The sequence below is a fragment of the Equus asinus genome, chromosome X (assembly GCF_041296235.1).
Source record: "Equus asinus isolate D_3611 breed Donkey chromosome X, EquAss-T2T_v2, whole genome shotgun sequence".
Taxonomy (NCBI): domain Eukaryota; kingdom Metazoa; phylum Chordata; class Mammalia; order Perissodactyla; family Equidae; genus Equus; species Equus asinus.
The window spans coordinates 94,422,662-94,494,750 of record NC_091820.1 but is presented as its reverse complement, the minus strand read 5'-3'; the positions used below and the strand labels follow the sequence as shown (position 1 = coordinate 94,494,750).

Below are 72,089 nucleotides of genomic sequence, written 5' to 3'. Positions count from 1 at the left end.
GTTTTGCCACATGCATTCTCTGCATCTATTGTGTTGATCATGTGGTTTTTGTCTTTAATTCTATTCATGTTGTATATTACATTAATTGATTATCAGACGTTAAACTAATTCCATCCCTGTGATAAATGCCACTAGGTCATGGTGTATATAATCCTTTTTATATCTAGCTGGATTCAGTTTGCCAGCATTTTGTTGAGGAGTTTTGCATCTATATTCATTAGGAATACTGGTCTATGGTTTTCTTTTTATGTGATGTCTTTGTCTGGCTTTGGTATGAGGGTAATACCTCAAAAATTGTTTTCTCTTCTCTCATTTTTGGGAACAGTCTGTGAATAAGTCATATTAATTCTTCTTTAAATGTTTGGTGGAACTCACCAATGAATCTATCTTGGTTTGAGCTTTACTTTGTAGTTTTTTTCTTACTGACTCAATGTTTTTTCTTGTTACAGGTCTATTCAGATTTTCTAGTTCTTCCTCAGTCAGTTTTGGTAGTTTGTGTTTTTCTAGAAATTTGTTCATTTCATCTAGGTTATATAATTTTTTGACATACGGGTGTTCGTAATATTCTCTTATGATCCTTCCCAATTCTGTAAGATCAGTGTTGATTTCCTTTCTGTAATTCCTGATTTTAATAATTTGAGTCTTTTTGCTTTTTGCCTTGGGACTCTAGTTAAATATGTCAATTTCATGGATCTTTTCAAAGAACTAACTTGGTTTCATTGATTTTCTGTTTTGTTTTTTTTCTACTCTACTCCTAATTATTTTTTATTTGATTTTCCTTAGGTTTAGGGTTATCTCTTTTTTCCAGTGTCTTAAGGTAGATGGTTGCATTTTTTATTTGAGATTTTTCTTCTTTTTTTCTTGTAGACATTTACACTACAAATTTCTAAGTACAGTTTTAGTGGTAGCTCATAAGTTTTGGTATGATGTGCCTTCAATTCTTTCAACTCAAAGTATTTTCTAATTTCCCATATAATTCCTTCTTTCATCCATTGGTTATTTAGGAGTCTGTTGTTTAGTTTTCACATATTTGTGGATTTTCCACATTTGTTCTGTTATTGATTCATAATTTCACTCCATTTTTATAGGAGAACATACTTTGTGTAATTTCAGTCTTTTTAAATGTATTGAGATGGTGTTGGGAAAACTGGACAGCCACATGCAAAAGAATGAAAGTAGATCATTATCTTACACCATACACAAAAATCAACTCAAAATGAATTAAAGACTTGAATGTGAGATCTGAAACCCCTGAACTTCTAGAAGAAAACATAAATGGTATGCTCTTCGACATCAATCTTAGCAGCATTTTTTCAAATACCATGTCTGACTGGGCAAGGGGAACAATAGAAAAAATAAACAAGTGGGACTACATCAGACTAAAACGCTTCTGCACAGCGAAGGAAATCATTAACAAAATGAAAAGACAACCTAACAACTGGGAGAAGATATTTGCAAACCATATATCTGATAAGGGGTTAATATCCACAACATACAAAGAACACATACATCTCAACAACAAAAAAACTAACAGCCCAATTGAAAGATGGGCAAAAGATCTGAACAAAGATTTCGCCAAAGAAAATATACAGATGGCCAACAGGCACATGAAAAGGTGTTCAACATCATTAACTATCGAGGAAATGCAAATCAAAACTACGATGAGGTATCACCTCACTCTGGTCAGAATGGCTATAATTAACAAGACAGGAAACAACGAATGTTGGAGAGGATGTGGTGGGAGTGCAAACTGGTGCAGCCACTATGGAAAACAGTATGGAGATTCCTCAAAAAATTAATAAAGCTACTGTATGATCCACTGCCTGACATTTATCCAAAGAACTTGAAAACACAAATGCATAAAGATACATGCACCCCTGTGCTCATCACAGTATTATTCACGATAGCCAAGACTTGGAAGCAACCTAGGTGCCCATCAAGGGACGAACGGATAAAGAAGATGTGTGCCTTTTGATTAGATTGTTTAATCCATTAACATTTCACGTTATTGTTAATACAGTTGGATTTACATCTGCCATTTGAAATTTTGTGTTCTCCAAGTCTCAGGTGTTGTTACTCTATTTCTCTTTTACTGCTTTCTTTAGCAGTATGTGAATATTTCTGGTGTAACATTTTAATTCCTTTAATGATTTTCCTCTATATTCTTTGAGTTATTTTTCTCAGTGTTTGCTGTAGAACTTATCATATACCTCTTAACCTATCAGAATCTATTTCAAATTTATACTAACAGTTCAAGTGAGTATAGAAACATTACCCCTATTCCTCCTTTCTCCTTTTTTATGCCATTATTGTTATAATATTACATTTATATATGTTACAAATCCAACAATCCATTATTATAATTATTACTTCATACAATTTTGTGTCTATTAAAGAAACTGAGAAAAGAAAGGAGAACAAGTATGTATTTATAGAATTTGTGATATTAGCCTTCTTATTTATCATTTCTGGTTGTCTTCACTTGTTCCTGTGAATTTGAGTTAGAGTCTAGTGTCATTTCCTAACTCCAGTACAGTTTTTCTCCCACCCACTCCTTGGTGCTGTTGTTATTATATACATTACATTACTGTATGTAATAGACTTAACAATGCAGTTGTATACAAATTGTTTTACATAATTGTTTTTTTTTAAGTCAAGAAAGAAAGGAGAAGAAATAAGTGATTATACTGTCTTTTATAATTGCATAATTGCCTTTACCAGTAATTTTTGGGTTTTTTGAGTGGTTTCAGATTACCATCTGAGGTCACTGGCTTTCAACTTGATGAACTTCCTTTAATAATTCTTATAAGGTACATCACCTAGTAATGAATTCTCTCAGTTTTTCATTATCTTGGAATGTCCTTGTTTCACCATCATTTGAAAGGTAGTTTTGCTAAGATATATGATTCTTAGTTGATAGCTTCTTTTTCATTCAGCACTTTGAATATGTCAACCACAGTCTTCTGGCCTTCAATGTTTCATGTGGGAAGTCAGCTCTTAAGCTTATTGGGGCTTCCTTGTATGCGATGAATTGGTTTTCTCTTGCTGCTTTCAAGATTTTCTTTTTATCTTTTGCTTTCAGAATTTTTACCATGATGCATTTTGGTGTAAATTTTTTTGCATTTATCCTATTGGAGTTCACAGATTCTTGGATATGTAGATTAATAATTTCACCAAATTTAGGACGTTTTCAGCCATTATTTCTTTGCATTTTTCTGTTCCTTTCTTTCTCTCTGTTATCTTCTCCCAGTACTCCCATAATGTGTATGTTGGTGTGCTTAATGGTGTCCCATATTTCTCTGAGGCTTACTTTATTTTGCTCTATTCTTTTTCTATTTTCAAATTATATGATCTCTATCAACCAATCATCAAGTTTGCTGATTCTTTTTAATTCCAGCACAAACTTACTGTTGAATCATTCTAGTGAATCTTTTATTTAGGTTATTGTACTTTCAACTGTAGAATTTCTATTTGGTTCTTTTTTATAATTTCGTCTCTTTAGTGGTATTCTTTATTTGATGTGATATTGTCATCATACCTTCCTTTATTTCTTTAAGCATGATTTTCTTTTAATTTATTTGAATATATTTATAATGGCTACTCTGAAGTTTTTTTTCTGTTAAATCCAATATCTGGTCACTCTCTCAGACACTTTCTGTTGCCTGCTTTTTTCTTTTATGCATCACTCTTTCTGTTGTTTTGCATGTTTTATAGTTTTTTTGAAAACTGGACATTTAAGGTAATATATTGTAGCAAGTCTCTATATTGATTTCCTTATCCCATATATGTAGATTGTTTTTGTTGTTTGCTTGTTTATTTGTTTAGTGGCTTGACTAGACTATTTTAACAAAGTGTATTTTCCATGCAGTGTTAAGCCTTTGATGCTGCTCCTCAGAAGGCACAGACTTGAGCATGTGTTTCAGCAGGGTTGTCTTTGAATGTCTCTCTCCCTGTTAAGCTGTCTACCTCTGTTGGTATTACACTCAGATGTTAGGCTCCACTAATTTCTGGCTGATTGCTCTATTGTTTTAGACAATGCCCTGGGGCTTAAATTGCTCCAAAGGTTGAGCCAATTAAATTTGGGCCCCTTTGTAGGAATAGTTTTTAAGGCACATGTCTGAGGTTTGTTCTGATACCTGGAAGATTAGCATTAGCTTTTTATTTCCCTGTTTTTTTCTGGTAAATTGGTTGGCCTGTAGTTTACCTTGTTGCTCTCATAGAGTTATCGGTCTCTTCTTAATTGCTTACTATCAAAATGTCCGTTGTTTCCAAGAGCATTCTTAGTCTTGAACTTCCCCACATGCTGTTTCAAATTCTCAGTTCCTATGAGGAGAACTTTGCAGCTCTGTCTTATTATGCACTGCTTCTCCCCTTGGGAAAAATCTCTGAACCATTCTTTGGGCACTGTGTGGGTGTGGTAGCCTCTGGTCTTCTCAGTTTATCTCTCCTGATATGGAACCTTTACTTTTAGAGTGAGCTAGAGCAAGGGTGATTGGAGCCTCAGTATTCTGGACTGTCATGCCTAGCATAGAGCCTCTGGCCTGTGAGTGAAAGCTGGGTGAAGAAAAGATGTCCCAACTTCTTGGCCATATTCACCAGGAATTTAGCTTCTTCAGCTTGTAGTGGGAGGGCATGAGAAGTGCTGGTGGCTTACCTCTCCCAATGAGATACAGTAACTCTTGATTTGGAGCTGAGGGATGAGAGAGCTTCTTGGCCACATCTTCTGGGAGGGGAGCTTCCATTAAACCCAGCTAGGGAATGGGGAGGGAGGGAATGGATCTTGGCTGAACTGCCACAGATTCTTTCTGTTCTTGCTGAGTTTTAGTAGATTTTCTTAAAGAAATGTTTCTTCATTTGCTGTTTGCCCTAGGACAATTTCCAGGGACTTTATTTTTTAATTTTTTTTAAAGACTTTATTTTTTTCTTTTTCTCCCAAAGCCCCCGGTACATAGTTGTATATTCTTTTTAGTTGTGGGTTCTTCTAGTTGTGGCATGTGGGATGCCACCTCAGCATGGCCTGATGAGTGGTGCCATGTCCGCGCCCAGGCTTCGAACTGGCGAAACCCTGGGCCACCGAAGCAGAGCACACAAACTTAACCACTCGGCCATGGGGCCGGCCCTCCAGGGACTTTAAATGGCTGACTTTTTAAATGATTTTTATCAGTTATGTTTGCTTCCCTCTGGAGTAGATCTACAGTGCTCCTCATATGTCATTCTAGATATGGAATTCCTTCACTTCCACCTTTGACAAAATGCTACTTTGTGTGAGAAATGTTATGGTTTGTGGATCAGATAGCACTCAGTTCATGAAGACAAGTTTGGTTTGTGTAGTCGCTTTGTGTCCCATGGTCAGGTGTTCAGTGTCTATAAGGGCCCAGTAGTAAACCAGTAGCTATTTTCAAATGGAAAATAGTTGTCAACAGAAGAGGACATGGCCTTATTCATAACCCATGGGGATCCTCACAGGGGCTTCCTGAGGGACTTGCCAGAGGTTTCACACTGCTTCTCTGCCTGCCACAGATATGACTTTTTGAATAGCAGTGGGTCTGCTAGGTCATAAGACCCAAGTGGCAGATCAGCTTCCACTGCAACCAGGACCTGCTGAAAAACTGTTTCTTGTTCTGGGATTCACTCAAAAGTGGAGTCTTACAAGGTTCCTGGTAAATAAGTCAGAGCAGCATAGTCAAATATGGTAAATATTACCTTCAAAATTCAAAGACGTTCACCAAGCATTGTGCCTCTTTTTTCATGGTAGATGGTACAAGTGCAGGGGCTTATATCCTATTTTATAAGGAATATCTGGACATGCTCCATACCACTGGACCATTAGAATCTTCGCCAATGTAACAGGCCCTTGAACTTCTCCAAGGTTCATCCCCTATCCTTTGGCATACATATATCTTGGTAAGGTATTTATTTATTTTCTGTTTCCTATTCACTGGGTTCACTTCACATAATACCATCAAGGTAATGGACCATTGTGATGTTCTTTAGGATATCAAAACAATCAAGTATTCTCTGGACTACGACAATGAGCAGAAGAGTTGACATGGCGCTGGGGCAACAGCAAAGGTATACTATTATCCTGTTGTCCCTGTCCTGTAAATGTAAACTATTTCTGATTTTGCTTACTGATTGAAATGAAAAATAATGCATTTTCTAGCTCAATAACTGCATACCAATAGAGATGTTACATATGGAACCCCAGCTGCAATTGGTATCACTTAATTAAATTTGTGACAATTTACTCTAACTTTTCACAAACCATCTGACTTACAGTGGCCAAGAAGGTGAGTTAAATGAGGATTTGGTAGAAATTGCCTTCATGGCATCTCTCAATTTTTGCAATGGCATTGATCTCTCTAGTTCCTCCAGGGATACAATATTGCTTTTGGTTTAACTATCATGGTAGGAGTCGGGGCTGTTCCAGGGACTTCCACTTGGATTTTCCTTCTATAATAGTTCTCAACCCAAGTGTCAGAGAATCAATTTGGGAATTCTGCCTGCTAATAAGTATATCTATTCATGCTATATATTCTGAGTCTTCAGAAATAACCATAAGATGCATCCTTAGTCTCACCATAACACGTATGCAAGCCAAGACTCCATCTATCACCTAAATTCCATAGGTTCCCTACTATCAGTGGCTAATAGTGATTATTTCAGTTGTTTAGGGATCAGCACACCTTCACAGCCAGTGTCTAATAACCCCAAGAAAGTGTGGGTCTTTCTCTTTCCCCAGCACAGTTACCCTGATGAATTGCCGCAAGATGCTTGGGGGGAGATTCATGATACATACTTGTGGCTGCATTGCACCATCCTTCCTTGATCAGGGGACTCTGTGTCTGTGAACCGGCTTATGACTGGGAACTGGGTAAGAAGCCATGAATTTCCTCTATGATGACCAAAGGAAGTTTGATTTCTGCCCAGCAGACCTATAATTTTTCCTTTTATAGATATCAAACAAGACTTTTGTAGGTTAACCATATTTTTCATTTCTAGGGACCCTATGATCAAATAGCCATTGCTACAGATCCTTGTGGGTCCAAACACTCAGAGTACCATTCCGTCCCTGTGTGTTATTGTGGTAATAGTTCCTATTTTGTGGTTAGGCTTCCACCTCATCTTTATTACTTTGGGATCCCATTAGGCCCCATTTGAGATCAGGGAACCCAATTCCATTGCAGTATGCCCCATCATCATCTCTGGCCTTCAGAGTATGGCCACCACTGAACATGTCAAGGATGCAGGTGCTCCTGTGAACAGCGTATGTTTTTATGAAAATATTTTTATTTTGAAACAATCGCAGTTGTACAGAAAACTTATAGAAAAGTGGCAAATACAAATAACTTTTTTTCCTGGAACCCTTAGGAGTAAGTTGCCAATCTGCTGGCCTTCTACCTCAGAATACTAAAGTGTGTATTTCCCCAGAAACTTGTGTGTGCTTCTGACAAACAAGGACATTCTCCTCTCTAATTACAAAACAACCACCAGTATCAGGAGATTAACACTGATACATTATTACCATCCAGTTCTCAGACTCCATTCAAGTTGTGCCAGTTGTCTTTCAGAGCAAAAAGATTCAGGACAGAATCATGCATTGCATTAAATGGTAATGTCCATTCAGTCTCTTTCAGTCTGGAATAGTTCTTCAGTCTTTCCTTAACTTTCATGATCTTGAAACTTTTGAATATTATGGTTATTTTGTAGATTGTCCCTCAATTTTGATTATTCTGCGATTTCCTCATTATTAGATTCATGTTATATATCCCTGGTGGCTTTGTAGTGTATCAACTGGTTAGGGTGAACTGCATTTTCCAGAATTACCTTTGCTGTATGTTTCTTGTTGAGGTGGGTCACAAAAGAGATTCTCATGGGAGATTTGGAGGTGGAAGTGAAGTAGTAGCCATTTTGTAGTTTACACACATCTGATAGCTTACCTTGTTGGGTGGGGCACCAGCTAGGACTGCAACCACTCCACCTTCCCCCTAGATCTTGCTTCAGCTTCTCTGGGCCAGGTGCATGTTTAGCTCCATGACGAAGTGCCCAGCTTCTGTGAGATACCCACACCACTAAGGGCAGAGGCAACAAGCACTGCCAGCTTGTGCTTGTGGGTTCTAGCTTATCCTTGTTCTCCCCTGCTTTACATCTATCTTACCTTTCCAACTGCCTGACCTGTGGACTGTAAGTTGCAGCATCATACTTGAAAATAACAGCCATGTGTACACTGCTCAGCTAGCTCCCACAGTTGTAAAAGGTCAAATTTCCGTAACAAATTTCTCTTTCTCTCATTGAACCCTGACTGATAGAGCATCTTTTGCAGGAATATCACAGAAGTGGTGTTGCATTCTTCTTAGCGTGTCCTATCCAGTGGTGGATGACTTCTATTTGTCCCCTTACTAACAATGTTCACTTTAATCACTTGATTAAGGTGGTATCTGCCAGGCTTCTCCATTATAAAATTACTCTTTTTATCTTTTGTAATTGATAAGTATTCTGTGAAAAGATAACTTAGAAACTATGTAAATAATGCATTCTTCACAAAAATTTGTTTATTTATTTACTTCTATCAGTATGGACTCATCATTTCCTATTTTATTCAATAATTTGTTACTATCATTAATTTGATGCTCAAATTGTTACTGATTTGGCCAGATTGAGTCCTTTCAAGCTGGCTTATTTGTTCTTTTGACCTCCTCACCCTTCTCTGAGCACTTCCTTACTTCCTGGCTTTCTGGCACAAAAATGTGTTCTAGGCTCATCTTATCATTTTGCTGATCCAGCCCTGTAATAAGCCACTTCTCCAAGGAGCTCTGATTTCTTTTAGCAGAAAATGGTATTTAGAAAACAAGATTTGGGTGTTTTGTGTGATCATTGCTACTGAAGTGTCATTGCTTCTGAGTCTTCCAAGCAGACAGAGCTAAGAAATATATGTAGAGGGGTGTGTGTGTGTGTGTGTGTGTGTGTGTGTGTGTGTTTTATTTATCTATCTATGAATCTAAATGTGTACAGATATACACATACACACACTTACATCTGTATTTATTTTTATATTGAAAACCTTGAGTTCTCATTGGTATCTCCAATTCTAATCCAATGCCACAAGGTTCATTCTAGGTTTTTCCCTCACCATATTGTTAACTCTCTTCTCTGACAGTGAAAAACCTGTCTTCAGTTATCCTTAATAATTTGGTTAGGACCCCTGTATGTAATTAATCTGCATTTCCTCCACTACCCCTTCTCCTATGGAGATTCCCTCCTAACCCCACTTTATCTTCAACACCTGATGTCAGGCCACCCCTCTGCATGGATGCCCTCCTCATGCTTCTTGGCCACTGACACCTCAGATCAAGCTATCTTTTTGTGGGGATACCCACTCCATCCCGCTAATTCTCTGATGTTGCACACTGCCTGTCCCATTCCTCCTCCACTGTGTAGATGTCCTCTTAACTCAACATGGGTTTTGACACCCCCATGCCAGGCCACCCTCTGCAAGGATGCCTTCCATATGCTGCCCTGCTCAGTGTCTGACCCCTTAGTGCCAGGCTGCTCTCTTCCCACATGGATGCTTTTCTTACACTGCTTGGCCTCTGACACCCCACACGAGGCAGCCTCTCCCTGGAGACACCGTATTCACTCTGTTTGGGCTCAAACATCCCTCTCTAGGTTGCTTCCTCACCTGTACAGAAGCTGTACTCATCCCCCTTGCACTCTCATATCCTGCACCAGGAAGTCTCTTCCCTTCATGGATACCTTTCTCACTCATCTTGGATCTGACACCTCATGCCGGGCCTTACCCCTGCATGTATGCCTTCCTTGCCCTGCTCAGGCTCTGACACTTTGCTTTAGGCTGCCACGTCACTTTATGGATGCACTCTTCACCTTTCTCAGGATCTGACATCCTGTACGAGGCTGCCTGTCATCATGGACGCCCTTCTTATGCCACTTGGGCTCTGATACTGCACGCCAAGTTGCATCTCTGTCTGAATGCCTTCCTCACTTTGCTCAGCTCTGACTTTGCCTGCTGAGTTGTGGTCCAATGTGGACACTCTCTTGACTCCACTTAGACTGGGACATCTCGGGCCAGGCCACCTCTCCTCATTGATACCTTTTTCATTCTGCTTGGGCTCTGACACCCCATCATCAGGCCACCTCTCTGCAAGCGGCTCTGATTCCCGACACCAGGCAGCCCTGTTCACACCATGTGGATGCTTTCCTCATCATCCTTGGACTCTGATAGCCCATTCCGGGCCACCTCTTCCTGGGGAAGCCCTTCTCACTCTGCCCTCGCTGTGACTCTCCATGCTGGACTGTCCTCTAGTATGGACACTATCCTAACCCTACTTGGCTGCCAGCACCCTATGCCAGGCCACCCCTCTGCAACAACTCCCTCCTTTCCCCGTTTCTGCTTGGACTTTCCATACCAGACTGCCTCCATGTGTGATGCCCTCTATACCTGCATGTACCTCCATACCTTTCTTAGGCTCCATAACCCCATGCCATGCCTTCCTTACCCCACTCAGGTTCTAATGCCCTGCCCTCCAGATGCTTCCCTTGCTTTCAGACTGAATTGCTCAGGAATGGGAAGGAGGAAGATGGGCATCAATATGGTTTTTTTAATGCTTTAGTGAAGGGAGTGTCATATGTGTCTTCCCAAGAGGTATGCTTAGGATAGCTAAGCAGTATGCAAGTAGATCCATTCCATTACATCCATTTCCTTGAACCTTCCTCTATAGGATGTCAGAGAAGTTCCGGCATTTTACTTCAATGGCTGCAGGCCATCACTGAGTCCAGGCTTTGATTAGCCAATTTAATAGACCATTACAACACACCTTAGTGCTTGAGACAACACTTTAAATTTTCAATTCTGGGTGAGTACACTTTTATCAATGAATTCGACCTTACCAAGTCTTATATTTCTTCCCCCTTGGTCAACACCCTTAGAATTCACTTTCATACATGCTTCCTGTGCTCCTGTCAATACAGACTGGTGAGGTCTTATGAGTCTTTTGCGGTATAGGCTCTCTCTCTTGGATCGGGCCTTGTACCTCTCTAATTTGTGCTATGTTGGGATCTAACTCTCCTTTTGGACTTGCAGCAGATGAGAATGTGGGTCCAGAGGAGGCTCAACATTAGCTTGTCTGGCAACTGCCCCAGGGGCATTTATTGAAAGGATTGCGTACAGAGGAGGCCTCTCCCTGGGTGTGTGTGTGGGAGGGGGAAGATGAGGGAGCACTTCCAAGTTTCTCAGCAAGTAGGGACTGTAAAAGCTATGCATATTTTGTTAATCAATTATCTCTCTTTCTCACTTCCCTTTCCTTGCTTCCTTGATGAAAAGAACTAGTGGTGCCTAATGTTATAATCTAGGTTCCAGATAGGAATATAATTGAATCAATACCACCTCATGATAATGATATGGTGGTTCATAGAATTTTGTGTTTCCTTCGTGTTGGAGATGAGCGTTCTTCCTCTGCAAAAAGGACAGGAATGGATTCTGAGTGACTAAAGGGGTAGCTGGTGCTCATGATTCTTTGGCTTCTACCCCCATCCAATTTCTAGTCTCCTTAGCTCTGCTCTGTTTTCTAGGAGATTTATCCCTGCAGACTGTATATCCTTGGTTCCCTGGCCTGTTGGCTTGTAGTTGGCTTTGGTAAAGGGATAGAAAGGTAAGATTTCAGATAGAGGGAAGGGAGGAGGTCAGGGTGTTTCTCCTCCACTCTCTCCTTGCTCTGGCACTGCATCTCTGGCAGTAGCTGCATCCCTGCACAAGCAGAGCACCTACTGGGCTCCTCCTCCTCCGTGGTTCTGGCATTCACTGGGCTCTGGTAACTCTATTACTTCCCTCGACCCCTTGTCTCTAGTGATGGTAACAGTTTCCCACTCCTACTTCACTATCCCTTGTTTCTTCCTGTAATCCTGACCACTCGCTGTAAATAGTCTTTCCACAAACTCTATTCATCTGAACCATCTGGAGTGAATTATTTTCCTGCCGAGGCCCTGCTGATAAAGTCTGTTCATATCTTCATCCTTTGTCTTATCTTCACGATTTTAAAGAACAATAATGCTGGAAGTGGAAAACTCCCCACTTGGGTGTATTTCTGTACACTTTCTGGGCTGTTCTACAGTGCTTGGAGATAGAGTGTCAGGGAAATAAATATGACTCATCTAGGAAGGTTACCTTTTTTTTTTTTTTAAGATTTTATTTTTTCCTTTTTCTCCCCAAAGCCCCCCGGTACATAGTTGTGTATTCTTCGTTGTGGGTTCTTCTAGTTGTGGCATGTGGGACGCTGCCTCAGCGTGGTCTGATGAGCAGTGCCATGTCCGCGCCCAGGATTCGAACTAACAAAACACTGGGCCGCCTGCAGCGGAGCGCGCGAACTTAACCACTCGGCCACGGGGCCAGCCCTTAGGAAGGTTACCTTTTAAAAAAAAAGAAGTTTAAAAAATTCAAACAAGTAATACATGGTCATGACGGAAAGTTTAGGAAACCACGAAGAGAAAATGAAGATCTCCAGTAATCCCAATCTACAGAAATAATCACTGTTAATGTTTTGATGAATATCCTTTTTAACTGAGTTGTACACTTCTTTAGAATATCCACAATTCCTGAAGCAGTGCCAGCTTGAATTCTCGGGCTTTTGGAATTTTCACAACTGTTCCCATCTGTGGTAGCGTGTACAAAGCAGAAGCAACTGAAGAAAAGAGAAGCACGGGGAAGAAGAAAGAGACCTGCGGTAGTTTCAGAGTTTAGCCTCTTTCTAGACTGTCATATTTGATGCACTGGATGGACCCCACCCACACTAAGTCCTGTTGTGCTGGGCTGGGCTTGTGTGCTCTCTGGGAGGGGCTGCCTTCTCCAGTTCTCATACTCGGAGGAATGGGTAAATAAGCCACAGTTGCACAGCTGGCTACCCTGCACAAAGCTCCTTTGGAATATATGGAAACCTCGAGAGCGTAGGGCAGCCCAGAGAGAGAAGTTAAGTACCAATTAATTCTCCAGCAACCCTGAAAAGGTTAATCCCAAATTGACTGCAGAACACAAATGTATTCCCACAGGGCAGAATCTAATCTTATTGTGGGTAATAACTTCAATCTTCGGAAGTGGAGCTTATTTTCTAGATGCCAAGGTCATTTTGTTTTCCTTCAGAATCTGAAGAGGTAAACATCCCTGCTATTTGATTCCTGCGTCTCCTCAAAAGAAATGACAGTATTATGCATGTGTAGAGCATCTTGTCCCTATTCTCTGTATTTGATTTTCCTCTGCCCAGTGTTATGCTGACCCCAAATAGTAAACCCTTTTCTCATCAAGTTTATAAATTATGTTGGGAAAATAGGCCCTGGAAAGGGGGACTCTGCACAGGCAGAGATGTACACAGACTGGAGGCTACGCTGAGCTAGCTGGTTGATACCAATGCACAGTTTTTCTTCCTGGGGGATGTCCCCTCTGATTAGTTGTCTCACTACTTTGAGCAACTGAAGCATCAACTTTCTACCAGTTTCCTCCTGTGGACAGTCAGCAGTTGCAACAGAAGGATGGAATTTGGACATTATCCCTCATGCTTGTCCTTTCTTTCTTGCTCTGTTATTCTTCAAGTCCCTAGTGTCACTCTAATAAAATCCAATTTGAGTCTCCTTTTTTGAAGACCTAAAGAAAGAGATATCATATGAAAAATTTGTCACAGGCCAATCCTAGGACTTAGAGGGCAGAGGAAACCAATCTTATTATTTAAAACAGAAGACTACTTTTAACTTTAATTCTGCTGGTCAAATACCTTTCTTTTGGAAACCTTGTTGAACTGAACCTTTTCAGTTCGTGCTGAGGTGAGATAGTTGTAAGTTTACTGAGCTTCAAATAGAAAGGTACCTGGGAAGGGTGGACTCTCAGTAAATTTGTTTGTTTGCTCAAAATGAGTGCCAGGGCTCAATAAATTTGCCGAAACTTCCTAGTAATTGCCTGCACATCTGATTGCAGTTTATTTTTGTCAGACTCCATTCTCACACACCTTTGGCTATACATTAAGAACAGCCTAAAGATTGTCAAGCAGAAGTTCAAGAAGAACCACAAAGAAAATTTTAAGAGAAGAAAGCAGGAATTAAACCCATGTGGTGAGATGTGCAGATAGTCCCTCCTTGTAAGTCTGACGACAGAAAGTTTGAACTGCGTTATTAAAAAGGAATGGCAACAGCAAGGTAGGTGGAGTTGTGACCTCAAGATCCTTGAAGACAAAGCTTGTGATACTAGAGTAGGTATAAGCAGAGTGGGGGAAAGGCTGGTAATGCAGGTGTTGTGTAGAACGTTCAGACTATATGCTACAGCATCAGCACAAACCGTCCTTTGCATTGAGACAACTGTTGATTGAGTAATTGAGGCATTCTAAGGCAGGCGCAATCTTATTACTATAACTGCTGTTCCTGCAAAGCTTTATATATGGTGCTATAACAGTCTTGTTCTTAATAACAACAGAAAAGTTGCACGATCCATGCTTTCCTCTATCTCTGGCCCATGCAATAGTCACTCCCTGTAAGGGAAGGACTAGTGGGGGTTCAGTAATGACATAACAGGTTACATAAAAAGAACTCTTGTCATTGTATTCTGGAGTATTGAGATTGTTTCCCACTCTACAGCATGGGGTAAGGGGAATATTGATAGGAACCCCAAGGGGAGAGAAGGGGTCGCAGCACCTTTGGAAAGAGGGAAAGACAGACTGAATCCTAGGTGCCTTTGGCTAGGGAGTGGGTCTGGCCCTGAGACGGGACCCTGAAGTTACATATTAGAAAGGCCAAATGTGGGATATATCACATCTATCATAGCCTATTGTTGTCATAATCAAACTTTATCATTTTGCAGATGGAAATGAGGTAAATGGAGGTAATAGTGAGGTAAATGCCACAGTCATTTTTTTCAAGTACACATAATTAATTTAGTTTGATCCTGGCCCAGGCATGATTCTTTTGGACTACAGTGCCCCCAAATGGAAATGTACCCAAGGAAGATAGGTCCTACTCGAGTGTGAAGAATCAAACAAAGGGTTAACTGGACTTAGAGTGGACGCCAAACTACTTTTTTCTTTTTTAAGTTTCACAGATGCAAACAAAATATTGAAAGTATTAAAAGATACGTTCTGGCTTGAGAACTTGGTTTTTACGTGCCGTGAGCACTGAATCATCCTAGCATGGTGTAATAGAAAGGCACTGGATTTAAGTACTTGTTTCTTCACTTAGCATTAATGTGTTACCTAACTTCTCAGAGCCACAGTTTCCTCATCTGTAAAATGGAGATAATAACAGTGCCCAGTTTATAGCGCTATTGTGAGGATTAAAAGAGATAATGCATGTAAAGCACTTTATACAGTGTGTGGCACAGAGAAATAGCTCAGAAATGTTCTTCACTCTTTCCTTTTCCACTTGTGTAGGAATTTGCCTAGTGTGCTTAGCTTGAGTCAGAAATAATGGCTCTAATTTGAAACAACATGGATGGAGCTTGAGGGTATTATGTTAAGTGAAATAAATCAGAGAAAGACAAATACCATATGATTTCACTTATATGTGGGAGATAAACAAACACATAGATAAGAATAGATTGTTGGTTACGGGGGGGGGAGGCAACAGAGGTAAAGGGGCACACATGTATGGTGATGGATGGAATCTAGTATTGGTGGTCAACATGATGCAGTCTATACAGAAACTGAAATATAACAATGTACACCTGAAATTTACACAATGTTATAAGCCAATGTGACTTTGATAAAATAATTTTAAAATAAATAATGGCTCTAAAAATCTCTCTGAAATTAGTTAAAGCTCTTTGGGCCATTTGTAGAATGGCCCTTCTCTCTATAAATGAGCATTTTCCCAAATATGGGTTTGAGCATACATTCAAATGTGTTTTTACTCATCTAACAAAACCCCAGCCCACAAGAACTTTATCTTTATGACTCCTTTTTCCTCCTTATCATTATCTTAGGCCCCAGAAGACAGGACTGAATTTCACAGGCAGCTCTGCAATTTGGCATAAAAGAAACAAGGCTAGAAAGTCCACCATAGCTGAGGGTTTTTGCTTGCCCTCAGGCAGGGTTTATTAGCCTTGGGACTATTGACATTTTTGGCTGGACATTTCTTGTTGTGGGCAGCTGTACTGCACACTACAGGATGTTTAGCAGCATTCCTGGCCTCTACCCACTAGATGCCAGGAGCACCCCACTCTCCTCTGAGTTGTGACAACCAAAAGTGCCTCAAGTTATTGCCAAATGTCCCCTGGGGAGGGGGCAACATTGTTCCTGGTTGAGAACCAGCCATAGGAGAAATGAATCTGCTAGCTATTTAGCACACAAACATTCTGTAGGTGTAGACTAATGGAGTCTTTAAGAATGACTGGAAATTCAAAGGGCAAGGATGAGTGAGGGGAAGAAGAATTCAGACTGAGGAACAGTCTGGGTTTTGAAAGAGAACCTATTTTATATGCCTGGCCTTATGGAAACAGAGATTAATAAGATATAGCTCCTGCTCTCAAGGAGCTCACATTTTAGTGGGAGAGGCAACCATTTGAACGATGAGAATACCATGGAGTGAGTGCTATGTCAGAAATATATAAAAGGTGCTATGGGACAGTGGGAGCACAGTGGAGGGGCACCCATATTAGTGGGGTGCAGGGAAGGCTTTCCAGAAGAGATCACATTTGAGCTGAAGAATGAGTAAGCATTAACTTGGAGAAGATAAAGAGAGGATAGAAGAGAAATAAGAGAATTTGGGGTTGGAGGGAAGTGCAAATCATTGAGTTTGGGTAAGTAATGGTTTTCTTTTCCCCAGACATGCTTTTGTTAGAATTAATGACCACTCAGAATAAATCTTTGAACATGTCCTAAAAGTTTTTGGCCTTGCATTATCAACCTCCAAAAAACAAATAAGTCCTAGTCCTGCACTTTGTTTTGGCCATAACCACAAAGGACCCACCCTCAACACAACTCAGTACATTTTTCCCTGGACTGGACTCTCCTCTTAAATCAAACAACAAAACCTGCTATTGAGATCTGTATACAACTCTGCCGCTTCCCCTCCTGACTGTCCTTCTCCCTTCCCCTTACCCACCTTCTCTTTTCAAGAGTATAAGTAGAATGTATAACGAACACTTAGAACTCAATAATACAAATACAGATAACAATTTAAAAATGGACACAGGATTTGAACAGGCATTTCTTCAGAGGAGATATACTAATGGCCAGTAAGTACATGAAAAGATGGTCAACATCATTAGTTATTAGGGAAATGCAAATCAAAACTACAGTGAGATATCACTTCATACCAATGATGTCTATAATCAAAAAACCAATAATAACAAGTGTTATGGAGGATGTGGGTAAATTGGAACCCTTATACATTGCTGGTGGGAATGTAAAATGATGCAGCCACTTTGGAAAGCAGTCTGGCGAGTCCTCAAATGGTTAAACATAGAGTTACCATATGATCCAGCAATTTCACGCCTAAGAATATACACAAGAGATTTGAAAACATATGTTCAAAAAATCCCTCATATTTGAATGTTTATATCAGCATTATTCATAAGAGCCAAAATGTGGAAAAGACCCAAATGTCCATCAGCTGATGAATGGTTAACAAAAATGTGGCATATCCATACAGTGGAACGTTATTCAGCCATAAAAAAGAATGAATAATGATTTGAGCGATGTCACCAAAAATGATGGAGTAGAGAACTCTAGGGCTCCTTGAAAGGCTGTCATTAGCCACTGAATAAAGTCCGAATTCTTTAACATGAGTCACAGGCCTCTGAAGTTCTAATCCCCACTCATCTGTCATGGATTGAATTGTGTCCTCCCCAAAATTCATATGTTGAAGTCCTAGCCCCCCAGTACCTCAGAACGCATCCTAATTTGGAAATTGGGACATTGCACACGTAATTGGTTAAGCAAAGATGAGGTCATTAAGGTGAACCTTAATGCAACATGACTGGTGTCTTTACAAAAAGGGGAAATTTGGACACAAAGACATATGCACAGAGAGAACGCCACGCGAAGATGAATGCAGAGATCAGGGTGATGCTTCTCTAGGCCAAGCAATGCCAAACATTTCCAATAGACCACCAGGAGCTAGGAGAGGGGAATAGATTTTTCCCTATAGCCCTCAGAAAGAACTAACCCTGCAGACACCTTGATCTCAGACATCAAGCCTCCTGAACTGTGAGGCAATAAGTTTCCGTTGTGGAAGCCACTCAGTTTGTGGTGCTTTGCCACGGGAGTCCTAGCAGACTAATATCTCATCTTTCTAGCCTCATCTATGATCACTTTTTCCTTACACTTTATGCTCCAGCAACACCAGCCTCCTTGTACTTCCTTTGTATAGATAGACCTAGAGTTTCTAGCATTTTTTTTTAAAGATTTTATTTTTTCCTTTTTCTCCCCAAAGCCCCTCCGGTACATAGTTGTATATTCTTCGTTGTGGGTCCTTCTAGTTGTGGTATGTGGGACGCTGCCTCAGCGTGGTTTGATGAGCTGTGCCATGTCCGCGCCCAGGATTCGAACCAACGAAACACTGGGCCGCCTGCAGCAGAGCGCGCGAACTTAACCACTCGACCACAGGGCCAGCCCCGAGTTTCTAGCATTTTTGTTTTTGCTTATGCTATTCTTCTGGCTGGAATGCCTTTTTGGTCTAGTTAATTCCTATTCATCCTTTAAGATTCAGAGAAGCTATTACTTTGTCCAGGGACCCTTCACAGACTACTCCCCGCCAAACCAGTGTAAAGTGGCCTTCCTAGGTGCTCCCACATATCCTGTGGCTCTCCCACCCTTGCACTTTCCACACTATATTATAATTTTAGGTTTATAGTTTGCTGCCCCCCCCCATGCAATAAACCATGAACTCCTTGAAGAAAGTCACCAAAATCCCAGTGCCTAGCACAGTATAGTTGCACATAGTGGATGCTAAAACATATCTTTGAATGAAAGGACCTTTTTTCAGTGTTTGTTCATCTTTCTTCCCATAGCACCTAAGTGCTTTGCAATTTATAATGGGTGCTCAGTACATCTTGACCAGTGGTTCTCAACTGAGGACATTTGGCAACATCTGGAGACATTCCTGGTTGTCACTACTGGCATCTAGTGGGTAGAGGCCAGAGATGCTGCTAAACATCCTACAATGCACAGGACAGCCCCCCCACAACAAAGAATTACCTGGTCCAAAATGTCAACAGTGCAAAGGTGGAGAAACCCTGATCTTGATGGAATAAGAAACTGAATCTACTGTTTACACCCTATACTCACTGTAGACCACCAGTGCACTAAATTTGCTTTGTCAGGAAGCCTGCATTTTTGTTGTTTTTTACAAAAGCAAACTGTTACCCAGCAAGAAATGAAGAGTAGCGTCCTGGCATCCAGAATGAAGACTTTGGCAATTAAAAAGTACTTGACCAATAGAAGAACAGATATATAAGTTCCAATATCTTTAGGCCTGGACTGCTCTGTGGCAGTGAAAAGGAATGAAGTAAAGCTGCATATATCAACAGGGATAAATCTCCTAAGCGTGATGTGGAGCGAAGACAGCAAATTGCAGAAGGTACGTAGAGAGTGATACTACCCACACAGAGTACTATATATTGTTTAGGGACAGACACATATGTAGCAAATGTATAAAGACATACAGGAAAACAATCAAGATGAAATCTGGGACAGTGAAAACCTTGGAATGGAGGTGTATACAGAGGGCTTCTATTGTATTGGTAATGCCTTATTTCTTAATCTGGGTAGTGGGCATACCCTTGTTATATTATTTTCTATATATTTAAGTATTTTTGAAATATTTAATACTTTTAAGAAGGAGCAATTGCTCCATACTGAGGCATCCTGTCACTTGCAGCTGAGGAAAATCTCCATCTTATTAGTTTGCACCAGCTGGAACTTCCTCAACATGGCAAAGTTGAACAACTCATTGAAGCCAGTCATTCACTATGGGACAGGAACTTACACACTATACATAGGATAATAACCCATAAGTCCCTGTTTCAATTGCTGCACAGCATGGTGCCTGGGTTTGCTTGCATTGGACCCCTCATGATATTTGGCATAAGAATTTGAGCACCGAATCCTTGTGGCAAACAAGGAGGACCAAACAGAAACGGACAGCAGTTTGCAAAGTACAAAATCTCTGTAAAAAGGCCATGGACTAACTTTGTTTTGGTTCATTGTTTATGTTTGTCTCTGTGTATTTCCAGCTGGTCCAGTGAGACTATCGTAGACTAAAGGACTCAGATTCTCACATCCTCTTTAATGAGGTGGACCTTGGCGAGTGAGAAACTGCATACACAGAAAAACGTGAAAATCATAAAAGAATATCTGGAAATTTTGCTGGAGAATAAGGGGATTTGACTAGTTGTTTTCTAAAGTCCCTTCTAGCTGAGGGTGTTTCCAGCTCCTGCCAAGCACCAACTACAAAGAAGTAGCAGAGAAGAGCTTGGCGTGAGTTTCCACAGGCCACGTTAGGGAGGTGGAACGCATTCAAAGCCTGGGGCTGAGCAGAGAGGCCCCGAGGACTGAGTTGGCAAAGCTAGACAAAACAAAAGGATTTCCTTTCTGCAGTGGCTTCTTCACACTTCAGGCTGCAGACGTATTGAAGGGCTAAAGGATGGGAAAAAAACTCTGGGGAGAGCCCGGGAGCTGAATTTTACTGTTTTGTCTGCTAGAATTAAAATGATTTTTCTCTTTCCTTTTTAAAATTTTCAAAAAAAGATGTCTTCTATTATCCAAGGCATACATGCTCATTATGAGAAAGTTGAAAAATACAGAAAAGTAGGAGGAAAATGAAAAATTCATTTAGTTCAACCACCTAGAGATAGCCACTATTAATATTCTGTGCATTTCTTTCTAGTCTTTTTTCCATGCATATCCCTCCATTTCCATGAATTATTGTGACTATATTTTACATTAAATATTGTATCCTACTTTCAGTTAACATTAAATATAAGCTTTTTCCTGTCATTATAAACTATGTGTAAATATTGGTTTTATTGGCTATATATTATTCCATTGTATGACTATACTATAATTTATTTAACCGTTGAACCATTAGGGTTTTGTTTTTTTTTAGTATTTTATTATTCTAAGTAATACTGGGATTGACATTGTTGTAGAAAAAGTTTGCAAATGTCTCTGTTTCCTTAGGACACATTCATTCATTCATTATACAAATATTAGTGAGGGCCTACTATGTGCCAGGCACTATGCCAGGTGCCAAGTTTCTAACTTGGATGGCATGTTGTCATTTGCCGAGACAGGAAAGGCTGGAGTAGCAGCAAATTTAAGAGAGAAGATGGTGGGTTCAGCTTTAGATGTGCTCAGTTTGAGGTGCCTGCCAGATATCCAAGTGGAGATGTCAAGAAAGCATAAAATTACAGTTGTGGCCATACTGATGGTAATTAAAGCCAAGTGAGTGAAAGACATCCTTTAGGGAGAGAACATAGGTAGCCTAGCCCTGAAAGTGTCTGGCTTTCAGAAGTAAGACGACAGCGTGGAATCTAGAAAGGAGAATGAGGCGAGGGCAAAGGGATAGGAGGAAAACGGAAAGAGTATGGCGTCAGAGAGGCCACAGGAAGACTTTCAAGGAGGAGAAAATGTTAACAGCGTTAAATGTAGCGGAGAGGTCAAGCAAGATAAGGACTGAAAATGCCTTGTTTATTTATTTACTGACAGATTTATTGACACGGAGGTCATCGGTTGGCTATCCTGTTGAGCACAATTTCAGTGGAGTGTTGGTGAAGGAAGCCAAATTGCTGAATGAGAAGTAAGGGAATGGAGATTGCAAACGTACCTGTAAAGTACATTTCCAGTAAATTTGCCCATAAAGAGGAACTGGAGAGTCACCTAGGGTGTAGGGAGGATTTTTATTTTTAAGATGCCAGAGAGTTGAGCATGTTTAATTGCTGACGACAGATGAGAGGGATTGGAGCATGGTTAATGGCTGATGAGAAAGAGAGAGGGAAGGAGAGAGAGAGGGGGAGAGCAATCTACAATTACTAGGTAGATGCAAACATTTGAAAATCTATTGACATACATTGCTCACACGCTTTTGAAAAGGATTTTTAACCAACAGACACTCCCAGCAGCAATGATGAGAGCTCTTGTTTGGTGGCCACTTTGTCATTATTGTTATAAAAACAAACAAACAATGAACCTTTGCCAAAGAATCTCATTATTGTTCTAATTTGCTTTTCTTTGATTACTAGTGAGTTGAATGTTTTAGCCAGTTGTGTTCATATGTGTGAATTTAGTCTTTTTGCCCAAAACGTTTCTATTTTAGACAGACTTTTATTTGCCATAAAAGGCCAAACGCCAAAAGTCAAAGGATCAGAATGGCATCATATTTTATCTTCTCAAACTGTATGGTCTAGAGTCTGCAACCTCTTAGTCACGAAGCCCACTGCACAGGACAGTTTGACAACTTTTGGCTCAGCGGAGCGCCAGAGGCATGTGATTTATCATCTGAGAAAGTGACCACAGATGGAAGTAAAAGGGGGGCCAGGTCTAGTCTTGGATCCCCATCCTCAGTCCTCAAGCTCCCTTTTCTAACTCTGGAGGACATTTCTCCAGTGCCTTAGGGCTGTGGCTCCCAGAGCTCCCCCGGGTGGCGCGGCCCTTCACTAAGGAGCCCGGAGCGCTGTGCGGCCCCTTTAAGAGTGCAGCTCCTCCCCGCTCTAGGGAAAGTTGCAGCTTTTTCCGCCTCCCGGGAGGGTGAACTGGGCCGGCCGCCGGCGACAAGCTGCGGTCTTCGCGGAGTCGAGACCCTCCCCTGGATCCGCAACTGGGACATCTCGCCCGCTCGCGGCACCTGTTGCAGGTGACAGGTAAGTCGGCGACTAGCGACCGCCCCTTCGCTCTGGGTCCAGGGCTCCTCCCTGGCCCCCAGCCACTCTTCGCTGCCCAAGCGCCCCCACCCCTATCATAGGGACCCGCGCCCCCCACCCCGGCCCCCGCCCTCCCGCTCTTTCCTGCTGCCCCGCTCCAGCTGACCACCCGGCCCTCTGCCCTGTCCGCCTCTCCGGACCGCACCCCCCGCTCGTGGACTCCGTCTGCTCGGGCCGGTCCCTCCCCGCCACTTTGCTTTCCCCCGGGCCTCTTCTGGCCCTTTCCCTGGCCCACGCGTCGCTGGCGCGGGCTGTGCCCCTCTGAGCTCTGCCTCTTCCCTGCCTCGCCTCGCGCCTGCGGCCGGCTTTTCCCGCCTGCCTGCCAAGCAGGGGTAGCCCGAGGGCTGGCCCCGGGGGCGTGGGCGGCCGGGCTCCTGCGGGCGCTGCGCCCTCGGAGGCGTCCAGTCCCCTTTCCGGCGGGTCCGCTCACCGCGCCGGGGCCGGCGCGCGGGGGCTCGGCCGCGCTGCTTCCGGACCTCGACGGCGCTGTCGGCTTCCCTGGCCTCGCTCTGCCCGCCTCAGGTAAGGGCTGGAGGCCGCCTGGCCCCGAGTCCTGCCTCAGTGGACTCCCTCTGCGCTTGGGACGGGGGCCGGCTGTGCTCGGGAGCTGTATCTTGCCACCCTTCGGGCAGCCTGCGGGGATTGGCTCCTGGAGGGGCGTCCCCAGAGCCCTCAGAAGGGGCCCAGAACGCTCTGTGTTTTGTGATCGTTTGCAAAGGGGCAGAAAGATGTTCCTCCAGCCCTTAACGTTGCATGAGATGGTTGGGTTTTTTGGTAGTGAAACCATTTGGTTAGAATTCTGGCGACTTGAATAGGTGGTCTGTTTCTCATTAACTAACATTTTCTTTCCCCAGTACCCTGCCTTTTCAGGACCAGAGGACCTAGCATTCCAGAATACTGCTTTTGGCAGAGTTGACCCCAGACGTTGTACATTTGGGACAGAAGTTAGTCTTCAGTACATCCTGGACCTCCTATTTTTAACTGGCTTGTTTTCTGCTCTTTCAGCTCCCTACCCTCACCCCTCATAAACCCATTAATATTAAGGTTTTAATGACCTAATGTGTTTACCGCTAGTCTGTGGAGAGAGCAATGTTTAATGCAAAGAGTTGAGTCCCTGATGAAATTTTTTGTCATAGTGGTAGTTGTTGTTTTAGCACCTGCTGGAAATCCTAGTAGAAAAAGACCACTAACTTCGCTTGTGAGACTGTCCCTGGCAGGACGTGAACATTTCTGGTAAGGTAATTTGAGGTGCCTCACTCTAGGTCCAGGTAGTGAAGTGAAGTTTGGAGGCCTGTTCAGGCATAATCTGTGCGGTAGGTAGCTTTCTGGTTGATGCTCTCTGAGCTTTTCCCCTTAAAGGCTGCTACTCATAATGGTTGTAAGAATCCATTGAGCCGGGCGCTGCGAAAAATTCTATACGTAGTTATGTCGTATAATCCTCATGGTAGCTCTATGCACTATAATTATAATCATGTTATGATGAAAAGGAGATTCTGAGAGGTTAAGTGCCTTGCCCCAAATCACCCGACTGGTGAGGGGCAGAGCTGGGCCATCTGACTCCAGGACTTGTGTTCTTATCCCCTGTCACACCACCTGTGCTGTCTTAGATGTTAGGAACACTAAGTAGCTCACGGGTGAGGACTAAGTGATTAAAAATTTCTCTTTTGAGGGCTGGCCGGTGGGTGGCGCAGAGGTTAAGTTTGCACGTTCCGCTTTGGCGGCCCGGGGTTAGCTGGTTCAGATCCCGGGTGCGGACATGGCACCGCTTTGCAAAAGCCATGCTGTGGTGGGCATCCCACGTATAAAGTAGAGGAAGATGGGCACAGATGTTAGCTCAGGGCCAGTCTTCCTCAGCAAAAAGAGGAGGATTGGCGGTAGTTAGCTCAGGGCTAATCTTCCTCAAAAAAAAAATTTTTTCCCTTCCGAGCTGAAGCATAAGTTTTGGTCCTTGACGCCACCTCAGATGCACTGCGGAGGCTTTGGACCACTTACCTCACTGGTATCTTATCCACTTCCCCACTTTACTTCCCACATGGGCCAATTGCCACGTTGCCACTATAGGTACACACCCCTGAATGTACCCGCTGAGTGAAACCTCTGGGGCTCTCAGCTCAGTAGTAATTGTCCTGGAGCTAAGAGAGTGTAGCTTTGGATTCCAGGGATGTGTGGCTGACTCAACGCCTTCCTTTCCTGCTGGCTAGGGGAGAAATGAGAGTGTGGGAAGTGATAAGGATTTCCCAGCAGCCAGACCAGACAGCCTGAGGGTGAGTGTGTGCTGGGGATAGATGGAGTACCTTAAGCAGGGACAGTCCAGGAGAAAATGTCCTCCCTGATCCCATTTCTGGGCCTTTGCTCAAGCTGCCTCCCCCCCTTTTTTCCTGAAAAGATAACTTGCTGCTCAGACTCACTCCCCTACCATTATTTCCTATTCATCTCCTGAAGTCACCTCCTTTGGGACAACCTTACTAAACACGATTCCTTCTCTTAAGCAGAATTACCAGTTATCCTGTGTCCTAAAGCACTTTACTTACACCTTAGGAAAGCCCTTAACACCACTCTTAGTTGTTTTTCCACCTGCCTTCCCTAACTACCCTATTTAAACTTGCAACCCCTTCCCTGAACGTTCCATATGCCTCTCCTCTACTATGTTACTCCAGTGTAACGTACTGTGTATTTTATTCATCTTTCTTCCTTATTGTCTGTTCCTCTTCCCCCTCCATAATGTAAATTCCATGTGGGCAAGGATTTCTGTCTGTTTTATTCACCAGTGGACCCCAGCACTCAAAACAGAGGCTGGCACATCGTAAGTGCTTACTAATATGTGTTAAATGAATTAATGAATGACTTTACCGTTCTACGAATTGGCCATCTTTTGTGATCTCCTGGACCTGAAACCAAGTGTCCCCAGTCTGTCACCCTACACCTGTGAGGTTGCCTCAGGCCCACTTCTCAGCCAGCTTTCCTTCTACTGAGTTTTGCTTTGAGATTGCATTCCTGATGACACCTTTGACCTAGTTGGAAGTACTTCCTCTCTCTTTTTTTAAGGCATGAGACTCTGAATGAAAACTTCTAAAGTTTAAAGTGGGAGTGTAAAGATGCTGTGCTTCTTGCGGGTAGGAAGGGGGCTGCCCTGAGAGGAGGGGGTGTGGATTGTCAGATGTTTTGAGGCATTTTAGGCATTTGGTATAAGTGTAAGTAAGAAGCTGGAGAAAGTTACCGTGCACTAGGGGAGTGAACAGCCCAAAAGGATAAAAGATGCCGCCAATTAAGCTTCTGACCGCAAGTCACCCTTAGCCTTTTAGGCATGAGGTAGTTATCGGATTATGAATTTTATGAAAAAGCCATTGCTGAGTGCTACTTGGTAGTACTTGACTAGTTTTATACTAGGAGAATTGTGCCGTGTGAGGAAACCACTATGTAGCATAAAAGAAAAAAAGCACTATTCTGTTTAAAGGTTTAAATGTATTTTGAAATATTCAGAAAGAAAAAAAGGCTACAAGCCCTTAAAAGATAGGCTTGGAAGGAGCTGGGCCCTTGTTACGGTGGTAAATATGTGATTCTCCACCATTTGATGTATGTTGACTTCTTTGAAACTGGAGTTTGTACAAAACACTTCTACTCAGCCCCCTCTTCTACTGAATTTATCTCCCCAACTTCTGAACGTTGGAGTGACGCAGGGCTCAGTGCACGGACTTTTCTCCATCCAGAATCTTCCTAGAAGCACTCCTCCAGCCCCATGGCTTTAAATACCATCTGTCTATACACTTGATCACTCCCACCTTTATGTCTCTGACCCAAGCCTTTCTTCTAAGCTGCAGCCTGTTGTATCCAATGGCCTATTCGATGTCTCTCTTGGATGTCAGATAGACCTCTCAAACGTAACATGGCCAAACAGGACTCCTGATTCCTTTCACATCCCCAGCCCCTTCCCTCGGCCTCCCTTATGTCAGTAAAATAGAACCACCATCCATTCAGTTGCTCAAACCAAGAGCCTAGGGTCACCCTTGATTCCTCTCTTTCACTCCCCCCATCCAATTCGTCAGCAAGTCCTGTTGACCTGAGCTTCCAACTGTGTCACATTCTGCCACGTGTCTCCATCTCCTCTGCCTATCCCTCTAGTCCAAGCCACCACAGGTTGCAAAGCATATCTTTGTACAATGCTTGAGGATGGATATAGATATAGCTGTACACACACACAGTTCTGTGGGATAGCTTTCTAGTGGGAGAATTGTTGGGTCAAAGGATATGTACACTAAAAAATGTGAATAGGCACCGCCAAAGTGACATCCAAGAGGGTTTAACTCTCTCTGTTGAGACTGCTTTTCCTCATGCCCTTGCTGAGGATAGACAGTCTTTTTAATTTTTGTCAGTGTGATAGGGGAAAAATAATACTGAACTGATGTAACTTGCATTCTCTGATCACTGAACACTGAGTGAGGCTCAGTATCTTTTCATGTGTGTTAACTAGTTGTATTTTTCCTGACACTTGCTCCTTACTATCCTTTGCACATTTTCCTTTTGGGTTATGTGTTTAGTTTGTTTATAAGAACACTATTTATTAGGGATATTTACCCTTTGCCTGTTATATAGTGCAAGTTTTTTCCCCTCTCATCTGTCATATGTCATAACTTTGTTCATGATGTGTACCCCTCTTGTAATAAGATAAAACATACTATAAAACATTTAAAAAACACGTTCATTAGATTTGGCAATTAGGAGGTCAGTGACGACATCAGTGCAGCAGGAGGAGAGAAGGCAGATTGTAGAGGGTTGAGGAGTAAGCATGGAGAAGGACTGATGAGGAGTATGGTATACCCTTTGAAGAGGCTTGACTATGGCTCTGATGGGAAGGAGAGAGTGTTTCTGATAGACAGTAGGGCACAGGGGACAAGAACATGTTGTTAATTTTGTTTTGTTTTAAATATGGGAGAGAGATGAGCCCATGTGTGTGTAGATGGCACAGAGCTTGATGAGGCACGGTCACAGAGGAGGCAGGAGTATGGGGGCTCCAGAGTGAAAGAGGTAAAAAGACTGGCCTTCCAGAAAGGGAGGTAGCTCTTCCATTGAGACAGGAGGGAAAGAGGGCAGGACTGGTGAAGCTGTGAAGAAGGCAGGAGCTATGGAAGCACAGGATTTTGAGGGCGGTCCCATCTGACAAGAGCAGTGAGGCATTGGAATAGCGTTTGAGAGGGATGAAAAGAGGAGCTCTTTAGAGGCATACCATCCAGCTTGCCACATCACAGTGAGCCAGGAAAGGCTTGGGTACCTTGAATTTGTCTCTGCCCCAAGTCCCAGAACCCTGTATCCATTCTCTTCTGTGGCACTCATCAGCCCAGGTGTAGAAACAAGGTAGACAATCTAGTTTGGGGGATCTTTCTGGGTGGCTGGGACAGAAAGATAAGAAGGCAGGAGATTGGACAGTGCTGGTGTAATAGTTGAAGTGATGGACCACAGTGGCTTTCATATCTGTGACTATCTAAACCTACCTTGAACTTGAATAATTCTTAAGAATTGGAAAATTTCCATGGTGTCTACACTATTATTGTTTGTAGCTCTCTCAATTCAGGAATCAGAATAGTTTTAGTATCAATGTCTTTAAACTGTTGCTTTCAGCTTGTCAGAAAGCACTGGTTGATTTACTGAGGGCCTACAATATGCCAGTTTCTAGGCTAGGTAGTGGAGAAGATAGACGCTGGCCTGTTTTTCATGAGACTTATCTCAGCAGGGGAGGTATATGTTAAACAGTGTATCACGTAATCAATGATTTAATTGCAATTGTGATAAGTTCTATGAAGTTCAGCTTTTTAGAAATCAAATCATCCCATTGCTTTCTCCAACATCTTTTACCAATTTACATTTGCCAACAAAGTATGAGTACCTCTTTTGTCTTCCGTTTTTAAAATTGAATATTCTCTTTTTAAAAGTTTGCTGAATTGATAAGCAAACATAAAATATCTTTATTACCAGTAAGAGGGAAACTTTTTCTTTTTTACGTCTATTGGCCATTTGATCCTCCTCCTTCAAGAATTATCTGTTCATGCTGTTTGTCTGTTGGTTATTTTCCTCTCCTTGTTTTTAGTAGAGCTCTCTTTCCATGTTTAAAACCATGAAGCACCCCCCCTCTCTCCTCTCTTAACTCTGGAAACACTAAAATATATTTTACCCAGTCTCTGGCCATTCTTTTTTGATCTCCTTTGAACTTGTTTTTTTACCTACTTTGGAAATATTGGTCTGCTTAGGAATCTGACTACATTTTTATTATTTGACCAAATAAACGATAACATTCAAGTCTTCTGTTCTGCTCTGCACATCCCATTCCCCTGAGGTAACAATATTAAATTTGTATCTCTTTCCAGAAATTTTCCATGCATACATAAAATATTTCCTTCTTTCCTTCCATCCATCCATCCATCTATCCTTCCATCCTGTCTGCACTTATATGTTAAAAAATACAAATGGAATAATAATATATATGTTTTGCAATGTATTTTTTACTTAGTATTTGTGGCAAGCTTTCAATATATAGAGCTACTTCTTTCTTTTTAATAGCAATATAGTATTCCATTATATGTATGTACCATAATTTATTTAATCAGTTTCCTTTTGATAGATATTTAAATTATTGTATAATTTTTTTGCTGGTTCACACACTGAGCATCCTTATGATATATATTTGTGCGTCTACTTGAATATCAGTAGGATAAGTTTTTCAAAATGGAATGTCTCCATTAAAAAATGGTCAGTGGTGCTGAAGATTCAGGGAAGTCTAGGAAGATAAAGACTGGGAACTGTCCATTGGATTTAGGAGGTTCTTGGTGACTTTAATGAGAGCAATTTCGGGGAGGGAGTGTGGTGAGTTGAGAAATGACTGGGGAGATGAGGAAGTGGAGGCAGCGAATATGGACAATTCCTTGGAGAAATTTGGCTCTGAAGAGCAGAGAGAGGGTGGTTAGGGGAAGGGTTGCAATCCAGAGAAGCTTTTTTTTTTTTTTTAAATTTAGGAGACATTTAGATGTCTTTAAAGGCTGATGGGAAGGAAGGGATAATTGTAGAGGTAAGTCCTTACAGGGAAAAGTCCTTATGCCAGCCGGGAGAGGATCCACAGTGAGGTCGAGGGATTACCCTTAAACAAGAGGAAGGACATTACGGTAGGGAAGAACAAAAAGTGAACAGATATAGATGGAAATAAAGCTTATAGATTTGGTGGCAGGAAGTTGTCTGAGGGCACTTATATTTATGATGTAAGAGGAAAGGTCATCTCTTAGAGCAGGAGTTGAGGTGGGGCAAGGTTTGGGTTGAAGATTGGAGGTGCTTGAGGAAGGTTTGAAATAGTTATCGTGGCAGACAGGAGAGCAAGCTAGGACAAGGGAGGCATAGCTGGAGTGTCAGGCAGTGTTGAGGTGAGCTTGGTGACCAAGAATTCACGTTCATAATCATCTACCAGGTTGTGATTTTTTTCTCCAGTACATCTCGGTCTCAGTGCAGGCATAAAGCACAACAGTTGGGCTCCTGCAGGGTTATGTTTTTATCAGATATTTGAGTGAAAATGGGTTTGTTAAAGATATTGACAAGAGTGCAGTTGAAACAGTAGAATTCAAACTGTCTAGGAAAGGAGTGGACAGGAAGGAGCTGACAGGGTGAAAGCAGACGGGTCTGTGGAAGACTCTCTCCCCCCATGAGGTCTGAGAACTGATGTGGGGCTTGGGAAAGTCACTGAGTGGACAGGCGAGGGGGTTGTAGTCAGAGTGGAGCATGTGAATTAATGATATCAAAAGTGGAGAAGTCCTGGGTGATAAGGTCTTGGGTATGGCTAAATATGGTAAATGGTATGTTTGATGCCAGCTCATTCTTTTAACAAATATTTATCATGTGCATCTTATGTACCAGACAGTGCTCTAGACACTGACGTACAGACATGAACAAAACACAGCCCCTTCTCTCAGACAGCTTTCTGTCTAGTGGGGGAGATTATTCATTTTCATAAAGTAAAAGGGCATGCTCATTGATATGCTGATTACTGAATGTTTAGTTCTGTTTAGAACTAATAATAATGCCAAGGCCAAATATTTACATCTATGGGGCTAGGAAAGTCCATCTAGACATTTCGAATGTCTTGCTTTATTGTAAGGTATATTAAGTGAATTATGAAAATTCATACCTCTTCTCCCTTTAGAACTTTTTATGGTGCTTTCATATGCTGTGTCAGAATTGAACATAAAACAAATGCATACATACGTGATTTGGACATTTTAGCAGTTTTAAATTTTTTATGCTTTAGTGTTTTATTAATATTAGGACATTGCTCCTGGCTGTAGACCAGATGTTGGTAATGCATGTACTAATCTTGTTCTGGGGATTTGATGTAACGTGTAAAGCAATTATGGTGAAGCAGTTTAGGAGGGAAAGAGGGCTTGCAGTACGTTAATATTTTACCTTTATTTTATATTCTACAATTTATACCTACTCTTTTGTGTACATATACTCATGCATATATTCATTAAAATTTTATTTGGAAGAAATTAACATATATTTTATGTCTTATAGGGCTTAAATAACACCTTAAAATTATCTGCCACATATATAGCTCAATTTAAGTTCAACCACACGTTATTTGATTGTGTTTAAGGTTTCTGTGGCCATAGCTACATCACAGCGTCCCTAAAATTAAAAAAGACACCAAATGCATGAAATCACAGTTACGTGTGAAGATGGGCTGGATTAGTCACAAACCATCATGATTTCTCATTTACGGGGACTGCGTGGGTGATTTTCAGGTGATGTGGCCTACAAGAAATATTAGATGCTAGCTAGAGTTCAGTGTAGAAATCCCCACCATCTGTGACCCTGACAGGAGAAGAGGGTCTTCCCTGCGGAGGTGCTGGTTTATCAAAGCTTGTTGACTAAGGAAGGATAATGGTGTTCCATCTGGTGATGAGGCCTATTGAAAAATGACAATGTGTCTGCTCTCACCAGACTTTAAAAAAATTGTTTTATGCATATAAATGACCTGGATTTAAAATATTCTGTACCTTTAGTGGAGGATTTTCTGTCTTTTTAAGCTTTTGGGCTGCTAAAGAAAGGAACTTTGGCAGAGAAGAGGAGAAACTGGCCATCTTTCACCCCATCGAGCTCATGCGGCTCTTGTGAGCCTGCCTGGCTCACGTGAGAGGAAGCCCCAAGTCTAGGTCTTGCAAGCTGGAAAGCCAAATGGGATTTGTCTTAATATACGCATTTCCCCTGTTGCCAAGGGGGGTTTTGGGCACATGGTCTCGTTTTTATGATCTTTTCTACTTACCTCCATGTACCACATTTGTGGAGATCTGCCTTCTAGGAATGGTGGTAGGTTCAAGATGCCTGGAGTTGCTGAGGAGGAGGAAAAAAGTGTGAAATAGGAAAATAAGACCACATTTTCATGTATCCAAAGAACCACTCTGCAGGAGAAATATATATATTAAGACATCCAGCTTCCCTCTAGGACTTACTTTAGAGAAGCATGTATCATTTTAAGTGGGAATTTCCTCAAACCATTTATGAACGGAATTTGGTGGTATTTGAAAGGCAGTCATGTGGATTTAATCTGGAGGAAAGTCCCCATCTGTGATTCTGAGAGCTAACAAAAGAGATTATATTTTAGTTACTCTCCCCTTTACGCTCCTACCATCGTTCAGAAGGGATGTCTGTCCTGGATGCAGAGAAGGGGTCCTTTCGCATGTGTAGAGTTGCTCTGAGCCTGTTACACCTTGCATGGGGAGGTCAGGGAACTGAGGTGGTAAACTGGACCGAGGGCCTCTCCAACATTCATCTGTTATTAGCTGAGGACTTTTAAAAAACTCTACCTCTGGTTCCTGAGGGTAGGATGTCCCCCTTTCCAAATATTACCATGTACGAGCAACATTATCAGAATAGTAAGAGACCGTATAGCGTAGTGGGTAAGAGCTCAGGCTCTGGTACCAGACTGCCAGGGTTCAGAAACCAGACTGTCACTTATAGGGTGTATGACCTTGGGCAAGTGATTTGTTCGACGTGTGCTTTAGTTTCCTCTTTGGTACAATGTGGTAGTATAGTACCTACCTCAAAATATGGTTGTGAGAACTAAATGACTCCATGTACATAAAATGCTTAGAAAAGTGCCTGGTCCATAGTAAGCATTATGGAAGTGTTAACTGCTCTCATCATCATCATCATCATCTTCTTTATCTTCATCAGTTGGTGCATATCTTAAAAGGAGCTAAAACTGCAAAATGCCTCAGTACATTTAAACTCCACTTTTGTAGAACCTATTTTGAAAAAGATCGTGGCGGGCAAAAGAACCTTAGTGCAAAACCAAAATCAGAATCTTGTAAAATTGAGAGCTAGTTATAGATTTCTCATTGTTAGGGGAAAGTAAAAAACTACTCGGCTACCAATAACACTTTTGAGAATGGCCCCCGGTGTTGGCAGGCCTGGGCATGTTGTGTGCAGTGTGCTTGTGCTCCCTGGGAGGGCTGGTGCGGATCTAGACCCCACCGGCCCCTGGGAACCTCAGCTGCCCTTTGGTTTTGGAGTCTTGATTCTGACGACACTACTTTGTCCCCGCTCTTGTTTGCCTTGTTTTTGATCCTGTTTTTTAAATGTATGCTGTTTTGTGATGTTTTATGTATCTTTGTAAGTCACTTTAAGTCCTGTCTGGAACAGTGTATAAATAAATATCTTTTAAACCGATCATATCAAGTTACTAACATATGCTTAATATTTATGTTTGTCAGCCTACCTCCATGCAGAGAGGTTACGGTGACTTTCCATCTGGGCAAGACTACTGATTAGATTTCTCAAATTTCATAGCAAGAAATCAAAACAGCCATATGCTTATATGTTTTCCAAAGCATATGGTTAATAATAATTAAAACTAAACAGGTACCAGGATTAGGTGTTTATCCTAGATCAGGCATGATGTTATGCCCTTTACACACGATGTCTCCTTGAATCTTTACAGCCTTAGGCAGGAGCTCTTATTTTTAATCACCATTCTTTACAAATGGGGAAACTGAGACTCAGGGAGGCCGAAGGTCACATAGCTAAAAAGTAGTGAAGCTATAATTTGAAGCCCAGTAGTCTGGCCCCAGATCCAGTGCTCGTAGGCACTATTCGCTGCTATCCTGCTCTTAATTAGGAATTGAGTACATCAGAACCCCGAGTCCTAGTAGAAGAGGCTGTTCTGTGTTAAAGAACAGTCACAGGTCCTGTAGATTTTACCTCAGTGTTATGTCTTCAATATGCCCCTTTCCATCTCTACCACCACTGCCCTCTACTCTGGGCTCTCATCGTCTTCCCCCTGGATTTATACCACTGCCTCCTCAAATCTATATTCTGCGTAACTGTCAGAGTGATTTAACAAGTCCTCGCCTTACCTAAAACTCTTCAATGGTTCCCATGGTCAGTGGCTAATTATCCATGTTTCTGAGCATAGCATATGAAGCCCCTTCTCCCACGTGGTATGATCCCCACCTGCCTCTTCCACAGCCTCCCTTACAATTTACTGTCCAGGATCACTGCACTCTTGCCCATACCACGTTGCTTCATGCCTCCATGCTTTTGTAAATGCTGTGCGCCCTACCTGGTTAACCAGCTGGTACACATTATTTACAACCAGTTCATGTGCTGCTGTTGGTGTCTCTTTCTAGACCCCTTTCCACAAGTTGGAGGAGGTGCCCCACCTTGGTATTCTCATAATACCCTGTGAGTGTATTTCTTTGATTAACATGTTCATTTATGATTATCCATTTAAGTATCTCCTTCAATAAATTGTGAACTCTTTGTGGTCAGGGACTACGCATTCTTCTTTTATCCTTAGCCAGATAGCACAGCACTTAGCACATAGTTGGCCCTCCTAACCAGTGAGCATTCTGTAAACAGTACAGAATACAGAGCTCCAAGTCAGGGAAAGAAGTAGGATTTTGAAGGCCTCAAAGCACACATTCAGAGATAACTACCGGGACAGCAGAGGGAGGTCTCACAGAAGAATCTTTGGGGCTAGATATATTTACATTATTTAATCCAGGAGCCAGAAGGGGCTTGGGGGGTTGGGAGTGGGGGTCTATATCCAAAGACAACTTGGAAAGATGTGAGAAACCAGACTTGGCAGCTTTGCAGTTGAAGCTTTTACCTTAAATTTGTCTGAGTGGCCTTGACTGGATATAACACACATTTTAATAAACAAATTTAGAGTTGCTTTCTTGGAGGGGCATCACCCTAAAATTGAAAGGAACAGTTGATAAAATAACCAACACAGCACCCCAATGTAAACATTTTCTTGACTGTAAGCAATGTGGCATGCTCACTCAGTTGTTACCAACCAAAAAGATGTTACCAGTTGGTACCTTTGGGCATAGGTGGCTGGATCCAAATAAGGGGATTTAGGGGAGCCCTGCATCCCTGGAAGCTTTCTTTTCTACATGGAGTCTTTTTAATTTTTTTTTGTTTTGGAAGATTAGCCCTGAGCTAACTGCTGCCAGTCCTCTTCTTTTTTCTGAGGAAGACTGGCCCTGAGCTAACATCCGTGCCCATCTCCTCTATTTTATATGTGGGACGTCTGCCGCAGCATGGCTTGATAAGCGGTGCCACGTCTGCACCAGGATCCGAACAGGTGAACCCTGGGCTGCTGAAAGGGAACGTACGCACTTAACTGCTGCGCCACCTGGCTGGCCCCTTTTTAAATTTTTTTGTAAGTTCTGCAGACTCACCGCATAACCTGTTTTGGTTTCCTTTTTCTGTACTCTACAATCCACTCTCTCCCCTTTAGATTTTCAAATAATTAGTTTTTTTTTTTTCCAAAGGAGGCTGGATTTTGCTAGCCTATGGGGCTGTGCTTCATCTCTGTTTTGGAAATCCATACTTATAATAGGTGTTAATTCTGACAGTGCTTTATATTGGTCTGCTTCAGATACTGTAATTGTCCTGGTCACAATTAGTTAATAGAGCCCACTTTGGAATGTACTTTATGGTAGTACAAATCCTTATTCATTGTGTTGTCCCGCTTGCATCAGGACAACTGCATTACAGTCATTAGAATGGCTTATTCTTTCCTAATTAACATACATCGTAACTATATCTAAGCAGAATCATGATAACATATGGTGATTTGTTAGAATGGTTTCCCTTCACCCTCCTTTAAGCAAAGGGTTTCCCAACTTCTTTGATCACTCTCCCTTACCACCAAAAATTTTCATCACCCCTAATGTACACGTTTATTTATAAACTGTATATTTACTGCTGTACTATTATATATTATAAAGTATTCACAAAAGTGAAATAGAGAAGGATGAGATGAAATAAACACTTTAAAATTAATTTTAATATTTATTAATGGTTTAATAACCTTTGCTCTCATTTTGGTGAGAGCAATGATGTTAAGTGTGCTTCATTTAAACAAAATCTTGGTGTATAGCAGTGATATTGTGTGCTTCGTTTAAACAAAATTTTGGTTTATGATACAGCTACTTGAAGGTTTCATTCTGAGTTCTGTTTATTTTTTTAATTTATTTATTTTTATAAAGATTGGCACCTGAGCTATTATCTGTTGCCAGTCTTCTTTTTTTAAAATTCTTCTTCTCCAGAAAGCCCCCCAGTACGTAGTTGTATATTCTAGTTGCAGGTCCTTTTAGTTGAGCTATATGGGACGCCACCTCATCACGGCTTGGAGCGGTGCTAGGTCCACCCCCAGGATCCGAACCAGTGAAGCCCTGGGCCGCCCAGGCAGAGCACGCGAACTTAACCACTCGGCCACAGGGCCAGCCCCTCTGTTTATTTTTATACTTGATTTTAGTGACTGTCATAGCTGAAAAAGAAACTTCACAAAACATATACATCTAAAAATAAAAGAAGTACATCATTAGATGTACTTACTAAATAATGGTACTCATATTATAATTCTGGGAAGCAATTATACAAATGTTTTAGTGCTAGTCCATCTTCCTTGCTCTGAGCATGCTGACTTTTCACATTTTTAACAAGTAGAACAAAACTTACTGAAATTCTTCATTTGGATGAGTTGGAAGGTAAAACATATCTTTTAGGCAACAAAATAATAATGGAAACTTTTGTTTTAGATTCCACATATAAGTGAGATCATACGGTGTTTGTCTTTCTCTGACTGACTTATGTCACTTAGTATAAAAAACCAAGCTCACAGATAGAGAGAACTGATTGGTGCTTGCCAGAAGTGGTGGGTGGGGAGTTGGGAGGTGGGCAAAATATGTGAAGGTGGTCAAAAAGTACAAACTTCCAGTTATAAAATAAGTAAGTCATGGGGATGTAATGTACAACATGGCTACTATGGTTAATAATACCGTATTGCATATTTGAAAGTTGCTGAGAGAATAAATCTTAAAAGTTCTCATGACAAGAAAAAATTCTGTATGTGTGGTGACGGATGTTAACTAGACTTTTGTGGTTATTCTTTCACAATATATACAAATATTGAATCGTTGTGTGGTACACTTGAAACTAGTATGATGTTGTATGTAAATTATACCTTAATAGAAAAAGTAATAATGGAAACATTTTCAAATCTACTGTGTATTATTTATTCTCTATTAAAAAAAACCCCTTTGACATAAAACATTTTACTGTTTGAATGTATTTAAGGTCTCCTACTGTCCTGTAGGTTTTCTGGGATTGTAAAACTTCTGATTACAAGAAGGTTTAGTTACATTTAAACTTAAAAGTTAAAAAAAATTTTGTTGAGGTGTACTTTACATACAGTAAACTGTGCATATTTAAAGTATGCAGTTGATAAATTTTGACATCTGTATAACCATAAAACCATTACGAAAATCAAGATAGTAAACATATCTATCACCTTCAAAAGTTTCCTTGTACTATTTTGTAATCCTTCCTTCCTGTCCCTCACTGTGTCCTACCCCCACATCTTTCAAAGGGCAGAAGTTTTTGATTTTAATAAAGTCTCATTTCTCAAGTTCTGGATCATGTTTTAGGTGTCATATCTAAGAAATCTTTAGATTTTTTTGCATATGGATATCCAGCACCATTTGTTGAAAAGACTATCATTTCTCCACTGAATTCCCTTACACTTTTATCAAAAGTCAGGTGACTGTAAGCATAAGGATTTATTTCTGAACTCTTTCTGTTCCATTGATCTATTGTCTATCTGTATGCCACTACGGCACCCACTTGACTACTGTAGATTATGATAAGTCTTGAAATCAGGTTAAGTTTTCCAACTTGGTTTTACAGATGTTTGAACCTCACAATATGTTGTAATTTTTTTTTGCTCTAAACAGTCGATTATATTTTTAAAGGAGATTTAAATAATAAAAAAAAAACTTTACCCACATAGTTATCATTCTATGTGCTCTCCCTTCCTTTTTGTAGACTCATATTTCTATCTGGTATTATTTTTCTTCTGCCTAAATGACTTCCTTTAACATATTTTATAGTACAGATCTGCTGTTGATTAATTTTTTCAACTTTTGCATGTTTGAAAGTCTTAATTTCACCTCTATTTTTGAATGATATTTCACTGGGTTTAGAATTCTAGGTTGACAGATTTTTTTTCTTTCCATATTTTAGGGATGTTCCACTCTTTTCTCATTTGCATTGTTTCCAATGATAAATTTACTTTCATCATTATCTTTGTTCCTCTGTATGTAACACCCGCCCCCCCCCCCATTCCTAGCTGCTTTTAGGGTTTTCTCATTATCTCTGGTTTTAAGTAATTTGACTATGGTGTGCTATATGGTGTAGTTTTCTTTATATTTCTTGTGTGTGAAGTTCATTGAGCTGCTTGGATCTGTGCGTTTACAATGCTCATCAAATTTAGAAAAATTTTGGCCGTTATTTCCTCAAATATTTTTTATTGCCCTCATTTCCTTTAGTGACTCCAATTACATCTATATGAGACAGCTTAAAGTTGTTCCACAGCTCGTTAATGCTCTGTTCTTTTTTTTCAGTCTTTTTTCTTTCTGTTTCATTTGGATAGTTTCTATTGCTGTGTCTTTAAGTTCACTAATCTTTTCTACTACTATGTGTAATCTGCTGTTAATCTCATCCTATGTATTTTTCATCTCAGACATTGTAGGTTTTATCTCTAGGTTTGATTTGAGTCTTTTTGATATTTCCATGTCTTTAATTTTTTGAAATATGGAATACTGTTATAATAACTGTTTTAATGACTTAGTTAATTCTGACATTTGTTTCAGCTCTTGGTCAGTTTTTGATTGATTTTTTTCCTCATCATGGCCTGTATTTTCCTGCTTTTTTGCATGCCTGTTAATTTTTTATTGAGCACCATATATTTTGAATTTTACCTCATTGGGTGCTGCACATTTTTATATTTCTATAAACATTCTTTGGCTCTGTTCTGGGATGTACTTGAGTTGCCTGGAAACAGATTGGTCCTTTCAGGCTTTGCTCTTTAGATTTGTTAGGCAGGACCAGAGCCGTCAGAGTGTACAGCTAATTGTTTCCCATTATGGAGGCAAGACCCTTCTGAGTTCTCTGCCCAGTGCCCTGTGAATCATGAGGTTTTCTAGTTTGGCTGGTGGAACAGGCAAACTCCTAGCCCTGTGTGAGTGACACGTACTGTTCTTTTGAATCCTTTCAGCTGGTTCTTTCCCTTGCTTAGGGTAATTTCCTCATAGGCATGCCACGTGCTGATCAGTCCTTTGCTGAATACTCAAGGAGGACCCTCTGCAGTTCTCGGAAGATCTCTCTCTATGCAGCTCTCTCAGGTATTCTGTCCTATGAACCAACCACTTGGGTTTTCCCAGACTGCCAGCTCTGTCACCTCAACCAGGGAGTTTACCAGGCTCTGCCTGCATTTCTCCTCCCTGTACCGTGGCCTGGAAACTGTCTCAAGACAGAGAGCCTAGAAAATCAGAGGGCTCACCCTATTTGTTTCCTGTCTCTCAGGGATCACAGTCCTTCATTGCCTGATGTTCAGTGTCTTGAAAGCCACCACTGTTTCATGTATTTTATCCATTTTTTGGGGGGAGGAGGCTTGTTTCAGGCAGAGTAGAAATCTGTTCTTTGTTACTCCATCTAGGCCAGAAGTCAAAGTCCACTGACATTTTATAATCCCAAATTTTCATGACCAATTATAATTTGTAGCCCAATTTCAAAACTAATCTTTCGAAAGTGTAGACACCATTAGTTCTAACTATCTATGTTCAAAAATATACAGAATCTGGCACACAGCAGTGTAAATCTCACATCACTAGTCAGTTTCTTTGTAAAACATAGTACATTTGCTTAACAACAGCAGTTTAATTCAGGACTTCTTGGTTAAACTAATACCCCTTGAAAGACTCTGGTTCACTTTTTCATGTTCAGTGAGGTATAAATTTTACCAAAATTGTCCATTGTCCTTGGCCCAAACAGCAAAATCCTTTTATCATATCACTCTGCTGGGATATGACTGATAATCCAATAGAATTTATATGCAAAACCATCACATAATTACTACGTGTAAGTTTAGAGGAATAATTTAATACCGGTTCAACCTTTTTGCCCTTGAGCATGGGTCAATTTTTCTGAAATTCTTCTGTCATCTCTAAAGTTGTCATCACAGTTCTCCACTTAAAAAAATGCCTGAAACTTTAAATGGTGTCTAGATGCAGTTTAACTCACAATTCATCTGTGTTCTTTAAAAGAAAATAAATGTTACTTTGCAAGACCCAGTTAAGTCTTAAAGCACAAATGCACATATAAAAACTACAAAATAAAAATAGCTGTTACTTAGAGAGCATTCTCAGTTCACATTACTTTCAGCAATTTACCTATTTTTAAAACTCATTTAATCTTTATAACAAGCCCAAGACGGTAGGTAGTTATTACCTTCATTTTACAAATGAGGAAATTGAGGCACTGAGAGATGTAGTAACTTGCCCAAGGTCACACAGCTAGTAAATGGTGAAGTTGGGATTCAAATTCGGACAGTCTGGCTCCAGAGTCCATGCTCTTAACTGTGACATCATACTGCCTCAGGAAAACAAAAACACTTTTCTCTCAGCTCTATTACCGCTCTTCAGTTTCTGTGAGTTTAAGTTTAAACATATAAATACAAATAGATTTCTGAGTGAAGACATTTAATACACATTTATTGAACTCATACTGTGTATCAGACTAAGTAACCTCCTGAGGGTATGAAGTCCAGATACAGTGCCTGCCCTCAACAAGGTCACATCTGGTAGAAGGTTCTAGTTTGAGCATAAGTGTTGCCATCTTCACATTTGTATGTGCACTGCATGTTTGGGAGGGAGAGGGGTATGGATGTGCTCAACAAAGTAAACACAGAGAAAGGTGTTTTATTTGCTGCCTGGTGCAGGGACATTATTTGGTATTTTTCTAATTCACATCAGTTTCCATTTGGGGAACACCAACAATGATTTTTAAGCTGAGTACTATTCTTACAGGGAAGTTTTTTATATTCCTGTTTTTATAATCTAATTTTTATATTCCAGGCCCTTACCCAAGGTCATATAACTAATAAATAGCAGAGCTAGGATTTGAACCCAAGTCTGTCTTACACCACTATATTCTTTATTCCATGCTTCCTATAAGTTTGACCCAATTTTTGGTTTTTAGAACTGGTCCTCAGAATTTAAAATAATTTGAGTTAGCTCTCCCTATTCCTTCTTGAAAACTGTGTTAGTTTTAATACTCATTTATTAATTATTGTTATCTCCTAATCTATAGGACTAGGATATAAATTGGATATTTCCATTTGGGTATAGAATTCTACATATGTTCATTATGTCAAGCTTCTTGTGTTGTTCAACTTGTCTATGTATTTACTAATTTTTTATCTGCTTGTACTATCAATAATTGAAAGGGGTATGTTAACCTCCCATTGTGGTGGTAGATTTTTCAGTTCCCCTTGCTTTTGTAAGTATTTGCATTAAAATATTATCCTGAATTTTGAGCAATAAATGTGTATGATTTTCTAACTAAACAAACCATGTTTTCTAAAATACCTTCTTGTGAGCATGAGGTCCCACAAGGATGCTGTATTAAGATATTTCATCTGAGTCTTGACACCCCGCAACTAACATGGAACAGATTGTCCATCAGAGCTTGGATTTAGACACTCATGTTATCTGAGCTGTGGTCTTCTCAATAGATAATCCTTGCCCTTTTGACTACATACCTGTAATTGAATTTTAATGAAGGACCTTAAGATTTTCTTAGGCTTTGGTTTCTCCACTAAACCCTAGTATCTGTCTAGGGTAAATATGAAAGGTCACAGGTTTTCTCACTTCAAATCTGTCTGGTTTTCTTCTTTGTGCCGCCATTATTTTTCTGAGTTATGTTTTTCAAAATGTGATGTACCATTTACCGTAAAAAATATATCACTTAACTCATTGCATATGAAAGCATATTTTTATTCCATATTTTCCTTTTTGAGTTTCTCGAAAATATTCTATCATATGGTATGGGGTGGTGGTGGCGGTGAGGCAGATGGCAGGTTTCTTCTTTAAGAAGTTAATGATAGGCAGGTGGGCCCCGTGGCCGAGTGGTTAAGTTCCCGCACTCCGATTCGGCTACCTGGGGTTTTGCTAGTTTGGATCCTGGGCACGGACATGGCACTGCTCATCAGGCCATGCTGAGGCGGCGTCCCACATGCCACAACCAGAGACACTCACAACTAGAATATACAGCTAGGTACTGGGGGCTTTGGGGAGAAGAAGAAGAAAGAAAAAACAAAGAAGTTAATGATAGATTTAGTACAATTATGGTTTCTTCTTTGACCTATGAGTTATTAAGAAGTGTCTTTAAATTTCCAAAAAGTATTGGGATTAAAAATTATCTTTTGTTATTCACTTCCTATTTAATTTCCTTGAGATCAAAGAACATGGTCTGTATGAGAATGATTTCTTTGAAATTTACTGAGACTAGAATTATAACCCAGTACGATGGTCATTTTCGGTGGTAAAAGTTCCATATGTGCTTGAAAAGAACGTGATTCTCCAGTTGCATATAGAATTCTACATGTTTCCATTAAATCAAACTTATTTTGTGTTTCAACTTGTCTATATTCTTACTAATTTTTTATCTGCTTCTACTATCAGTAATTGAAAGAGTTACGTTAATCACCCATTTTGATGGTCGGTTTTTTCAATTTCTTTATCTAGTTGTCCTTAATCTTCCTTTATATGTCTGGAGATGTTGTATTAGTGCATACAGGTTTATTTACTCTATGTAGTAATCCTCTTTATCCTTTATAATACTGTTATTGTCTTGAAGTTTTATTTTTTAGATGTTAATATAGCTACCTCAATTTTCTTTCGGTTAGCATTTACCTGGTATATCTTTTCCCATCTGTTTAGTTTTAATCTTTCCTGTCCTTATGTTTTGGATGTGTCCCTTGTAAAATGGCACATAGGTGGAGTTTTACATTTTATCCAGTCTGTTAATCTCTGTATTTTAAAGAGTGATTTTTGCCCCCACGTTTTTTATGTTTATTAGTATGTTGGAGCTTGTTTTTACCATCTTACTTTTTGCTTTTTATTTGTCTCATTTTTTTCTATGCTTTATTTTTCCTCCTTTCCTTTAAATTTTTTTTTTATTCTGTTTTCTTCTCCCCACTACTGATTCCACAAGATCCCATCTCAAGTGAGCTGGCTGGGAACAGGGTTAGTGTTGGAAATAACAGCAACCCATGGTCGAAGGTAGGGCAGGAGATGGGATGTGGCTTTTCTGAAAGGAGTCAGATTGGCAAGTGATGGGGGAGAGGAGACAGGGAGCTGATGAAGGTCATGGCTGGTGGGCTCTGAAAATATTTTGTTTTACAGGTGTGAGACAAGGGTGTCTGATGGGACTGGAGGAAAGGGAAGTGGGAGTGTGCAATGAAGGGAGGCTTAAAATAGAACCCGAAGGGACTAGGTTAGGGAACTGAACTAAAGGCAAGTAAAAAGATTTGTGGATGACAGTGAGGGTCCAGGTGAGGTTGGAGACCAGGAATTGTGCAGGACCTGGGTATAGAAGTAGACAAGGCAGACTACAGCATTGGTACAGGTTTGGGATTTTGATGGGCAGTTGTGGCAGAGAGATCAAGGTACATGGATATGGAAGATACTGGTGAGAGTGGTACAAACATTGAGGTGTCTGGAGTCCAGGATGGGTAGGAAAGGAAGAAAGATCAGCAGGAGGCAAGTAGACCAAGAGAAAAGTGAGGGTGGGCTTGAGACTGTGGTCTTGATGAGGTTGAAGAACAGTATAGTGGGAGTGAGATGTGGTTGGAAAGTGGGGATCCTTGAATTTAAGATTTCAGAGTTGGGCAGTTCTGGTTGGTCAAGGCCGGGAGTGAAAAATAAAGGGAAGATGTATAATATAAGCAGTTCTGTTTTCTTATGGTGCTATCTTTATCTCAGCGATGTTCTTACTTCCCTGCCTTTTGATATTACTTATCAGAAGTAATTGTGCCAATGTACCTGTCTCATCACAGAACTCTGCTGCCTCTCCATAAGCACCAGGTTTCTAATAAATCTAGTTTTGTTCTCATTCCCTTTGTGCCTGGGCCATCCTTGGTCTTTAGCTGCCAGGCGACTGGGGATACCTCTTTCATCCAGGAGCTGCTGATTTTTTGGCCAGTGCTTCAACCATAATCACACATATGGGAATTCGTTTCCACAATGCTTTTGATTGCGCTGTTCAATGTTTTATAATTGCTTTGGCCATGATCCTGCCTGGAGGGACCCAGTAGGGCACTAGCTCTAGAATCAGATTGCCTGGGCTTGAATCCCAGCAACTTCATTTGCTTGCTGTTTATTTTTGGGCAAGTTAACCTAACCTCTCCTGAGTCCTCATCTATAAAATTGGGGATACTAATAGTACCTCACTCTCAGGTTGTTGTGAGGATTAGATTAGTTAGTATATGTAAAGTACTTGTTACCTGGCATAGAGTAAATTCTCAGTAAATGGAACTGTTGGGGTGATGATGATCAACAATAGTGGTGGCATATGCAACACTGTGAGCCAAATATTGTGTTAGGTGCTATGCCAGACACATCGAAGAATATTAAAAAGTCCTTGTTCTCATGGAGAATATATATTCTTGGGGATAAGAGCTAAGAATTCTTCCTCAAGACTGCCTAAGAAAGGGACTGTGAAAGAGGCTTAGTGTCTTATAGTTCAATAAAGACCAGGAAATAGCCAACTCGAGAAAATGTTGAGGTTTCAGGAACCTGTATAGTTTGCTGTGTTGTTTATACTCTCTGTTGTCCTGTAGGTAGTTAGTAAAAAAAAAATTTAAAGTGAAAAGGGCTTGTAGTCTAGTTTCAAGAGAGAGCACAGAAGGTAAGTATAATCCTCATTTCCCTTTTCACTATGTCTTTCTCGGGCTCTTCGACTCCTGTGACTACCAAATCTCTGTTTTCAAATACAGTCTCTCTTCCTGAGGTCCAGCCCTGTGCTTCTAACTACTTCTGGGCCTAATTCCCTGAATATCCTGTATGCAGCACAAACTCAGTATGACTAAAATGAAACTTCTTGCCTTACTTCCAAACCTGTTTCTTCTCTTATAATCCTTATGGCTGTTAGGGCTATCGCTAGCATCAGTTGTTTAACCTAGACGTGCAAGGTAGGCATCTTTGACTTCGCCTTCTTCATCCTCTCAGTCACTCCATTCTGTTGATTTTACTTCTCAAAGCCCTTCTGTGTCCCTTTGGCTTGCTGCCCTGGTTTAGGCCTGCCCTGTAGCAGATTCAGTGAGTGTGTGTACTCCAAATATGTATTCCAAACGTTGTGATTGGCCCTTTAACACATATTACCGGATTTTCATTTTCTTGACAACTTTGTGAGGTAGGTCATTTTGTAGATGAGAAACTAGAGGATGACAGAAATAAAATGACTTGTCCGGTTGGTTAGAGGCACACTTAGTAAACCTAGATTGTCTTTTGTCTGGACTACTGCAATAATCCTGCTGTCTCCTTTGAATTTTCCTTTTTGATATTTAAAAGTAAGACGTATTAGAAAGTCAGAGCTATATAAAATAAAAAGTGAAAGTTGCCCCTCCCAATTCTACTCCCCAAGAGAAACCAATGATACTGGTTTTTGTTCTAGACCTTTTTCTTTGCATATACAAATGTATAGATAAATACCAAAGAGATCATACAGTATAGTCTTGCAACTACTTCTTTTTCACTCAGGGAGGTATTTTCATACAGATCTACTACATTTTTTTGATGGATGCATAGTATGCCATTATATGGAAGTATTATTTTGTTTTGATGATTCCTCTGTTAAAGAGCTTTTTGTCTTTCTCTGTCTGACATATTTCACTTAGCATAATACCCTCAGGTCCCTCCATGTTGTCACAAATGGCACGATTTCTTCTCTTTTATGGCTGAGTCATATTCCATTGTATATATCTTCTTTATCCATTCATCAGTTGATGGACACTTGGGTTGCTTCCATGTCTTGGCTGTTGTGAATAATCCTGCAGTGAACTTAGGGATGCATAAATCTCTTTGAATTGTTGATTTCATGTTTTTTGGATAAATACCCAGTAGTGGGATAGTTGGATCATATGGTATTTCTATTTTCAATTTTTTGAGGAATCTCCGTACTGTTTTCCATAGTGGCTGCACCAGTTTACATTCCCACCAGCAGTGTACGAGGGTTCTGTTTTCCCCCCATCCTCTCCAACACTCGTTATTTCTTGTCCTGTTAATTATAGCCATTCTGACCGGCGTGAGGTGATATCTCATTGTAGTTCTGGTTAGCATTTCCCTAATAATGAGTGATGTTGAACATCTTTTCATGTGCCTATTGGCCATCTGTAAATCTTCTTTGGAAAAATGTCTATTCATATCCTCTGCCCATTTTTTGATTGGGTTGTTCCTTTTTTGTTGTTGAATTGTATGAGTTCTTTATATATTTTGGAAATTAACCCCTTGTTGGATATATGATTTGCAAATATTTTCTCCCAGTTGGTGGATTGTCTTTTCATTTTATTGATGGTTTCCTTTGCCATGAAGAAGCTTTTTAGTTTGATGTAAACCAGAGGGGAAGGGAATGATGGGAGGGCAAAAGGGGTAAAGGGGCACATAGGTATGGTGATGGATGGAAACTAGACTTTTGGTGGTGACCACGATGCAGTCTGTACAGAAGCCGAAATATAATGATGTACACCTGAAATTTACACAATGTTATAAACCAGTGTGACCTCAATAAAATAAAAAAAGAACTTTTTCATTTTACTCTTGCAAATAATGTTGCAATAACATTCTTGTACATTTACCCTTGAATGCACATTTGTGTGTGATTATTTCTATTGGGTAGATTCTTAGAAGTGGTATTGCTTGGCTAAGGAGTACGCATATTTTACGATGTGTTATGTACTACCAAGCCACTTAAATTTGTTCTTTGAATCAATCTTCCACACTATAGCTAGAGTGATCTCTGTAATATGAATTTGATTGTGTGATTTCCCAACCTGAAAAACAAAGTAGGAACAAAGGTGTTTGATGGATTTCTATTGTCCATGTCATAAATTTTTAAATTCTTAATTTTTAAGAGTATTTGAGAGTTATAAAGTCTGGCCCCAACCTATCCTTCCTACCATTCTCCCCCACCAACAAACATACTCTGTTCTATAAGGCAAAATCCACCTCTTCTGTAAAACCTTTCATGTATACAACTCTCTCTCTTCTCTCTCTATGCAAGATAGAATTAGTTACTTCCTTCTCTAAGTTCCCACAACACTTAATTTATTATCCCTCTGACAGCACTTTGTACATTGTACTGTATTTAGATATATCTGTCTCCCCTACTACTCTGTGAACTTCTTAAGGACAGGAACTGTGTCTTACTCATCTCTGTATCTCCAGCACTTTGCACAAAGCCTGTCAGAGTGGGTGCTCAGCAAATGTGCGGGAAATGACTGAAGATATTCTTGAGGTAGTGTTAACAATAAGAACTTTAGGAGATAGAGTAGGTGATGGAAGTTTTGAAGTGTAGCAGAAAGCTGACTGACTTCTAGGAACATGGAAGCTAGTGAGGAAAGGAGAAATGGGCTTCAATTGGCAGGAGTCCCCATGTGATTTTCTCCTCCACTACAGAGACTAGCTGTCTGATTATTTGGGTTAATAGACTTGGGACTTGAGAACATTTAAAGTTCATTTAAACATTTAAAGTTGAAAATAGGATGATTGAGGATCCACTTGGTGGAGGGGGTGTTTGCCTCAGCTGTTCTGTGCTCTTTCCAGACTAAGATGATTATGCTGAAAGACGCAACTCTTTCCCAGAGTCATGAATGAGTTTTTCTTCTTGAAAAATCAAAGCCCCTTCATTTTCAGGGCAGGATTCAGGTGGGAGTAGGAACGGTAGAAAGATCAGATACTTCTATGCTGTCTCTTTAGCCTGGCTCAAGGGGGAAGTAGCTTAACCAAAGGCTCGAGGGCTGTGGGCCTATTCTTGAGTCAATTACCTGTGTGAAATTAGTTCTTATCTTATTTCAGGCAACTCGTAGCTCTCCTGGTCTGATTGCTTTGAAGAAAGAAGAGTAGAAGAAAGAATAGAAGAAATCATGTCGGAGATACTTGACCTGTCTTTTCTGTCTGACTTGGAAAGGGATTTGATCCTCAGTGTTATTCAACGAGATGAGGAGCTCCGGAAAGCGGACGAGAAAAGGATTAGGTAAGAGTCCCAGAAAAACCATGGGTTCCCAGGCCTTTGACCAATGATGTCTGGACTTTTCCTTATACCCCTCATCTGACTTTCAGAGGAACTTGTATATGAGCTTTACAACCCCTCATTGGGTCTGGTTGGGCTCTGAGGTTGTTGCTTTCACAGAACCAAATAGTCTTACTGTCTCTACACCTCAACCCCTCTCCATCCGGCCTATACAGATTCTGAATCCACTTGTGCTTCTCTTTTTGGTCTTGGCAGGCGACTGAAGAATGAGTTACTGGAGATGAAAAGGAAGGGGGCCAAGAGGGGCAGCCAACATTATAGTGATAGGACATGTGCCCGGTGCCAGGAAAGCCTGGGCCGTTTGACTCCCAGGACCAACACTTGTCGGGGTTGTAATCACCTGGTGTGCCGGGATTGCCGCATCCAGGAAAGCAATGGTACCTGGAGGTGCAAGGTGTGCACCAAGGAAATGTGAGTGTTGTCTATGGCTGAGAAGAGAGGGGAAATGAGGCCTCTAGGTGTGATGAGAATTTCTCTCCTCGGCCTTTGTTGGTTGAATAACAAGGGCCATTTTTTATCCATATGTTATTTTCTTTTATTCCATCCCAGAGAGCTGAAGAAGGCAACTGGAGACTGGTTTTATGACCAGAAAGTGAATCGCTTTGCTTACCGCACAGGCAGTGAGATAATCAGGATGTCCCTGCGCCGCAAACCTGCAGGTACCAGACCTGTCTGGAAATGGTTCCTTGAGATGCTTGACCTCAGTGAGAGATCCTCTGGTGTGGAATCCTAGGGTATTCTTACTGGTGGTGTCTTCACTCCATGGGCTCAGCCTGTTTGTGGGAAATATAAAGATTGTATTGCCGTCCCGTCTGCAAGTGCAGTGTGTTTCCCTTTCCCCACTCATCATCACCACTCTGCCGTGCTTTTGTTTTGAAGTGAATAAAAGAGAGACAGTGGGACAGGCCCTCCTTCATCAGCCACAGATAGGCGATATCTGGCCAGGAAGAAGGATCATTCAGGAGCAAAAGAAGGAGGCCAGGTAAGAACCAAGCAATCATTTAGAGAAATGCTACATGTCCCTTTAATTCTATTTTTTTTTTTAGTTTCTTTTATTTATAAAATAGTAGATATTCATTATAGGAAAATTTGGAAAGTACATAAAAGAATAAAGAAGGAGGAAAAAAAATTTCTAATCCTGCTACCCACATCTAAACATTAACATTTTGGCATATTTACTTTGTTCTTTATAAGAGCAACTTGAATACAAATAAAAATAACACATACTCATTATTAAAAATTTAACCAGTAGAGGAAATAATAAATAAAACAACAAATCACTCAAATTCCTACTACCCCACTACTCACATTATGTGAAAATTATTTCAGATATCTTTTGTGCATAAATATAGATAGAGAGATGGGTGCATGGATAGACTGAAAAACCTTTATAATAATGGATCATAATATACTAAAAAAATTCTGTTTAATTTTGCTTGAACTTAGGATAAAATACTGAAATAAAATTGAAGAATTGCTAATCTTCAGGCAAATGTTTCTTTACCGTAAAAAATATTAGTCATTAATATCCCTCTAAGTTTAAGAAAAAATATTATTAAAACCATTGAGCAGTTAGTCATTTTTTTCTAGTGTCTTTTTGGTTATAACCTTATTGAGATGTAACTCACATAACATACAGTTCGCCCATTTATAGTGTACAGTACGATGGTTTTTAGTATATTCACAGAATTGTGCAACCACCACCTAAATTGATTTTAGAACTTTCATCACTTTAAGAAGAAACCCGGTACCCTTTAGCTATCACTCCCCCCAACCTTCCTGCCCTTCCCCATCGCTAGGCAATCGCTGATTTACTTTCTGTCTCTATATATTTACCTATTCTGGACATTCTGTTTAAATGGAATTATGTAATGTGTGGTCCTTTGTGACTGTCTTCTCTTAATATACTGTTTTCAAGGTTCATCCATGTTGAAGCATGTATCAGCACTTCATTTCTTTTTATTGCCAAATAATATTCCATTATATGTGTATACCACATTTGTTAATCTGTTCATCTGTTGATGGACATTTGGATTGTTTCCACTTTTTGGCAGTTATAATTAATGTTGCTCTGAACATTCGTTATGAGTTTTTGTGTGGACATATGTTTTCATTTCTCTTAGGTAGATACCTAAGAGTGGAGTTGCTGGGTCAAATGGTCATTTAGTCATTTTTTAAATCTACCTGTTTCAATACTAAACATTATCGGTGGGCTCCCTGCCATGAAAGAGGCGATTAGCTTTCTTACACTTCCTCCCAACTGTTTCCCCTACTCCCACTTTTTATTACTCAAATTATTTTTTACTTTGTCAGGACTTAAAACATTTATATTCTGTTACGCAACCATAAATCATCTGCTTGTTTTATCTGTTTGTTCAGTTTTAGTTCGTATTTAAAAGGATTGTGTGCTTACAGTCAGGCTTGGACTATGGCTTCTCTATATTTCTGAATTCTTTGATTTATTTCTTGGTTGTCTGAAGTTCCTTCAAGAAGGGCTCGCGGGTGCTGTATTTCTTTCTTTCTTTCCTGTTAAGAATGTCTCCTACTGCCTTTATACTTGAACAATCTGTTGGCTGGATACTATATTCTTGGGTCACACTTTCTTTCCCTCAGAATGTTATAGACATTACTCCATTGTCTTCTGCCACTGAATGTAACTGTGGAGAAGTCTGAGGCCAGCTAGCCTCTTGTAGGTAATTTACTCTATGTGTGTGTGTGTCTGTGTGTATATGCTTGAAAAATTCCTTTTATTTTTCTTGAAGTTTAGTAACTTAACAAGGATGTATCTCAATGGTGATTATCCTGTATCATTTTTCCCTAATATGAGGTGTGTCCTTGATGAGTTCTGTCTTCATTGCTGGAAAATTTTTCTGCATTGTATCCTCTGAACTCTTTTTCTGTTTCGTTAGTTAAGTTCTCCACCTCAGGGACATTGCCGTTCTTTATCCTCCATTTCTGTCCTTTTCTTTAACTATCACATGCAGAGAAAAAGAGAAAGATGAAAGCAATTAACCATGATTAGCCCAACCCTTTCCTCTTTGTTATTACTTTGATTTTCTTCCTTCCCTTCTTCGCTCCCTCCCTTCCTTTTTCCTGTATCTAGTTTACTTATTTGAATGAATCATCTTGTTTAGGTTTTAATTTGTTCTTTGCTCTCAGTCTTGCCTTTTCTCTAATTTTGTTGTTTTATCATCTTGTATTTGAGCTCTTGTGCTTTATCAAATATATATTCATATTAAGTTCCTCTGTAGTATAAAGCACTCACAAGAAATCTACTTCTTTTCCTATGGTTATATTCTTCTCCAGAATGGGTTCTTCATCCATCTTACAAGTTGTTTCTATTTCTCCGCAGCCCATGGCATATTTATATATCTGCCTGACCGTTTCTTTTCATTTTGCTCCTGTTTAACATGGGAAGTTCTGTCTACGTCTTTTATTTGCTCTGATATAGTGTGTGTGAATTCTTCTTGACAGGCCTCTCACATCAACTTGAAACAATTTATTTCTTCCCCCCACACAACTATACTTTAGTTTAAGGATAGAATATTGCTTTCTTTTTTTTTTCTACATTTTTTAAATTGAGATAACATTGAGTTCTATATACTTCTGTTTTGTAACCCGAGGGGAGGGGCAAAAGGCAACTTGGGGGTCCTGGGTTTTGGTCTCCTGAAGTTGTCTTAAAGGTCTGGGCTCACTCAGTCCAGCTCTGGCTGCATCCTCTAGCTCAAACCAGTGCCACAAGAGATGACATACCCCAGCAGTCTCGTCTGCCTTTGTTGGGGTCCCCCAGTGATACTTGGGGCCACAGATCTTGAGGACTTATGTTTTCCTTAACTTATCCCAGGACTGCCTACTCACGTGGTCTGCACATCTCCACACTGGAAGGAGTTTTTCTGAGCTGAATATTTCTTCTGTTTTCTTGGCTGTGACTTTTTGAACTTTATGACTTGAGGCTTTACTCCTTTCCTCATTTCGTTGCTGCTGGTGAATTTTTGGCTTTTTATTTGTTTTTCTCTTTCCTAACTTCCCCTCAAACAAAGAGAAATGATTTTATCATGTTTTATATGATTGTTGAAAAGCAATATAGAAATATAAAATGAGTTCCCAGTAACCTCACTGCTTCTGCCCCAGACAATTATAAATAGTCATTAATAGTTTTGGTGTATATATTACCAGACTGTCTAAATGTACAAATATGGGTTGGATTCTTAAATTTTAACTTCTTTTTTGAAGAAGATTGTTCTATATACATGTTAAGTAAAAAAAAGAAAGAAAGCTTTAAAAACTCAATAATACGGATAACCCAATAGAAACTGGGCGAAAGATTTGAACAGACATTTCCCCAAAGACAATATATAGATGTCAAATAAGCACATGAAAAGATGTTCAACATCATTAGTCATTAGGGAAATGCAAATTAAAATCACAATGAAATACTACTCTACCCACTAGAATGGCTAAAATTGAAAAGACTGACCGTGCCAATTATTGGTGAGGATGAAGAGCAACTGGGATTCTCGTACCCTGCTAGTGGGCATGTACAACGGTGCAGCCACGTTGAAAAACAGTTTAGTAGTGTCTTAACAAGTTAAATGTGCACCCACCTCGTGATTCAGCCATTCTATCCCTGGATATTTACTCAAGAGAAGTGAAAGCATATGTCCATACAAAGACTTGGACATGAATGTTCATACAGCTTTATTTGTAATAGTCGAAACCTGGAAACGACCAGATATCTATCAACAGGTGAAGGGATAAACTGTGGTTTGTTTACACAATGGGCTACTAGTCAGCAATGGAAAGGAATGAACTACTGATGCATGCAACAGCATGATGAATCTCAAAATAATCATGCTGAGTGAAGGAAGCCAAAGAAAAAAGGGGATGTACTACTATATGATTCTGTTTGTAGAAAATTCTGGAAAATGCAAACTAAATTTTAGTGACAGAAAGCAAATCAGCACATACTTGGGGACAGGGGCAAGGAGGGAGGGACGGATTACGAAAGGGTGCACGGAAACTTTTGAGAGTAATAGATGTTCACTAACTTAAATAACTCAAGGTGTAAAAGGAGAAAATTATAGAAAAACGTTAACATCTTTCCATGTCAGCACCAAGGGTCTACCTCATTCTCTTTGCTGCCTGTACCATGTTTTGTTGTATATATGTCCTGCGAGTTTATCCACACAGCCTTGAGTGGGTGACTCATCTGTTCTAGGTGATGAGGCCCCCTTTTTCCTTTGTGGATAAGGATAAGAATGGCTTTTATTTCCTGAACGTGATTAACACATCTGACATCATCGGTCAGAATGTAATTTTTGAAACCTACTGCTTCTGGCTGTCTATGACCTCTCGTCTCATTGGACCCAGAAGACTCTTATTTGTCCTAAACATGGAAACAGATTAAGTGGTCATAAATGATCCTTTTCCATAAAATTATGGAGCCTTTGAGATAATTTAATTCAACCCCCTTATTTTTACAGAAAAGAAAGCAGGATAAGTGATTTACCTGAGATCATACAGATAGTTAGAGCCCAGGACTCCCATCTCTTAGTCTATTTTTTACTGCACAGATGTCAAATAATTGCTTTTTTGCCCTAGGGTTGTTTGTATCAGCCCTGGATCAGTACGTATTAATCTAGGAAAAAATACAAGCAGAACACCCTCTTCATGGACCATTGTTAAAGTACCTCTCTAGAGGAATGGTTCTAATTTGGCTTCTGTATTCTTTCGGGCAAAGAGGGGAAAAGATTGATTCTGAAGTAGAAATGAAATCAAGTTCCCTGCTATGTCTTGGACTATAAAGTTAATACATCTCTCAAGAAATGACCGCTGTTTCCCCTCTTCATGCCCTAGGATTTCCACCCCTGCTGTCTGTTTTCATTGAGCTATCTCAAACATCATGTGCTCACTTGGAAAGTTCATTCCTTCCTGCCTAAGACATTAGAGATTTTGGTTACTTTGTTCTTTGTTCATTTATTAGTTCATTCGTTTAACAAATATCTGTGAATGCCAACTATTTGCCAGGCTCTGTTTTAGGTAGTGGGATATGCTGGTGAACACCATAAGGTCCCTTGTTGGTGGAGCTTAGATCTGGGGGTAGGGGACACAGACAATAACTAATCAAGTAAATATATCATATCACATGTTGACAAGTGCAGTGGAGAAAATGAAGTAGACTAAAGGGATAGGGAGCATGGGAAAGCATGTGTACATATGTTGTTTTATTTAGGATAGCCAGGGAAAAGTCTTAATAATAAGGTGACATTTGAGCAAAGACATGAACCAAATGAGGGAACAAACCCAGAGAGTATCTGGGGGAAAAGCATTCTAGGCAGAGGCGGCATCAGGGATAAAGACACTAAGGTGAGTTTGTGTTTGGCATGTTTGAGTAACCTGGAACTGAGTGAGCCGGGGGGAGTGGCAGGAGATGAGGACAGAGGTGAGGTGAGAGCAGGTCATGTTGGACTTTACTGGCAATTTTAAGGACTCTGTCTTTTACTCTGAGTGAGAAAGACACCTCTGAGTGACATTATATTATTTTTTCTTTTTTTAAATTGAGGTAAAATTCATATAATATAAAATTAATCATTTAAAAAGTTTTAAAGTGTACAATTCAGTGGCTTTTAGTACTTTTAGAATGTTGTGCAATCATCACCACTATCTAATTTCAGAACATTTTCATCACTTCAAAAGGAAACCTTGCACCCATTAATCAGTCACTCCCCATTTCCCCCAGCCCGTAATCTACTTTCTGTCTCTATGGATTTGCCTGTTGTGGACATTTCACATAAGTAGAGTCATCCAAAATGTGGTTTGTATGACTGTCATACAAAAAGCTGTTTGTGTCTGGCTTCTTTCACTTAGCATGTGTTCAGGGTTCATCCATGTTGTAACGTGTATCAGTACTTCACTCTTTTTTATTGTTAATAATAATTCATTGTATGGATACACCACATTTCATTTATCCATTCATCCATTGATGGAAATTTAGACTGTTTCCACCTGTTGGCTATTGTGAATAATGCTACTGTGAACATTTGTGTACAAGTGTTTGGTGGACACATGTTTTCAGTTCTCTTAGGTATATACCTAGGAGTGGAATTCTTGGGTCATATGGTAATTCTATATTGGACTTATATTTTAAAAGCTCATTTTGGCTGTTGTATGTATGTAGATCGTATGGGGACAAGGACGGAAGTAGAATGTTCAGTTAAGAGGCATTGCAACCATCCAGGAGTTAGATGATGGTGGTTTGGACCAGAATAATGGCAGTGGAGGGGGTGAGAACTGGTCAGTTCTAGATATACATTGAAGATAGAGCCAAGAGGATTTGCTAACTGATTGGATTTGTATTGTGAGAAAACGAGGGAGTCAAGGATGATTCTTAAGATTTTTGACCTGAAAATTAAAAGGAAGGAGTTGCCATTTGATAAAATTGAGGGAAGAGCAGGTTTGGGAGAAGATTAAGGCCTTGGTTGTGGACTTGCTGCGTTTGAGACATCTAAGCAGAGATGTCAAGTCGGCTGTTGGAAATACAAGTCTGGCGTTTGAGTGAGAGAGAAATTTAGGAGTTATTAGTTTACAGAGGCTATTTAAAGCCATCAGACTAGATGAGATCATGTAGGGGTAATTTTAGATAGTGAAGAGAAGCAGTCCAGGGAATAGGCCTGGACACAATCCAAAGATTAGAGGTCTAGGAGATGAGGAAGGTCAAGCAAACGAGACTGAGAAGGAGCAGCCAGTGAGGTCAGAGGACCAGGAGAATGTGGGGTCCTAGCAGCCAGGTGAAATTCCTTGAGACACTTGAGGAAGAATTATTTTTCTCCTTTTCTTGCTGCTTTCACAAATTCCTCCAGGTAAGGGGCCTAGGAATTGTGTCCTTCCCTCTAGAGATGAGGACTGTTGTTTTGTATGATCAGGGTCATCTTTCATTCAGCTGAGAAAGAATTCTGGTCATCTGACTACTGTCTTCAAAACATACTGCTTACTTATGTATATACTTTAAGCCCCACTGAGGGCATTTAGTCAAGAATTCAGTCAACAGATATTTGAGTGCCCACTCTATGCTGGTTTCTCTTCTAGGCATTGGGAACACAGCAGTGAACAAGATATGTGGTCACCGATCTCATGGAACTTAGTCTCATGGAGGAGAAAGACATTAAACAAATCATTTTTTAAAAATTATTGAACAAATTAAATAATTTGCTTAAAAGACATAAACAAATAATTACATGTGTGATGACTGCCACCAAGAAATCAGGATGCTTTAGGAGCACATGGGAAGGTTACTAATCTAGACTTGGGGTGGAAGCATGGTCAGAGAGGTTTGGAGGAATTGACATATAAGGAGAGACGTGAAGTAGTAGATTTAGCCAGGCGAAGAAAGATGGCCATTGTGGAAAGAACATCCCAGGCAGAGAAAAGAGGGAAGAGGCAGAGCTTTGGCATATTCATGGAACCAAAACAGCTTCATCATTCTGGAATGTAAAGTATAAGGAGAGGTGGAGGGTGAAAGATGAGTCTGGGGAGGTGAGTAGGGGTCAAACATTAGGGATTTTCTTGCCATGCTAAAGAGTTTTAACTGAATCCCAACAGCAGTGGGGAACCACTGAGAAGTTTTAAAAGTGTACTCAAATATTTAGCTTAGAAAAATCACTTAGGCTACCATTGTGAGTGGGCTAGGAGGAAGCCTGACTCCTCCTGGCAGGAGAGCCCACTCCCTTTACATATCAGCTCTTGGTTTTTATTCTAGTATGCCATTTGAAGTGACCAAGCTGAAAATTGGGAAGAGTGTGCTGGAGGCTGAGAGTGAGAGTCTGGATAGCTACACGGCTGACTCAGATAGCACGTCCAGGTGAGATCCCTGCCAGTCCCTGAACCTCCACCCAACCCGAGTTCTCATTTTGTTCTCTAGAGTCAGGATGCCTTCAGTATTCCTGACTTGTCCTTGGGAAGTTGAATGAAGTATTTTCTTTGACCTTGCCATAAGTCTTCCAGTAAGCACCTCTGCAGTTGGCTCTGAGCACAGTTTTCTGGAGCATGCTAGCTTCCACAGCCTGCTCCACCTTGGAAGAGTCTTCCTGGACCAGCAGCAACTGATGCTGTTGTCCCTTAGGAGTGGGGGTGTGAGTGGTTGTATTTACGCAAAGTTGCTTATCTGATCGTCTACACTCCTTCAAGGTAAATCAGATGTGAAGTTTACCTTCTGGATTTGGTTACTACAGTGACACCAAGCCAGTGGCTCTTCTTCCATGGAGCTTGGGTCCCTAGAGAGAAGGGGGAGAAGAGGAGGTGATTGTGTTATAACTTCCGTGTCTACCTCTAGGAGAGACTCTCTGGATAAATCTGGCCTCTTTCCAGAGTGGAAGAAGATGTCTGCCCCCAAATCTCAAGTGGAAAAGGTAAGCTTTAGTTATTGGTTAGCACCTCTCTCTCTCTCTCTCTCGCTTTCTCTCTCTCTCTTTTTCCTTTAAATCAAGAATTCATCTAAACAAACTTTAGTTCAGATTCACTTGAGAGCATTGATCTAAGGTTTTGGTTGAAACATGTGAGCAAATAGATTTTGTACTACTTCCTAGGATTAAATTAAATTCCTAAGATTAAGTTGATCTTTCCTTTAAGTTTGTCATAGTTCACCGAAAATCTGAGCGTTTTTCTTCTTAAGGCTATCCTTCCTTACTCCGTCCTTCCACCTACCCAACTGTCCTTTTCCATTTCCTTGCCCCTATTCCTTCCTAGGAAATTCAGCCTGGAGGTCAAAATGTGGTATCTGTTGATGAGAGTGAAATGATATTCAAGAAGAACACCAGAAGAATCCTCAGGCCTTCAGGTAGCTGGTTTCCCTTCATGGCCTTTTGAAATTGATGTTCTGGGTACCCTTGATGTATTCTTGATATGGAGAAGAGTTGGTCTCTCTTGATATGGGGTTTTGGTCTTCCACTCAGAATACACTAAATCTGTGATTGATCTTCGCCCAGAAGATGTGGGGCATGAAAGCGGCTTCTTGGGAGACAGAAGCAAATCCGTGCCAGGCCTCAGTGTGGATATGGTAGGTACCCTTGTATTTCATTTGGTCACTGTATGAAATTTTATATATCTAGAGTTGACTGTCGTAGCTGATACTCTCAATCAACCTATTTAATTCTTTAGGAAAAACCAACGTGAATCTTGATTCTAAAGTAAATGTTGCTCAGTTGCTTAAAGAAGAAGACTGTCTTCGCTGTCTCTTTTGTCTTCTAATACAGTGTTTGGTATATGGTTGGGGGCTCAAATAAACACTTATTTTGATTAAAATGTAGAGGGATGGCTGGGTTGGGGCAGTCAAATGGGAAAGAGATATTTTATTCTTTTGAGATTTGAGAAAGATGGTTGTAATATAGTGTAGAAGCCTGAAATCAGGAGATGTAAAAATAAGGATATGTGCGTACATGTCCACATGACACCTCAGAGCTTAGCGACAATTAGGGCTCTTACTAAAGGAAGGATATTAGTCTTTGAACTTTTAAAAAATTTTTATTAACTGTGAATCTATATTTTACTGTTCCAGGAAGAGGAAGAAGAAGAAGAAGAAGACATTGACCACCTGGTGAAGTTGCATCGCCAGAAGCTAGCTAGAAGCAGCATGCGAAGTGGCTCCTCCTCGGTAAGTTCTGTTAGTTCTGTGGTTATAGGCATGTTGGGGTACAAGGAAGGAAGGAAGTGCCTCCCAAGAGCAGAGTCCGGACCTGGGGAAATCTTCCTCATCCCTCTTTCCAGGTAAGTGAGGTGTATTTGTTCCAATCCTCAGTTTGGACCATAGTTGCTTAGTGCACAGCTAGGTGACTTCCTCAGCCTCTGCCCTGGAGATTTTTATGTCAGGTAATTACGGCTGGAGACGTTCTTCATCACCGCCTTGTGAACAGTAGCCCATAGCTTCTCTCCTTAAAGAGGTGCTCAGGCCATGAAGTGAGCAACATCAGATTTCATCATCAGGGCCCACTCCAAATCTCACATTCCAGGGCACTGAGTGTCATGAGAAGGGCCCTGGCAGGGTTAATTGGCATCAGGGTTTGAGTAAGGAGCAACAATACCAATCAGAATCATGAAGTTAAAAGGACACTTAAGAATCAGGGCCTAGTTCTGTCATAAGTATGAAGAGTGATGCATAGGGGAAACAGAATCAGGAACCAGGGTGAGTCGAGTTTGTTCCTGCTCACACACAGGAAGAGAACGGCGGCCTTGGAGAGCCAGTTACTACCTGAGAGGAAGATGTCTTTTCACCTCTGGTGGGATTTTCCCTTCAATTCTGATGCAGTCACTTTTCTTTATAGGTCTTGTTTTAATTAGTAAGTGACCCCTTCTATCCAACGTTTTAGCATATATAACACATAGCAAAAATGGACATAGTTGCACTTTACTTGTACTCCTTGCCCACTTTCTGAGGCAGGTGAAAATTAACAATAAAATGTGTAAAATGAGAGGCAGAAGAGAAGCTAAGAGCCTAGGGGAGCCATGGGCTGATTTATTAACCCAGACAATTGTGAGTGCTACGAGCTCTGTCTTATACTCTGTGTCCAAGACTGTTGGCAGTACTGACTTGTTGCAGGGGCTTCTGAAACTTGTATTTTGTTCAGTGACTAGCTTTATCCTGAGGGAAGATGTGAGCGAAGCGGCAGGGGGAGTATGCCTTCACCAGATGTTTGTGGGTACATTCTCTTCAGAGTACAATCGGCAGCATGATGAGCATCTACAGCGAAGCTGGTGATTTCGGGAACATCTTTGTGACTGGCAAGATTGCCTTTTCCCTGAAGTATGAGAAGCAAACACAGACTCTGGTTGTCCATGTGAAGGAGTGCCACGAGTTGGCCTATGCTGATGAAGCCAAGAAGCGCTCTAACCCGTGAGTGCTTCTGGAATCTGACTGATGCTCTAAGAGAGCTCAGACCCTAACATCTCTCTGGGCCCTCTTGAACTGAGGTTATCTTTTCCTGGGCAGACAGGGAAGTGTGATTGAGATTGCTTAGGGGAGATGTGGGAAAGGGACCGGGATAGGGAAAATGCAAGAATGACATGTCTAAGAGGGCTTGATGTGACATTTTCGTTTCATCATGGCATATGTATGTGGAGAGCAAGGAAGTGAAGAGTGGGCTTGAGAAAAGACGGCAAATTACTCCCTACTCTCCTTGGTTTCTAGATACGTGAAGACTTATCTTCTGCCTGACAAGTCCCGCCAGGGAAAAAGAAAAACCAGCATCAAGCGGGATACTGTCAATCCACTCTATGATGAGATCTTCAGAGTAAGTATCTGGATCCTCAGGGTAGGAGAACTTGTTCTGTCTTGTGCGCTAAGCTGTAGCTGTTCCTCTGCTACATGGCTGGTTGTAGCATGTACATGTACCTCATGTCTGAGGATACACTATAGGCATCTGTTCACATCCCGATCTTCCCGAGAAGAGAAAAAGGTGATCTGGCTTCCTTGGATTGTTGTGAAGCTGGAGATTCACCTGGCCACAAATCTCATTTTAGAAAGTCATTTGGGATCAAGAGCCTCCATGGCATTTCTTTTTGAATGTTCCAGTGTTCTCTCACCCACTCAAGGAAAAATTGATTTTCCAAGTCTTCCCATGGAATATGGTAGGTTTTTGTGAAATGGGGTAAGTGGAGGCTTTGAGTGAGGAAACTCAAAGTGCTTAGGGACTAAAGTAATTTGATATTCAGGACTGTGGACTTTGGATATGGTCGCTCAGGTTTTGGAATAATCTATTCTGAGGAATTACCATGAACTAACCATCTTGGACTTCTGTTCTTTCACAGTATGAGATTCCAGAGTCTCTCCTGGCCCAGAGGACTTTGCAGTTCTCGGTTTGGCATCATGGTCGTTTTGGAAGAAACACTTTCCTTGGAGAGGCAGAGGTCCAGATGGATTCCTGGATGCTTGATAAGAAACTGGATCATTGCCTCCCTTTACATGGAAAGGTAGTTGGCTTTAACAACTCCTTACAGTTTGGATCTGAGGTAGAATTGTCTGCAGTGACCTCTGCTGATACGTGTCGGTAACGTCTTTGAATGTAGTCTTCTGTTGAGTTCTGGCGCACCCTGCTGGGGTTTCTGAGTCTGACCGTGATTTCAGATGCACTTGCATGTCGAGTGTGAGTAATCTCTTCTGTGTAGCCCAAAGGATGAAGCCATGGTTTTCCTTTGAAAAGTCTTTCATATGTGTGCCAAGCTTTGCTTCCTCACCTTCCAGAGTCTGGGCGTATCCTAACATCCTAACTTGCGCTTCTTATTTACGCTAACCTTTTGGGTGTATCCTAATCTGCGCTCTTTCCAAACTAATCTTTTCCCTAAAGAAGCAGGAGGTAAAGCAATTCATGGAGTTCCAGTTACTGTGCTCTTGGTCACACAAGCCAGGGAAAATTTTACTTTGGGGTGGCATCTAAGGTGAGAGGGTAGCAGTGTGCATAATAGTGCCTGTTGTCTGAGTGCAGACCTGGATTTGAATCCTGGTTCTGTTATTTGCCAGCTAGGTAAGTCACCTAACTTATATGAGCCTTAGTTTCTTCATCTATAAAATGGAGATAATAATAATATTCCCCTCTTGCAGGATTGTATACAAAGTACCCATCAGTGCCTGGCACATAATGCACATTCAATAGGTTACTGTCATTCTGGTTAAGATGAAATTGCTAGGACTTCTTGATTATCAGAATTCTTCAATGGCAAGGTTCTTCTGTAAAATTTTTTTACACTAGCATTTTAAATGCTAAAAATGGTACATGGTGCATAGAATCTCTTTAGAAAGATAGATAAGAAACTAGTAGTAGTGGCTGCCTCTAGGAAGAGAGACTGTGGTGGGGGCAACTTAGTTTTCTCTATATGCCCTTTTATAATGGTTGAGCTTTTTACCATGTCTACATATATTGCTTATTAAGAAAATTAAGAATAAAAGGATTTATATGCACATGGTTCAAAATTAAAACAACATAGAAGTGTATAAAAAGAAGAGTAGGTTCCATTCCCTAGAAATAACCACTGTTATCAACTGCTTGGATATATTTATAGAAATTTTGTACTAAGCAGCATGGATACACATGTATGGATTTATATTTTTCCCTTTTACACAAATGGGCTCATATGAATCTCATTGTGTATATATCCCTCATTTTTTTCATTTAACAATTTATCATTTATCATGGACATCTTTCTAAGCCATCACTTACAGATCTATCCCATTCTAATTGCTGTGTAGTATAATTGCTTGTATTATTATTTATTTACCATTCCCTCACTGATGGGCGTTTAAATTGCTTTTTTTTTTTTGCTGCTGAAACTCTGCTGTGACATGTCTTGGCCTTCTTTTGTGAATGTAACTATAGGAGAAATTTCTGGTGGTGGAATTGCTGAGTCAAAGGAAATATACATCCAATATTTTGATAGCCACTGCCCTCTAAAAAAAATAGTAACAACATTAAATCTATCCCTTTAAATACTAATAAAAAGAGGAAAGCAATTATCATCAAACTATAGTATCTTATAAGAAATTTAGAATTGCTTAAGCATTTGGCATGCAAGTCATTCTCTCAGGGGTCTACAGTTGATGTAATTATATTGGAAATGTCACTGTAAACCATCATAAACAACTACTAATAAAAATGTTTTACGTCAAAAGAAAGAACTGCATTAGCATGAAGGTATTTGCTCTTTGCAATTATTTTGAGCCAGAATGAAAATAGGCTACTGAAACCAATATGCCAATTTCCTGCTAAGGCTAAACTCCAATTTTTAAGAGTCCACTGAAGTTCACAATCTAGAAATTAATAAATTGTGTAGACATTTTAGAAACAACAAAAAAGGCCACTCTGGTATCACATATATTTTTTAATTTAAAACATTCTACCTTTATTATCTCTGATTTTTCTCTCTTTTTTTTTTTTTGCCCTAGTAATCCATTTGCTCCCATTCAGTTTTCTCTTCCTGGCATCCACTTCCCTATTCTTTTGTATCTCTTCCATACGCTGAACTTTGTGCATTCTGGGCATGTGGTACATTTTTCCAAACCAATGGGGATTCTGCCTTCTTGGCATCAGTATGCCTAGTGGTGAGGACCTAGGCTAGAGGAGCCCCATGGAACACAGGCAGGTGAAAGGGCACCTCTGGTCTGTACCAGCTCATGCTCTGGATACCAGAGCACAAGGAACAGAGCCACCACCAAGAGAGCCACTAGAGTGAAGTAGTTCTGCTCTGTCCACAGCCAATGAGCTAGGCCACTTGCTGCTCATCCAAGACATTCATTCATTCACTCTTGCATTCATTCAGTAAATATTTGTGGAGTACCTACTATGTGCCAGGTACTTTGCTAAGTGTCAGGCATACTAGGATGAACCAAAATAGGCTTGATTCCTGTCATCCTGGCATTTAGATTCTAGTGGTAGAGTAGCTCATCAAAAGTAACAGAAATAAATGTAAAATTAAAAATTCTGGCGTATTCAAATCCTTGGAACAGAGTTCCAGCTAACCCTCAAATCTGTGCAAAGTCTCTTCAAAAAACATTTTTTATCTTTGAAAATCATGTAAGTGATACATGCCATTCTCACTAAAAAGGCACTATAGATATATACAGAGTAAAAAGTGAAAGCCCTCTTTCCTTCCCCCATTTCACTCCCTTCCTAAGAAGGAACAAGTGTTAAGTTTGTCTGTGTCCTTCTTGGGTTTTCTATGCAGTATAGTGTAGTGGTTAAAAGCATGGACTTTGGAACCCGTCTGTCTGAATTTAAATCCTGCCTCTGCCAATTACTAACTGTGTGACCTTGAGCAAGTTACTTAACCTCTCTATTCCATAATCTGTAAAATGGGACTAATTCTACCTATCTCATAGGGAACTATTTTAAGGATTAAATAAAATGATATACTTAAAGTACTTATAACAGTGACTGGCATTATATAGTGATAATGATAATAATCATTATTTACGTACATATATATTCACATGTACAAATATCAATATGTTTTAATGTAAGTGGGCTACTTTTCTGATCTTGCTTTGTTGACTTAACAATACATCTTGGGTATCTTTCTATGTCAACATGTGCAGATTTACCGCATTCTTTTTTGATTGCATGCCATATGCCATATGAGGGCATTAAAATCACTCATCTAACCTTTTCTATATTGATTGACATTTAGATTGTTTCTACTTTTTGGCTATTACTAACAGTGCTGGCAGCAAGATTCTTCATCATGGTGTCGGTACCCTGTGAGTTTGTGTGGCAACCTTGCTGAAGACCTTTGAGGGTATTTGGAATCTAGTAGCTGTATCCCCAAGGTAGCAAAATAGTGGGCATTGCAGAAGACTCTTGTTCGTTCTTCTGCAGCTCCTTCTGAAGAAACACCTTAGAAACCTGTGGCTGCCATGGCCCAGGGACCCTGGAGTGTATTCATAAGGAGAAGGATCCTCTTATGCTGTGAAGCTATTCTCGGGGGTAATTTTAGAATCTCCTCAGCGAGAGGTCCCAACACCTCCTGAGAAGCCCAGCTTGACCTGTTGGGTTTCCCTTTGTTTCAGATCAGTGCTGAGTCACCGCCTGGCTTGCCATCACACAAAGGCGAGTTGGTGGTTTCATTGAAATACATCCCAGCCTCCAAACTCCCTGTTGGAGGTGACCGGAAAAAGAGTGAGTTTTCTTTGGGGCCCTGGATTTAGCTTAGTTTTCTGCACAGGATCCATGTGAGGCGGTGCTGGCTAGCGGCTAGCACTGTTGGAGGGACCAGATTGAGATGTGCCCTGGATCATCTTCCAGGGAAGATTCCTTTACTAAGTAAGCCTGTTCTGACTTTTTCAACCAGAAGGGAATGCCTTAGGGTTGGCATTCTTTTTTTTATTTTAGGTCATTAAACTGACTTGGTCTTGGTCCAGCTATGGGAAGCTACTAAGAGGGCAGAACAGAATAGAAACTTTGGAGCTGAGAAAAGGTGGTTGGAAAGGGAGGTGAAGTATGAGGGATAGGAAGCTGAAGGCTGAGGAAGGGAAAATCCACACACTAGGCACTGTGCTGGTGACTATGGATATGTAGATGAATAAGACACGATATTTGCCCTCATTTGAAGAGCTTAGTTTAGCAAGAAAGGCAGTCATATGCTAAAAGAACACAGATAGGGGAGTGATGAAATCTGTCTGCTTCCATTTGGGAGAGCTTTAAAGAGGAAGCAATGATGAAACTGGACTTAAGACTTTACTAGGCAGAAAGGAAGAGGATGGGGCAAGAAGAGCATTTCCAGAAGAGGAGATAGCATGAAAAAAGGTGTTAAAAAGGCATGGTAAATGTGGGGTTGTGGGTGAGTGTGAGGGACTGAACTCCTTATTTCAGTGGGGCTGGAGTTATGGTATGTAGGTGTGAGAGTGGGGCTGGAATTGGAGTTGAGGCTGGAGCCGGATGGAAAGGGCCTTGAACTTAATGGTAAGGAGTTGAACTTGATCCATTGGCAATGGGAAGCCAAAGTTCTTAAAAATATCCGTTCAGCAAGGTCTCATCTTAGGATTTGGGGAATCCTGTAGGATTTGGGATCCCCAAGGAGGGTGTGCAGAATGACTAGAGAAGGGAGGCAAGGATAGGACCATAGGGAACAGCAACATTTTGAAGCATGAAGAGAGGAAGAAAAGTCGGTGAGGTAGAGGGTTCAGGAGAGAGCAATGCCAAGAGAGAGCTTGAAGAAGAAGGGAGCAGCAGTTGTCAAGAATATTGAAATACTGCTGGGAAGTCAGGCCAGATGAGAACTCACAGTTCGTGACTCATCGTGACGTGGCTCATCGGCATTAGGTTACATTTTCAGTGGATTAGTGGAAGCAGAAGCCATATTTCACTAGAAACTAGGCTGAGTGAATGAGGCAAAGACGAAGAGGTGGTGAGTGTGCACTTTTTTTTTTCCAGGATAATTGATGGTGAAAGAAAGGAGAGACATGGAGAATAGCTTGAAAAGGAAATAAGGTTAAAGGGAGATTTTCTTTTAAAAGGATCTTTTAAAAAAAAAGAGATGAGATTAGCATATATTTAGACTGAGGGGATGGGACCAGTAGAGAAAGAGATATCAAAAATGGGAGGTGGGGGGTGAATTGATGACTCCTGATGAGTCCCTGAAGGGATCAAGAACATAAGTGGAGGAGTTCCCTTTTTAAAAAAATCATTCAACAAGTATCAGGCAACTTTATTTCTCTAAGCCTCAATTTTCTCATCTATAAAATGAGAACAGTAATAGTCTATATCTGAGGGTGGTTTTGAGAAATGCTTAATGTAGAATCTGGCACATAGCCAGTTTTCATTAAGCATTTATTGTGATTGTTGTTACTAATTGAGCACCTATTGCTTACTGTCAGGCACTGTGCTAGGTGCTGAGAATACAAGTCAGGTGTAGTCCATTTATCATGGAGCTTGCTGCCTTCAGGAGCAAGGAATGGAAATGCTACGTAGATAAAGCTCAAGAGAAATCTGGAGGTATAGGGGCTCACTTGCTATGGCTGACATCCCTTACAGGTAAAGGTGGGGAAGGGGGAGAGCTCCAGGTGTGGATCAAAGAAGCCAAGAACCTGACAGCTGCCAAATCAGGAGGGACTTCAGACAGCTTTGTCAAGGGGTGAGTCCCTGGACCAGCACCAAACTAACCAGTTTCAGGACAAGAGAGCTAAGAGAGGAACCCAATTTAACCTTTCTCTGTGGATATTATCCTTTGTGTCCTACCGCCTCCAGAAACCAACTTTGTTCCTGAAATTAGGTAATGGCAAAACCTCCGCTACCCACTGTGTCCTGGTCTGAGCTCAGTTTGGACTGGGCTGTAGTGTTGATTTCCAAAGAGAAGGCTGGTAGACAGATAGGGCTGACTTTTCCTTTGTTACAGACTTATGCTCTTAATTAATCCTGAATAAAAATCTATGTCCTTGACTCTCAAGATTTGGGAACTCAGGACTCGATTCCCCACAATATTTAAGCAATGCTGGTTTTCTACCAATTATAGACCATTCTACTGATTTAAGTTCTCTAGCAAGTCATGTTTGGCTATGCCTATAGTTATTACGATTGCTTTTATTTAAAGAAGACCTTGCCCAATAGGAATGGAAGGAAATATTTAAAACCCATTTTTGGTGGAATATAGACACAGCACACTAATAACATTATACTCATTTTCTCTCCAGGTTAAAGAATGGAATCAGGTGAATGATCTAGTGGAGGTAGTAGGAACTCTGCTTCAGCAGATTCAAAGGAGGGAGTGTGTGTACTAGGATCTGAGTGTTGACTCACTTTTCTGGGCTAGACCTGGTGGTAGGGGAAAGGGGAATTTAGATAGATATTGCCAGCTTGAGTAGGTTGTTGATTACTCCCCGCCCTCTGCCAGATACCTCCTTCCTATGAGGAACAAGGCCAGTAAGCGTAAAACTCCTGTGATGAAGAAGACCCTGAATCCCCACTACAACCATACATTTGTCTACAATGGTGTAAGCCTGGAAGATCTACAACACATGTGCCTGGAACTGACTGTGTGGGACCGGGAGCCCCTGGCCAGCAATGACTTCCTGGGAGGGGTCAGGCTGGGTGTTGGCACTGGTGAGAGCTTCTCTCCCCATCCTCCCTGTCTTAAAGGCCTCTTGTATATTTCACTCCCAATATACCCCTCCCCCTCCCTGCAAAGCTTCCCTGTGACAAGAGTTGTCGGCTTTCCTCTCAGTTAATGTTCAACCAGTATTTACTGAGTGCCTACTCTGTGCCAGGCCTAGGGGAAGGCTGAGCTCATGCACTGTTATGCGTATAGATAAATGTGACCCGGATTGCCAGGAATGCTATCATCTTGCCACCAAAAAAATCTACAAACCTACCTATATCTGTACCTATAATTTCCATCTTTCATACTGCTATAATGAAAGAAGAGTCCTTTCTAGCCAAGCCAAGCTCTCCTCAAGTGTTCTGGATCACACCCTCACCTTCTCAGTGACCTTGCTATTGGAATCTCCTCTCTCTCCTGTCTGATCAGTTTCATTCTTTCTACCTCCCTTCTGGAGTTGAAAACAGATATGCCCTGGTATTTCCAATCTTAAGAAACAGAAATGAACTTTCCCTTGACCCCACTTCCCCCTCTAATTTCTTAAAATGAATCGTCTCCACTTCCTCAGCTCTCCTTTAATCCTCAATCCACTGTGATCTGGCTTGTCTCCCACCACTCCACTGAGCAAGTAAGTGCTCATGCCAAAGCTTTGTTTTCACATTACTAGAATTTTCAATGCTATTTAACATAGCTGATCTCTTCCTTTTTCTTGAAATACTTAGCTTCTATTGACAGTACACTTTTCTTTGTGGGTTCCTCATTTTCTGCCCAAACTCTAAATATTGGTGCTTCTCAAGGCTTACTCTTGAATCTTCTTTTCTCTCTCTACAGTCTCTGCATTCCTGTGGCCTCCTGTGGCCTTAAATACCACTTGTATGTTAAAAACTCATAGAAAGCATTTAACACAAGCATCTAGAATGATGTTTTTATAAATGTAAGCCAGTTCATATTAGTCCCCTGCTTAAAACCCTTCAGTGGCTTTCTGTTGTACTTAGAAAACAATCCAAAGTTCTTACCGTGCCTACAGGCCCCTGTATAATCTGGACCCCCTCTGTTCCTTTATGATCCTTCCTATATCACCTGCTTGCGCACTATGCTCCAACCACAATGATTTCTTTCTGCTCTCCAAATATACCACGCTTATTCCCACTTCATAACCTTTGCAATTAGTGTTTCCTCTGTCTGGAAAGGCTGGCTCCTTCCCCTCTTTCAGATCTTTACTCAAATATCTCCTTCTTGGGGAGGCCCTCAGACCACTCCATCTAAAGGAGGCCCTGATCTAGGCGCTACAAATCACCCTGTTTATTTATTTTGTGATGTTCACTTCACTGTTTGAAATACTCTTGTTGATTTACTTGTGTATTTTCTGTCTTCTCTGTTCAAATGTAAGCTGCCTGTGGGCAGGACTTTTTCTGCTTTGTTCACCACTGTATCTCCAGAGCCTAGAAGAGTACCTGCTACACAGTAGGCACTCAATAAATGTTTGTTGAGTGACTGAATGTACAAGAGAAGAGGAATGAAGCCACATACAAATATGAACTTCAGGCCTGGAGTCTATAGCTAGAGAAACAGGTGCTCCGCTGTTGCTGCTTCTTTTTAAAAAAAATTTTAAGTCAAGTTGGCAATAACAGAGGGCAGCAGCTCTGCCATGAGGTGTCAGACCCTAGAGCTCTGTAACAGCCTCAGAATTAGAGGTCTCGAGCTACTGTGTGCCATTTGGAGTCCCATTTCATCAACCTGAAATCTCTTGATAGTCTCAGGAGCACAGAAATAGCTGTGCAGGATCAACAGGGAGCCATTCTCAGACTGCTGTCCCCATCAGCCCATCTTCATAGCACACTGTCTATCGGGGGTGGCTCCCTTTGCTCTGTAACCCATCTTTCCTGGTGGGCTGAGGAGTGGAGTCCCTGTTCAGCCTCCTCTGGTGTTTCTCCTCAGGGATCAGTAATGGGGAAGTGGTGGACTGGATGGACTCGACTGGGGAAGAAGTGAGCCTGTGGCAGAAGATGCGACAGTACCCAGGGTCTTGGGCAGAAGGGACTCTGCAGCTCCGTTCCTCGATGGCCAAGCAGAAGCTGGGCTTATGAGTCCCTGTCTTTCTCTGCAGGTTCAGCCCTGTCAAGGGCAAGTCAGAAGAAGTGAAGAAACCAAGAGCAAAGATTTATAATTTAATGTGTGTGTGTTATGTGTGTGTGTACAAACGTGTATTTCTGCAAATCTCATTAGGCTAGAGTGATGCAGACTTGTTCCTCCTTTTAAAGCAGGCTCAAGAATGAGGGTCTCTTCAAAATATTTTTATTTGTGCATAATTTAGTATGTTTTCAGAGTCCATTCTTTCTTATATCTTTGTGAAGTTTAATTAACTTTAAAAATCTTTTAAAACAACTTTTTATCTCCTGTCTTGCTATCCTTGTACCTACTTCCCCAGGAAGCCCTGGGTACCTTTGGCATTTGTACCAATCTCTGTTTCAAGGTGTGCCTGTCTGGGGCCAAGGCCCTGGGAAGCAGGGTTGGGTTACTAAAGACAGGAGAAGATGGGAGAGAGGTGAGTAGGTCCTTTCTTCCTTCTCTAATTTAGGCTTTTAACTCCATTTCTACCGTGATAAATTTCTGGAATTTAGCTTTCAGCTCTTCTTGTTTTTAAGCAGTTTCCACCTTGCTTGGGCCTAATGGTTTTCTTTGAAAGGATAAGAAAATTCCTAAGTTCCTTCCAGTTCTAGACACCTTCACTAGACCTTTGGGGTCCCTTATCATGGAGCTGCTTTAGAAAAGAACTTTAATTAGATAATGGCCCTTTTGACTGAGTCAGGGACATGCCCAGCAATGGCTTCTTGGTGGTCCCAGAGGACCAGAGTGACTGAAGGTGAAGTGTGTCCTAGCCCGTGCTGAGTTCTTTGCATTTTGAACTGATACAGCAGTTGTTGGAGAGCTCCTCATTTCCCTTATGCAAGACGAGGCATCTTCACTCTTATGTACCACATCTTTCTTAGTATTTGTGTCCGTGGTGTGTTACCTCACAGAATATGGGCTACATACCATTATGTCAGCCAGAATAGCCAAGTACTGTCTAAACTGGTCCAGTGTTTCTCCAGGCTGGGCACTGTTAGTGCTCCAGGAAAATGTGTTCAGGGAATTTATCAGTTATTCTGACTTCCTTCTTGAAGTGGTTTCAGTTCCTACTCTATTGTTTCCTAAACCTGACCTAGATGTAAGATGGGTGTAGTGTGTTAGGACCTTTCTAAGAAGGGTCTGGTGATCTAAGGTTCATTTTCTGAAACTCACTATTCTAGACTGACCTTTTTATTCTTACAAGTGTGTCTACACAAAGTCGTTTGTGAAAGTAGTCGACACCAGAGAAGAAATCCCTTTCAGTTGAGTCGGCCTAGGGTGGTTTCTATTGAATGTGTAAACTGCACGGAGGAGTGTTTTTAAAAGGTTTTGTTGGTGTGGGTTGATATTGAAATGGAAGGCATAAGCTGGGATCCTGGGCTGTAACTTGCTCCTTTTTTCCCACCGCCTGAAGTATACGTGTGTTTCAATAAAGCTTTCTCACTTGTCAGGTGTTTGCATTTGTTAGTTCTATAGACAGTTTTGTCTTTGATGTTCCGACTTACTGTTGTTGCTTTTTACGTGGCTTGAAGGATAACAACCAAAGTGACAAATGCCTTTCCCTAACCATCCTGTGCTGAGTCAAAGAAAATTTCCCTTCCTCCGCATTGTTGCCTGGCATGCCGCTGAGCTCTCATCCCTTGTCCTTTGTGTTTGGTATCTAGGGAGAGAAGTGAAAACCCATCTTAAAAGTGGTACCACTTTCCTCTCTCTTGCAAGTACCAAGGGAGCATCTCTCTTAGCTTTGTAGACCTTGCCCCACCCAGGGAGGAAGCAGAGAGATGTGCACAGGGGAGGGAAGACATTCATTCCTCACTGT

At 40.9% G+C, this 72,089-nt stretch overlaps 1 protein-coding gene across 6 annotated transcripts; it reads left to right on the top strand.

The window, feature by feature from the left end:
* The first annotated feature begins 22,695 nt into the window (after window positions 1-22,695).
* SYTL4 (synaptotagmin like 4) lies at window positions 22,696-70,546 on the top strand. 6 transcript variants are annotated; one of them, XM_044763051.2, is made up of 18 exons: window positions 22,748-22,843; window positions 23,758-23,847; window positions 48,361-48,538; window positions 48,791-49,006; window positions 49,145-49,254; window positions 49,475-49,577; window positions 57,351-57,452; window positions 57,924-57,999; window positions 58,337-58,427; window positions 58,543-58,646; window positions 59,145-59,240; window positions 60,298-60,476; window positions 60,771-60,873; window positions 61,391-61,552; window positions 65,139-65,247; window positions 67,102-67,201; window positions 67,958-68,166; window positions 70,100-70,546. In XM_044763051.2, the coding sequence occupies exons 3-18, from the start codon at window positions 48,429-48,431 to the stop codon at window positions 70,246-70,248; spliced, it is 2,019 nt and encodes a 672-aa protein (XP_044618986.1). In that variant the 5' UTR covers window positions 22,748-22,843; window positions 23,758-23,847; window positions 48,361-48,428; the 3' UTR covers window positions 70,249-70,546. The 6 variants fall into 6 exon arrangements, with proteins under 6 accessions (XP_014685455.1, XP_014685453.1, XP_014685457.1 ...); XM_014829969.3 differs by lacking the exon at window positions 23,758-23,847 and having other exon boundaries at window positions 22,696-22,843; window positions 58,579-58,646; XM_014829967.3 differs by lacking the exon at window positions 23,758-23,847 and having other exon boundaries at window positions 22,696-22,843.
* Window positions 70,547-72,089: the final 1,543 nt, after the last annotated feature.

Excerpts from the sequence above, each read along its gene's own strand:
- SYTL4 (XM_014829967.3), top strand. The coding sequence starts at position 48,429 with ATGTCGGAGATACTTGACCTGTCTTTTCTGTCTGACTTGGAAAGGGAT. Across the intron at positions 48,539-48,790 it reads GCGGACGAGAAAAGGATTAG|GCGACTGAAGAATGAGTTAC; the intron begins GTAAGAGTCCCA and ends TGGTCTTGGCAG. Across the intron at positions 57,453-57,923 it reads GACTCAGATAGCACGTCCAG|GAGAGACTCTCTGGATAAAT; the intron begins GTGAGATCCCTG and ends GTCTACCTCTAG.